At 42.8% G+C, this 60,948-nt stretch overlaps 2 protein-coding genes across 4 annotated transcripts; both read right to left on the bottom strand.

The window, feature by feature from the left end:
* Window positions 1–11,959: 11,959 nt before the first annotated feature.
* Window positions 11,960–34,036, bottom strand: gyg2 (glycogenin 2). Of its 2 annotated transcripts, XM_012853748.3 has the most exons (10): window positions 33,658–34,036; window positions 33,000–33,138; window positions 32,402–32,576; window positions 29,357–29,519; window positions 27,728–27,854; window positions 26,968–27,151; window positions 26,268–26,378; window positions 22,636–22,785; window positions 14,281–14,430; window positions 11,960–12,828 (listed from the first exon to the last, which is right to left on the bottom strand). In XM_012853748.3, exons 1-10 carry the CDS (start codon window positions 33,662–33,664, stop codon window positions 12,691–12,693), a joined length of 1,344 nt encoding a protein of 447 aa, XP_012709202.2. In that variant the 5' UTR covers window positions 33,665–34,036; the 3' UTR covers window positions 11,960–12,690. The 2 variants fall into 2 exon arrangements, with proteins under 2 accessions (XP_012709202.2, XP_021166921.2); XM_021311246.2 differs by lacking the exon at window positions 33,000–33,138 and having other exon boundaries at window positions 33,658–34,033.
* Window positions 34,037–37,699: 3,663 nt separating this feature from the next.
* Window positions 37,700–60,576, bottom strand: cd99 (CD99 molecule). 2 transcript variants are annotated; one of them, XM_021311247.2, is made up of 13 exons: window positions 60,372–60,570; window positions 52,918–52,947; window positions 52,773–52,832; window positions 52,119–52,151; window positions 51,853–51,897; window positions 51,715–51,753; window positions 50,251–50,301; window positions 49,934–50,014; window positions 47,205–47,237; window positions 45,243–45,263; window positions 39,303–39,419; window positions 39,138–39,191; window positions 37,700–38,001 (listed from the first exon to the last, which is right to left on the bottom strand). In XM_021311247.2, the coding sequence occupies exons 1-13, from the start codon at window positions 60,433–60,435 to the stop codon at window positions 37,973–37,975; spliced, it is 657 nt and encodes a 218-aa protein (XP_021166922.2). In that variant the 5' UTR covers window positions 60,436–60,570; the 3' UTR covers window positions 37,700–37,972. The 2 variants fall into 2 exon arrangements, with proteins under 2 accessions (XP_021166922.2, XP_035983704.1); XM_036127811.1 differs by lacking the exons at window positions 37,700–38,001; window positions 39,138–39,191; window positions 39,303–39,419 and adding an exon at window positions 40,405–44,144 and having other exon boundaries at window positions 60,372–60,576.
* Window positions 60,577–60,948: the final 372 nt, after the last annotated feature.

A 60,948-nucleotide genomic window follows, 5' to 3' on the forward strand; every position in this document is an offset into this window, starting at 1 on the left:
TTTTGTAGCCAGACATGTTTCTTTAACATAGTGGAAGAGGATCTCCTCTTTTTCGTCAAAATAAGACAGAAGAAGCAATATCATACCCTTGACATCCTCTGCGCAGCCTTTCAGCTCTCCTTTCTGAATCTGAAGCTTAATGACAGTCTCCAGGACCTGCTTAGTCTTGTCTGCGCAGGTTGGTTTTCAGAAAGTCCAGAAGCCGTTTTGCTTTCTTTTCTGAACTGAGAAAAGTCTGTTTTAGGGGTACTCCAGTAAGCTCTTCAAAAAGAATGCCCATCCCAATCTCTTGAAACAGAAGAGGCCACTCCTCCATGAGTATCTGCAAGTCTGCTCCTTCGTTGATTGCTTTACGCTGAGAGTAGTAGGAGCTTTTGATTAGAGTTTTTACTTCTTCAGGTCTGAAGCTAGTCTGTTCATAAAGAATCTTCATTTTTTTCCTTTTTCTTCTGCTGGCTTTCCAATGTCTCACTGACTGGCAAATATTTCGTGTCCCACTTTATGCAGCCATACGTGTCTTGGATAGATGCCCGTTTTTCAGGTGGCACTTCATCTGTATCATCAGATTCTACTGTTTTGGTGAAAACCTCTTCACGTTCTCAACTCTTGCTTGGATCGGTTTGACCAATGAGTGGTACCCCTGTCCCACCACATCCCCTTCAACAACATCCTGCAGTGAGTTGGGATACATTGCAACCGATGTATCCCAACTCTGTTGCGGCTCTTCTAGATGGAGAGAAACAGGCTTTCATCATCTCCTTAATAATGATGCGAATCGTCTCCCTCCGAAACCTTGGCTTTGGCCTTTTTCCTCTGTGAAGACATTGCTTCAGCCCTTCTGGGAAATTCTCGCATTGAATTCTAAAGTTACGAATCCAGTCGAAAGAAGGCCTTGGATGGCTGGGTGAGGGGAAGATGATATGCTTGATTTCACTGTTTAATGCTTAAAAAAATAAAACAAAATACAATTACATAAATAAATACTGTTTGGGCATTGCTGCCCCTCCCGTTTTTCATCGTATTAATATACTGGAAAAAACACTGAAAGCCCTTCATGGCTATTCTACATTGAAATTCTTTAACTTACTGTTTTGCTTCCATGCAGCCAACAGTTTTCTTGCCTGAACTGGTCTCAGCCAAGAGTCCAGATCTGTCTCATTGATGAACTACAAGTCCTCGCTTGTCTCCACCCCTAATGATTGTAATGCCTCTATCTAATACGATTTCAAGAAGGTCTGGTAGTACCTTTGTGATGGAACTTCTTATGATGTCACCCATTTTCAAGATGTCTAATGAAAGAATGTGAATAAATGTCAGTTTACATCAAGTGATATTTTTTGGTATCATAAAATATAAAGACTGTCCTAAAGACACAATGACAATTACAGAAAGACAATGTCCAAGTACAATCCCCACTGTACCTGCAGCTCAATTACTGTGAGACTACACAGTGTTTCAGTGGAACCATTTGGTACCCATACTTCATGTAAGATGTTAATGGATAGAAATCAATTAAGTCTAGGATATTAAGGCACCGCATCTTTTCCTTTTCCTTTGTCACAGAGTATCGATGATACCGAGAATGATATTCTGTCAAATGGACCGACAAGAGAAAATAAACACTGTCGTTCTTTATCAAAATAATGATAACTTCACCAAACTCAACAGTGTCAATGCCCCCTGTGACCAGAAATTGTCCTTTCTTGTACTGCGGTCATTTGTACATTATGTCAACTGTGACCTTTGTATTGGTTTCAGTGAGGTCAAAACTTTGGATTGAAGCTGAATGAAGCTGAATTGAATGAATTGAAGCTCCAAGAAGCTGAATGCTGGTTCTCCATGTTTGGTTCTGGTTCTGGTCTGCAGGGAGCAAAGCAATCAGAACCTATAAACATCAAGGTATTTCATTCAGTGCACAAGAGCCGTAGCATTACAAAAAAGAGGCTTCTCTTTAAATGCATGAGAGCAAGTTCAAAATGTGAAGGATCCTGTGGTATAGAAACACCACTCAGCTGACCATAATGTCCAAAAACCCTTTCTTCACCTGGCCGATGAGCTCTCAGCAGATCGACTGTATTCATGAGGTTAGGCTGAGCTTCTTCCATGAATCTGTTGGCTTAAAGAGCTCACATAATTACCAGTCTCCATAAATTAATCAAAGCCAGTGGATTTTTGGCCACTTTCTGCAGCTTTATAAAAACACGTGAACGCTGATGGTGTTACCAGTCATTCATAACTTCACCACATATTTGCATTCAAAAACATTTTTTCTCAGTATCTGACATTTAACCTGATTACATTTTTCCCAGTTTTAGTTCAGTTACGATTACCTAACTTTTTTTCTACTTGCTACATAACCGAATAGTATGAAGGGGAAAAGTTTACTCGGAGATCACTATTCCTTTGAATTATTTCAGAAAGTTGTTGCGCCCAAGGACAAAGCTGACTTGTGGGGATTATCCTTGTGCTGTTTGAATGTGGAGTCTTCAGGCATCTGGAAATTTGACACAATCACAGTATGTTCCACAGCTCTCTTCCAAATATCTTGGCTGATTTCTTTAGCTTTTTTTCCCATGATGTCGTAGAAGTAAGCCCAGTGTTTGATGTGTTGCCTTAAGATACATCCACAGGTGTTGCTCTACTTAACTCAGATGTTGTGAAGTAACCTTTCATAAGCGTACAAGCCTTTATATAATCCCCTTTTATTTTCCTGACTGGAGTTTTTATAAGATGGCAGAAGTCCAGTTTGGCCTTGGTCCTTCACAACTTTTGTTTGTGAGAAACTTTAAAGCTTAATTTTAACAAAAGTCTCTTAATGCATCTGTATCTGTTGACCTGGACTCTTGCACGCCATGATTTTGGTGATTTTTGGTGACAGATGGAAGCATCTTGTTTTCAGTGCTGAACGTAGCTGAATGTATTCTGCTGTGATTTACTGGAATTCCTGTTTGATTAGGTGCTATGGAACATTTTTTTTTATCCAGATGCATCCTTGGGTGTAAAACTGTCCATACACCTCAGTGAAAAATGTATCCAAGCAAGTCTGGGGCTGAACTGGCTTCTCGTGTCTGTGCAGAGGCCGGTCTGCATTAAACTATGCCGTACTTTCATGACTAATTGTGGGAATCTGGTTCAGTCTCTGGCCCAGTTTTGAAGGAAAACCAGCCCCTCCCATTGAAAATGCTTTGAAACAAGGGCACCGCATATTCCCCTTCACAGCCGGCTGTCATTACTCATGCAATTCCCAATTACCCCGATCTCACAAATTACGGGTCACAAGAATCTGGTGGAACCTCAGATCTAATTAACCAGACAGCTCTGAGCATGAATCAAGCAATGGCTGCCACACATGATGCATTTGAAAGCAGTTAGTCCAGAGCATATGGAGGAGTTTAGGATTCCTTCTTGGTTATCACATTCCCTTTCATCTACAGAGCGTGTGTCACAGCATGACAACAATGGCATGAACACACAGACCTCTTTTTCCCTCATATTACTTTCGACTGTTTCATTTACAGTCACTACATACACTCACATCCACATGCCCTCAACAAGTCCAAAGGGGACACATTTCCATATTTACACCTTTTGTCAAGTTCTACACAAACTTCATTGTTCTTTGTTGGAGTTTTATGTCAGACCAGCATAAGGTAATGCATCAGTGTCAAGAGGAAAGAAAATCATCCATGTTTTCTTAAAGATAAAATGTGAAAAAGCACGTCATGGAAATCTATTTAGCCCCCTTTGCTGTGGTGCCCCAAGTAAATCACTGTGCAGCCAATAACCTCCAGAAGTCACCTCAGTATAAAACAGTCCAGCTGTGTGTAATGTAATCAGAGTATAAATGCAGATGTTCATTTTTGTTTTTTGTTTTTTTTTTGTAGGTTATCCTACTCAGCTCCACATTTCCTAGAACCTAAGCAAGCTATTTTCAATAACAATACACTTATTACACAGTTGCACCTGTGTTGTGAGTGAATTTCCAGCTCCCTAGTTTAAATATGAAGGATAATAAAGGATATTTATATTCTAATATATTCTAGTCCAGGGGTGTCAAACATACGGCCCGCGGGCCGGTTCCGGCCCGCCGAACAATTTAGTCCGGCCCGCTGGCTAAATGCATTATCATTATAATTTTTTTTTTTTTTTTTTTTTAAATCCAGTGTCCTGTCTGGCAATGTGGCAATAATAGTTAACTTGTCTTAATGCCAAAAAGAGCTCATCAGATTTGACTTTCACCAGTGGAGCAGTACTGCTTTTGCCATAGTGCTCTGCTTGATTTATAAATGTGAATAGTTTTATTATGATTCATGCGGGGAATATCTCAAATGATATGGAAAGGAAGGAGAGGAAAGGAAGAACAAAAAGAAAAAGGAAAAGGTGAAAGAAAGAGGAGATAAAAGGAAGAGAATGATAACTCCTGCGTCATTGTCATCCCAAGGAACTCCATAGACAGGTCAAGAAGAAAATTGTGCTAAAGTCTGAACCAGGATTAGGTTCTAAAACAATATCTAAACATCTCCCAGATGTTTGGATACTAAGACATGAATGTCCACCTAAACTGGGCAAGGAGAGCATTTTTCAGAAAAACTGCCAAGAGGCCCGTTGTAACTCTGGAGGAGCTGCAGCGATCCACAGCCCAGGTGGGAGAATCTCTTGACAGAGCGGCCTTTGCTCTAGGCCCTGTTTGTAGTTTCCCACAAGCCAGTGCGGATGAAGGTACTTTGTTCAGACGAGGATAAAACACTGACATTTTAGGTACAACTGTAAAAAAAAATGTTCACTAGGTGTAACATCATAGCAGCATCAATGTTTTGGGAATCTTTTTCTCCAGTAGGGGCAGAGAAGGTGGTCAGAGTGGATGGGGCTAAATCCAGAACGATTCTGAAGAAAACCTGTTAGAGCATGCAGAAGGCTTGAGAATGTCGTAGAGGTTCACCTGCCAGGAGAAACACCACAAGAACAAAAAAAAAAAAACCCATCCAGCCAGAGATACAATGGGTTGGTTTAGATCAAGGCATATTCATGTAGAGTGGTCTAGTTAGAGTCCAGAGCGAAATACAACTCAGAACGTTTGAGAGTTGAATCTGTTAGAACACACCCAGATCTAAAATGGCTAAGTTCACATCACATCAGCCGCAGATGATGAGAATGTCACTACGAAAGGTTTTGAAGGAGGTTTGTCTTGTTCAAACCTGAGACATTAACTTTGATAGTCGTGATCATTGAAGTGAAAGCGAACACCATGGGATGACCCAAAGGTCTGTCTGAGGTCTTCAGAAAGACGGTTGTAACACTGTATAAGTCTGTTAAGGGGTTTAAGGAGGTTTCACAAGGTAAAAAATAAATAAATTGAGGGTGAACTAGTTTAACTTTCATGGATGGAAACCTTTGATTTCCAAGGTAAGCATAAAGGCCAGACTGAACGTAGAATCAAATCATGTGAGGACTGCATCGTCGCGAAATAGTAGTGTACTTGTAGGCTTTAAATAGAACAATAAACCAGTAAAGTGGGTATTTGGCCAGTACTACCTGGGTCTTGCATGCCAGCTCTTTATCTAATCACCTTACCTTGTTTTGTTTAGATCCTTCATGGGAAAGTGAGTTAAAATATTTGTTTTTTTTGTTTTTTTTTCAGAAAAAACGCAATCCACAGTCTGCACATGTAGTCTTTTACTTATAAACTCGACCGGATCCACTCTGCTTTGCATCAACGGACTTTCTGCCTGAACAATCCGCTCCGCTCCAGACTGACGTGGAGTCGACGCGGCGAGCAGCAAAAATAGAAAAGCCTTGTATTTTAGAGAAGCGGTGAGTGTCGGCGCATGTGGGACTGGGCTTTAGAAATGCACCGCTTTGCACTGGCTGGAACCGCCCAACCGCACCACGGTGCTTCCACATTCAGTGGACCCCTGGGGTCAGACTGGTGTCAGAGATGCTAGATGATACAAGAAGCAGCTCAATTTAAGTGTTACTAACAAAGGGGCTAGCATTACCTATTGGGTAGCCTCGTGAGACCATCCTGATCTCGCGAGCTTTCAAGGTTTTTCAGATCAGTCTGGCTACTTTCCATTAAAGAAAGTTTGGAGCAGTTCACCAAACGAACGTCCAATCAGCGTTGGCTTTGAGGCGGGTTGAGGTGTGACGCAACGGGAAGCGCGACAGTTCAGTCTAAAGAACATGGCGGCTTCAGCCGATGAAACTAGCGTTAGCGTGGCTTTCGAGCAAGTTTTATCGGAATTACAGAGTATTTCTTCACTGAAAGAAGAGCAAAACACTGCTCTGGAGGCTTTTTTCAGAGGAAAAGATGTTTTTGCTCTTCTCCCGACTGGTTTCGTGCTGAGCTAACGAGCCTTTACAGGCTTGCAGCAGCAAGAGTAGCTTGGCTTGTGGTTGTGTTTTTGTCGTCGCTCTGTTAGTACGTCATATGCTTCGTTGATCTGATTTGGCCCGTCTATCACCAACATAGGCCAATCAGCTAACCAGTATTTTCGCCCCTTCCCAAAATTACTTCAACGGAAGGTTTCCAGATGGATATGCGGAGCAAATCTATCTGGCGGAGTCAGGTTACCTATTGGGGGGCAGGGTGTCCTAACTTTTGTCCTCAGTTGAAAAACACATTTTTGATAACACATTCTTTTATTGAGTCAGATTGAGTTCATACTTGCTGTTTACTGCATCTGTCTTTTGTGTAGCTGTTGTTTTTTTTTTTTGTTTAATTCCCCTTTAACCATAAATTTAGCGAAAGAAACTGGTAAACTTTTACAAATAAAAAGTTGGCCACATAATCTCAAGCATTTTGCTATCAACGCGTTCAGAGCCGTTACCATGCTGCGGCGCAGGCCAGTACAGAAGGCATATTATAAGACGGTGGAATCAAAGAGGTACACGGATCTAAAGTTGTTTTTTTTTTATTTTGCTTTGAAGTTGGCGCCCTTTCGCAGCGTGCTTCTTGGAACTCTGTAATTCATAGAACCATGCATCATGCAAGCTGCGGAGGTCTGAGAGCTGAAAAGAGGAAAAAACAGCAGTTTCCTCAAGCTCAGATCACAATCTGAGATCTATGATGATGATGATGATGATGATGGCTGGGTGATCTAAGAATTGTTTAGGTAATCCCCCTCCCCCCACACAAACACACAAAAAAAGGTTTGTGAATAGGACAGTGCATTCGTTTTCAACATCAATTTACCATGATTATTTTAAATCGGTGTGGAAATGCTACACAATGGCTTTAGAGGAAATCTTTCAAATGCGAGAAAGCTCTGATCACAGCGTTTACTATGCTTCATATAACCTTTACAAGAAATATGTTTTGATATCAGGTTTTCATAAATAAAACTGAAAAGAGCTCAGTGGAATGAGGAGTAGGCAATGCACAAGAAGGTTTTTCGGATCCAAACTTCTCAAAAGCCTGTTCAGCTTCACGGTGCTTTCCGTCAACTCTGTAACCAAACCTCAGTGTCTCAGATCAAACGTCTACGTGTCCAAACAATGCCTGGCATTCTTCTGACCACCGCTCTCACCATCAAATGACATTCTGTGAACAAATCATATCCAGCTTGTTGATGGGAAGCCTAATGAGTGCCGTGTCAGCTGAGAAGGGTGATGGAATTGCAATTCGTTTTCGGCCACTGGTGCAGCCAACTCGTCAAACAAACGCCAGTCCAAATAAAGAAAAGACAGACAAAAGTGAAAACAGGAAAACAGACACGTGCTAAAAAAAAAAAACAGCTTTCTGCACCCTGAGACATCCCAGAAGACAGAAACATACACAAAGCTAATATACATGGCAGTAATAAGACATTATTTCTTTTGTCATCCAAAGGCGTTGGGGTTTCCGGGTTTCTTTTGTGTCTCTGTTTTTATCATTTCACTGTTTATAATTTTCATTGAGGTTTAGTTTCTTACTTCTCTCTGACGTTTTTTTTTTTTTTCCCCTGCGTAACAGTTTATTCCCTAAAGGGCCGTTCCCACTGAATGTGAACAAGACAAATGGAGCGAGGGATTTACATGTTACCTGTTAAGTAAAGACTCATACAGGAGCGAATTGATGGGCTAAGATGCAAACGACACATTTAGAACGATGCGAACGGCATGAATTGGGCGAACAGAGCGAAGGAAACCTGCAAATATATACATCATATTTTTTTGACATTTCACTAGCAGAAATAATCTTGTTAACCCTAAAAGATGTTAAACAGGATGTTTATTCTGGTTTAATGAGCAACAGTGAGAAAACAGTATAAAGTCTATGGTGATATCTATTTCTACTGTAAATGTGGCAATATATACATCATGAGATGTTACATATTGTCCCGCCCCACTCGTAAGCGATGAAAAAAATGGGAGACAGACGAGCGGATCCATAGAAACAATAATTTATTTTATCCAAAAATATGCTCTGGGAGAACTGCTCAGCCAGTCAGAGAGAAGCGTGGACCAATGCCGCTTGCTCCGGTCTGGTCCGGAGGCCAATCAAGCAGGATGTCAGTATTTATCAGCCACCTGGTGCGTTCAATTCATAGACATTATATACGTAGACGCGTCACTGGGCGGGTTCTGCCTATGCTGCGATGCGTCAGAGCATCCGCCATCTTAAATGTGGCAAATCTGCAGTTACTCAGTCACTTAAACAGTATCAGAGGAACTTTAATCTCTGAATATACTTTGTATTCGTAGTATTTTTGTTTTTGTAATATTACAAATTTATTTTCGTATCCCTTTAGCTTCATTCTCCTGAATTTATTCTCGTAAAGAATAAAAATAATTAAAATAATCTAACCTGGCCCTATTGCTCCAGGAGTGAAATAATTCTGCAAACTGTGACTATTCTGGAAATGTTCCCGCTTAATTCTCATAATATGACGTTTTTCTCATAACATTATCACTTTTGTGTTTTTTTGTTTGTTTTTTTTACTCTATTGACCTAGGACTTTTTTTCTCATATTATTAATTTTACCTCTTTAATACTCCCCCAAAAAGCCTGTTCCTAAAGGTTCACATGTGACACGGTTTTATGAAATAATCTAACTATCTATCTATCTATCTATCTATCTATCTATCTATCTATCTATCTATCTATCTATCTATCTATCTATCTATCTACATATATATATATATATATATATATATATATATATATATATATATATATATATATATATATATATATATATATATATATATATATATATATAGTGGAAACCTTTGAAGAACTACACCAGCCACCTACTGGTTTGCCCCGTCTACCAGGTAAAATCATCAGCAGGGTGCCCAAAGATGGAGGCTGCTATTAATAGCAGATAATTCTGCATGTTCTGGGACTGTTCCCTGGTTCCTTTACGCCTCCAACAACCCAATCAATGTGGCCGTCACGAGAAAGCAGCGCTTTATCACTGATCAGCACTGCTGCTTTTAATTTTGATCTGTCAGAGCAGTCCCCCTGCTGCAAGCCAAAGCTCTGCTGCAGAGCTTTTCCTTCTACTCCATCGCTGACAGCGCGTTTCAGGGGGGAATGCCCATGAAGATGACATGGCCGCTGCTGCCGTTAGATAAGGATTGCTCAGCAGTTTGTTGACTGCAGTGAGAGATCTAATAATCTGCATTACTGACTCGGTGATGGAACGTCATAATTGGTCAAGATTCCTTGAAGAGCGACAGTGCCCCCTGCTGGTAAACAAGTCACATGCTTGATGGTTGTTGTTTTGGATTAGTTAAATATGTTTTGAATTAACTTTTCATCCCAAAAACAAAAGAAAAAAAAAGCCAAATTCATTTTCTTGGCACTGTTAATAAGCAACATGTTTTGGAGCATAAACTGGACCATTAAATGACAAGAGATATGTATAAAAAAAAAATTTAAAAAAAGGAAATACACAGGTACTGCACAAATGAGTGTATAAACCAAAAAAGGAAATGATTATGTCCAATTAAAATTATTTCCAAACTTTACAGAATTGAAATGTTGACTATAAATTGAGGCCTCATCGTACATTTCACCTCTGACTTATAAGCTAATCAAAAACCTGTTACCAGAAGCCGTGGATTTTTGGAGGGACTCTTCACTGAAACCATCACTGAAATATAATTGAACAGATGTCACTCAGTGACATTTCTAAAATACTACAATAATAGGATTATTGTAGATGATGATGGCAGTGTGCAGATGGATCTTTTGTACTGGAACCAAGCGAAATGCTTCGTTTGCCTGTTGAGTTTTTTGTTTTTTTTTAAGTTACCCCACCCCCTAACAGCCACAGTTACCCCTTCTGATAGGAACGCAGGTACTTCATGTAGCTGCTTCTTGTCCCTATCTACTATTTATCTGCAACATCAGCCTAAAGAGTTTTTTTCACACTTTTCACTTCTAGCTCCAAGTTTAGGCTTTGACCAGACCAGGGACTTCCTTTTTACATTCTCAGCCAGTCCTTGGTGGATTTACTGGTACGGTTTGGGTCATTGTTGTATCCAGTTCTGCTTCAGCTTTAATGGTTTTACCGACGCTCTCTCATTTTCCTCAAGCCCCCTGTGACAAAGCGTATAATTCATGGTGGATTCTGTGAGCATTAGTCCCAGAAGCCCCTCAATGAGCAAAGGCCTCCTACAACAGTTAAAAGTTGTTCATCCAAAGTTACCTTGTTCTGTTTCCTTCTGATTTCACAACTAAACAATTTTTGATCAACAGCTGCTGCAGGCTGATGACGACATTTTAGTGAACTTGTTTGGACATCCAGACACGGACATGTCCGCAGGTGTTGCATTTTATTTCCATAATATGAGACCTCTTTAAATCTCTCAACAGAATCATCAGCTGCTCTGATGTTCTTCCAGAAGCCTCAGAGAGATATTTGGATCTAACCACGGTGCTTTCAAGAGTCTTCCTCACCAGGTTTTCAATGTTTGTTTTTATGTCTTTAAAGGAGCAATAAGTGAAATGTCATTATTTTAGAAAGAAAGACCTAAAAAATAGTGATGTGAAGACCGCATCTGTCTATGTTGTTCTCCAATCTCTTGTTTACATAGCCGGGCTGGCTGCGTGCAGAGCAGCGCCGCATTGGTGCAACATGGCGGAGAGCATTACCTGTAGATCAAAATGTTCTCTTGCTAACATCATCATAAAGTTATGAGTTACTCACTTCGTCACTAGACATGTTCCTCAGAGAGGTGATGCTGTTTTGCTGTGTTTATCCTTTGCAAATATGGGCACAGGAGGCGACGCCTGAGAAGAGAAGGAGGGACCAGGTGGCAGCCGGAGTGAAGGTAGAGAGGCGCGGCTTGTCGCACATCTTGTTTTGGTCTACAGACCGAGCTCAAACACCACCTAGTGGTGAAATATCGCTTATTGCTCCGTTAAAGATGCTGTGGTTTTTTCCAGTTCTCAGTGATTTTTCTTCCATCATTGTGTGTTGAACTTGATATTAGATATCCAGTAAACAAGCTGCTGCAGGGTTTCCATTTTTTCTTTTCCATGGAATGATATGATGACATCTGGCAACAACATTAAACCAACCTGCAATGAAATCTGTACTGCTTTTACGCAAGAAATTTTCCATTCCAGCTCCATCAGAAAATCACCCGGTTTAATAAGTAGAATACAACATATACCGTATAGCGGTGACTCTTCTTTTATCCGGACCAAATACTGGCTGATGGTGACCTATTCTTTTCTTCTTAGTGCTCTGAGTTTATCTCGTTTGGTTTCTGTTCCTCTATCTGCCATTAGAGAACTTGCCCCGGGTTGTAAGTGGGGTTGAGATCTGCAGAGTTTGTTGAACCTGTTAGTCTTACGTCCTTTTAGGCACTTTGTCACTTGTTCTTCGTTCTTCCCATCTCACCTGTAATATTGATATATTATTAAAAAAAAAATAGAAATGAAAAAACTGACATGGAGAATTAGGAATGAATTACTTGAGCCAATGAAAATGATGAAGACATAACTTTGCCTTTCTATGCACACAGTTTAGTTAGAGAGCTTTAATTGATACCAGAACACAAACCTTTGTAAGACGTATCACAAAGTTTAAATACGAGTCACAGCGTTCATACGTGTAAAGTCACAGGCATACAGGGTGAAAGACGCTTCAGTGCTTTGAATGACAAGATACTACAAAAACGTACAATGTTTGCACAATTTAAGCTTCTATTTGGCTTGAAACCTCTGCGCTTCTCTAAGAATGCATGATCTGTTATCAACATAAGCGTCAGACTGGGGGCTAAAATCAAGATGTGTTTGTTTTTTTTTTTTCACTACAGTGAATTTGAACTCTTTCCCTTTTCAACCCCTTTGAAACTGAACACCTTGTTGTGTTTCATTGAGATTTTATATTATTTTATTTATTAATATTAATCCATCATTGTGAAGCGGGAGAAAAATTATGAAGGGAATTGAAATCAAAGCGTGGCATGCCTTTGTATTCGGCCGCCATTAGTCACACATATAGTATTTGTGAACTGTGGAATCACAAATTATTTCCATCCTCTTTACAATTCCATACGACTTTGCTCTAGGCCATAAAATCCCAATGAAAACAACTTTTTTTGTTTTTGTTTTTTGCAACTGGGTAAAATATAGTTACGTTCAGTGGGTGTAAATAGTTTAGCAAGGCTCTTTTCTTATCAGTAATGATGCATGACCCCGAACCCAAGCCTTGTCAATGTGACGCGCACAGAACTGGGCGACGCATCAGTTCAAGGCGGCGAGGTCTCGCTCGGTGGATTCAGGAAGCGGTCCAGCATCTTCTGGATGTTCTGGAAAGCATCTCTGCCGAGGTAGTCCACCTGTCCAGCCTCCCACATCCTGCGATGCTCCGCCCCTCTGTCTTCCCACTGAGCCAATGAAAAGCCACAGATACAGCAGCGTCATCATCACACGACCTCACTTAGCCGACGTCGCTGACTTTATTGGAAGAACATACTATTTTCTGAGCAGAAGAGGACCACAACATCCCCCATTAGCAGACAACTATGATGGAAACGTTTTTTTTATCTCGTGCTCTGTGGATTTTAACTGTGAAAGTACATTTTGCTTTCAGAACAAGTTACTCTGAAGTAAAACATCTGTTCATCTCACTTCAATGATTTCTGCTGATGAGAACTGAGGACCAATCAGATTGTTTCGCGTCTTTCTTTTTTTTTTTACAAAAATGACTTGCTCTGTTTGTCTAATTTTCCTTTTATGTGCATATATACCTGGGGTGTCAAACATACGGCCCGCGGGCCGGATCCGGCCCGCCGAAAAATTTAGTCCGGCCCTGTGGCTAAATGCATTATCATTATAAAAAAAAAAAAAAATAAAAAATTTTTTTTTTTTTTTTTTTTTTTCCAGTGTCCTGTCTGGCAATGTGGCAATAAGATGCCACAAAGAGCTCATCAGATTTGACTTTCACAAGTGGACAAGATAAAAGGAAGAGAATGATAAAACAATTATTGAAAAAAAAACATGTACTTCGTTTAATTGAAAATATGCAGTTCCTATATTGTCCACGAGGGGCGCTGTGTTTTAATTAGCAGATTAAGCTTCAGGTGTAGAAAAATTCAAATCATTTCTTAATTTGTATCTGTTTGATGTATTTTGTCATGCAGGACAGTGTTTTTAAGTTCCAAAAAATGTGAATTAATGTTTTTCAACATTGTATAATCACTGTGATCAGTTCTGATGCATAATGCACAAGTAAATGTTTAACTGAGTAAAAGTATTGTTGAAATTGCACATACTTTTCTTAAAAACGCTGAGGTTATTCATAATATATTGTGTAAAAGTGAAATTAACTTAATATAAAAATCAACAACAAGTCCACATTTATTAGTTCTATTTAATCTTTCAATGAGTTTACTCGTGTGGCCCTCTTGAGATCAGATTAAGCTGAATGCGGCCCCTCAACCAAAATGAGTTTGACACCCCTGATATATACAGTATTTGGCACATTATTTATCTCATTCCAAGCTAGGAATCTTTTCTGGTTGTACTGATTAATAAACATGATTTGCTGCCCCCAGAAAGTGGGTTAGTTGAACTGAACTGAATTTAATTGAATAGAACAGACCTGAAGTGAAGAAAGATGAACAGATTAGAACTGAATTAAATTAAACTGAATCAAAACTGATCAAATCGATCTTAATTGAACTGAACAGAGCTGGGTTATGCTAAAACGAATTTGGTCAGACAGTTTCTTGTCCCTACAGTGACATTCCTGTCTGAATTGGACTTGTTTGTTCTGTAAACCGTCTCGAGATCACTTTAGTCAAGAAAGATGTGGCGAGTGAGATAAGTTCCCATACCGGCTGAACCTCAGTATCCGCGGCACCTTTACTGTCCTCCAACCCTTCAGCTCCTGAAGGTAGATCATTAACGTCCGTTGTCTCATGTGGCGGGGATTCTTCCTCCAGGACTGGTGACTCCTCCAGGGGAACACTATCTGTATGGGGAGACTTCAGACATTGCAAGTCATGTTACTGGTCAGTGTGGTGCAGCAACTGAAAGAAAGATCTAAACAGAACTGGATGTAGAAGTAAGTTTATAGGTCCTGTTGGACTGGAGTGACTGTGTTCACTTCGGCTTATTGGCTTGTTTGTAGATTTTTATAGAATTTCTAACTCACCCTGCTCAGTTGCACAACCATTTAATCTGAAGATGCTATTTTTAAAAACAGTACAGCATTTTTTTTTTATGTTGCAAATTTTCCCTTACTGTTCAGTCTCTTATTCTTGTTTTTCCTTCTTCTATTTTTGCCCTTTTGGCTTTCATTTTGCTGCTGCTACCCCTGAAATTCCTGAGGGACAATAAAGGATGTTTCTATGCTCTTCCATCTTACAAACTTGCACACAAACACAAGGCATCAAGTTGAAATGTATTGAAAAACGACAGAAATGTGAACTATGGGGGACCCACCCAGATAACAGGGCTTTGTGTGCTTACCTTTGTATTTTTTTCCCCCCTGGAAGCTTCTAGTGAATGCAGCCGGGTAGAGATTCTGATTTGCCAGAACTAACAAGAGGCATTTGGCCCGTCTAACAAGCAAGCATCATAATTACCATGATATATTCCAGACATAAGTAGCTATGCTAATAAGGTCTTTCATCTGGCTAATTAACGGCCAATTATCAACAAATATTTTGAATGACTACTCATAGAAAGAGCATCCCATTAAACAGAGTCATATTAAATGAAGTGTTCTCATTACAGCTTCTCTCTTTTCTACCAAGGTCACATTTAAGAGGACTTAGTTCTGGGGGGGGGGGGGTTTCAACCTCACTGACCCTTCAATTTGGTACACCTTTTAAACATTTTTGTGTAATATTAATAGTTTTAACTAGTTCCATGGCAGCACCTCAGTGCTTTGAGCCATCTGGATGTGTACAACGAGACTTGCTCAGGTTCAAAGTGAGCATGCGAATGGAGAAGTGAGGTCACTTTAAACATGGCATGGTTGTGCCAGATGGCTACTTGCTGCTGTTTGATGCAGCGTGTCGCAAAGCTCAGGTTTCAGCTAGTTTCTTGAACTTTAAAAGGAGTCTGCTCTACTCCGATGGCCTCCAGAGTCGGCAGATCTGAGTCCAGTACAACACCTTGAAGATTTATCGAAATGGGTACGTTAATATCTTGGACGTCCTTCCAGCAAATCTGTCGCCCCTATGTGCTGCTGTCATGTCAATACGGATCTAAATCTCTGAGGAATGTTTCTGACAGCCTATTAATCCATGTCACAAAAAATCCAGGCTGCACTAAAGGCAAGAGGTCCGACATGGTGCCAGCAAGGTATAACTAATAAAGTAGCCAATAATTGTGCAACCAGTTATTTTTCCCTGTTTTTCTCATAAGGAGGAGAGAAAAAATCCGACATTTGATCAATGAAAGGTTGTATTACACTAAAAGGTCAGTAAAGCTACTCTTGTAACCAGTGGCGTCTCTGGCATGATAAGTTAAATGAGGCACAAAAACTCGACACTTATTAGCAGTAACTAATTTTTTGTGATGCGTTCAACCATACTTTGATCAATGTTGAATTAAACAGATAAATTAGCATAAACCAACACACAGGAAAATCCATTATATATAAGCTCAATGCAATTCAATTTTTATACATAAAATTATAAAGGCTCACTCATATTATTCATTTATTGAACAGAAAAGATTCACATCAATCCTTCAATCAGCTAGCAAGGACAACCAACACTAGATTAATATTTGCTTTTAGTTTCCAATTTCCTATGTTTTATTTTGTTTACATTTTCCTATGTTTTATTCCAACTGTTTTTTTACTTGCTTTTATCCTGTTTTTATTATCCAGTGTTTTAATCATGAAAAGCACTTTGCATTCTCCTTGTACTGAAATGTGCTATACAAATAAATTTGCCTTGCCTAGATGGTCGCACACTATCTGGCAGAACGTAAACACAATGTGTGCAATTAAAGTATTTTGATTGGACGATCCAAGCTTGGGGCCATCAGATTTGTGCCCGATGGAGGTCTGCTGAGAGTGTGGTGGGCATGCGCACTGTGATTTCAGATGTTCATTATTTAAACAAATGTTGGTGGGCCGGCCCCAATATCAAGGTGCTTCAAGAAGATTTAGCCTACTTAGCTTGTCAGTTTTCTGACAGACTTAGCTATATAGACACAAATGTTTCTAACAGAATTTTATTGGTATGGGAATCGGTCTTTTTTACAATATTACTCCATTAAGAACAATCATGTCCCGCTGATTATTGCGAACATAGAGCTCCACAGCGAGATCTGGTGGGGCCAGGCCCCACTGGCCCCAAATGCGGGGACGCCACAAGTTGTAACTCTTGAATTTATCAGATATTTTCCTTTCATTTGTGGTCATTGTTAGCTTAACTGCTATGGGTAAACTCTTTAAAATCAGAGGAACAAGCAACGGATTATTTTAATACACTGGCTTACAATTTACAGCTCAGCCTACACTATATACAGAGACAAAAGATTTTTGGGACAGTCTGACATTGAGTCAGACTGTCCTGTTTGGGGTCAGTTAGGAATACAAAATAACTGTTTTTGTTAAATGCCATGAAACTAATGAGAATGTTTACTTCCGAAAAAGACAGAAATTTACACATATTAAGATCCCTGTGCCTTTGGAAAGCCGTCAATCAGTTCATTAAAGCTTTGGCACAAATGGGTCTTCCAAATGGAAGACCTCCACCAGACCAGTTACAAAAGTGGCTTAAGAAAAACAAAGACAGTGTTTTTGTAATGTTCTGTTGTGGTTTTGGTTATTTTCAGTTAGTCAACCTTTCTGTTTTAGGATTCATTTCTGTGTTGTGGTGTTTTGATTTGTGCTTAGTCTGTTTGTAGTCTTCTAGTCTTGGTTTTATTTGCTTAGGGGTTTTCTTTATTAGTCAGTATGTTCCCTCTATTGCTTTCACCTGTTTTGGTTATTGGTCCCGCCCTTCTCACCTGTTCCTTTCTCCTATTTAAGCCTGCCTTAGTTGTTTGTTTGTTGCTGGAACGTCTTGTGTGTACCCCTCGCGCCAGTCTGCGGTAAGCCCTCTCCAGCCTCTGATTATTTTTGTATCCCTCCTGCCTGTCTGTCGATCCGTGCCTGTCCTGTTTTTTGAGTCTGCCTTTTGCCACCTGGATTTTGTTATTAAAACCCTTTCTTTAAGTTCCAGCTCAGTGTCCGGCTTACTTTTGGGTTCTCTCGTCACAAGTCATTACATTACGTTCCAGCCAAGAATGAACCCAAAGCCGACATGTTATTTCCGTTCAGGAAGAGCTATGCTTATTCAGGCTAGCACTCCACTCACCCTTCAGCGTCCAGATGTCCCCTCACCGGACGTCCGCTGTCAGTCCTCCCCTGCTCCGTTCGTTCCAGACCCAGAGTTTTTTATGGAGGTCGACAAGGAGGTGGTGCGGGATTTGCGCCCGGATCTTTTCCCGGAGCCGGCTCTGCTGGAAGCGCCAGTTCCGCAGCAAGTCTCTCAGCCATGTCGTCGGAGGAGGAGACGAGGGGCTGCGGCTTCTTCCTGCTCGGCGGGCCGGCGTCCTCCACCTTCCGGAGCTGTTGCTCCCACAGCTCCTCCTAGTGGTGCCACGGTTGATGATCACAGTTTATTGGAAGACAAAATAAGATCCTTTGCCCCGGTGATTAAGCGTCTTAGGGAGGCTTTATTTGCCCAATATTCTGAAGAGCTGGAGAAGAAATTGAAGGAAGTGGAGGAACATTACAGGTCAGCCCTCCGGTCATTTTACAGCCGACCAAAGTCTGTCCCCGAGGATCTGGAAGACGCCTCGGTCCCTGAGTCTGTCCCCGAGGGTCTGGAAGACGCCTCGGTCCCTGAGTCTGCCCCCGAGGGTCCGGAAGACGCCTCGGCCCCTGAATCTGTCCCCAAGGGCCCGGCCGACGCCTCGGCCCCTGAGTCTGTCCCCGAGGGTCCGGAAGACGCCTCGGCCCCTGACTCAGCCCCCGAGGGTCCGGGAGACGCCTCGGCCTCTGACTCAGCCCCCGAGGGTCCGGAGGACGCCTCGGCCCCTGAACCTGTCCCCGTAGGCCCGGCCGACGCCTCGGCACCTGAACCCGCTCCTCAGAGTCAAGACGAAGCCCTGGAAGGTCCGTCCCCATCCAAGCATTTCAAGGGGGTCCAGGAGATCCCACCTCTGTCCAGCCCCTCTGAGGGGGTTCTGAAGGGTCTGCCTCCGCCCAGGTCCCTAGAGGGCGTCCGGCAGGACCCGCCTCCGCTCACGACCCAGGAGGGTCAGTCGCCGCCCTGCGACGCAGCGATCCAGGTGGATCAGTCACCGTCCGGCGACGTGGAGGCCCAGGAGGGTCCGCTGCTGGCCCATTTTGTGCCGACCCAGGAGGGTCAGTCACTTCCCCTCATTGGTTGGGTCCAGGGGGGTCGGGGCAATCGCGTTCCCCGCCGAAGCAGAAGAGGACGCGTACATCGCCTAACTCCTCGAAGGGTTTTTCGACCCCTAGGGTCTCGGAAGAGGGCTAAGAAGTCAAGGTGCCCTCAAGACCTTAGAGTCTCTGGATCTCCACATAAGCATCCACCACCAGCCTCTCCACTCACCCTATGTGACAGTCAGCTGTCTGAGTTTTTATACTGGCTGTCACTCCCGGAGCCCCTCCAGAGACTGATTGGGCGATTATTCTTTTTCAAAGGACTGCCTGAAGCCTGTAGCCCGGGGCCTCCTGAAGCCTGTAGCCCGGGGCCTCCTGAAGCCTGTAGCCCGGGGCCTCCTGAAGCCTGTAGCCCGGGGCCTCCTGAAGCCTGTAGCCCGGGGCCTCCTGAAGCCTGTAGCCCGGGGCCTCCTGAAGCCTGTGGCCAGGCTCCCCCTTTAGCAGCCTATAGCCAGGCTCCCCCTTTAGCAGCCTGTAGCCAGGCTCCCCCTTTAGCAGCCTGTAGCCAGGCTCCCCCTTTAGCAGCCTGTAGCCAGGCTCCCCCTTCAGTCGCCTGTAGCCAGGCTCCCCCTTTAGCAGCCTGTAGCCAGGCTCCCCCTTTAGCAGCCTGTAGCCAGGCTCCCCCTTCAGTCGCCTGTAGCCAGGCTCCCCCTTCAGTCGCCTGTAGCCAGGCTCCTTCTTCAGACGCCTGTAGCCAGGCTCCTTCTTCAGACGCCTGTAGCCAGGCTTCCCCTTTAGCAGCCTGTAGCCAGGCTCCCCCTTTAGCAGCCTGTAGCCAGGCTCCCCCTTTAGCAGCCTGTAGCCAGGCTCCCCCTTCAGTCGCTTGTAGCCAGGCTCCCCCTTCAGTCGCCTGTAGCCAGGCTCCCCCTTTAGCAGCCTGTAGCCAGGCTCCCCCTTCAGTCGCCTGCAGCCAGGCTCCCCCTTCAGTCGCCTGCAGCCAGGCATCCCCTTCAGCCGCCTGTAGCCAGGCATCCCCTTCTGTCGCCTGTAGCCAGGCATCCCCTTCTGTCGCCTGTAGCCAGGCTCCCCCTTCGGTCGCCTGTAGCCAGGCTCCTTCGGTAGTCGCCTGTAGTCAGGCTCCCCCTTCAGTCGCCTGCAGCCAGGCATCCCCTTCTGTCGCCTGTAGCCAGGCTCCCCCTTCGGTCGCCTGTAGTCAGGCTCCTTCGGTAGTCGCCTGTAGCCAGGCTCCTTCTTCAGTCGCCTGTAGCCAGGCTTCCCCTTCAGTCGCCTGTAGCCAGGCATTCCCTTCAGCCGCCTGTAGCCAGGCATCCCCTTCTGTCGCCTGTAGCCAGGCTCCCCCTTCGGTCGCCTGTAGTCAGGCTCCTTCGGTAGTCGCCTGTAGTCAGGCTCCTTCGGTAGTCGCCTGTAGCCAGGCTCCTTCGTCGGTCGCCTGCAGCCAGGCTCTTTCCTCCGTCGCCTGTAGTCAGGCTCCTTCGTCAGTCGCCTGTAGCCAGGCTCCTTCGTCAGTCGCCTGTAGCCAGGCTCCCTCTTCCGTAGCCGTTAACCAGGCGCCGCCGCCTGTAGCTGTTAACCAGGCGCCGCCGCCTGTAGCTGTTAACCAGGCGCCGCCGCCTGTAGCTGTTAACCAGGCGCCGCCGCCTGTAGCTGTTAACCAGGCGCCGCCGCCTGTAGCCTGTAGTCCGGCGCCCTCCTCAGCCTGTAGTCCGGCGCCCTCCTCAGCCTGTAGTCCGGCGCCCTCCTCAGCCTGTAGTCCGGCGCCCTCCTCAGCCTGTAGTCCGGCGCCCTCCTCAGCCTGTAGTCCGGCGCCCTCCTCAGCCCGTAGTCTGGCGCCCGCCTTAGCCCGTAGTCTGGCGCCCGCCTTAGCCCGTAGTCTGGCGCCCGCCTTAGCCCGTAGTCTGGCGCCCGCCTTAGCCCGTAGTCTGGCGCCTGCCTTAGCCCGTAGTTCGACGTCCTCCGTAGTCTGTAGTCCGACGCCTCCCCTAGCCTGTAGTCCGGAACCCGGTTCTGTCTTCTCTCCCTTCAGGAGTCGGGGTCCGAGGTTCCTGCGCCGCCGACGGTCTATGAGGTTCCTGCTCCGCCGACGGTCTTCTGTTGCCCTGCTCCGCCGGCGGTCTCCTGAGGTCCTGACTCGCCTGGGCCGTCCGCCGGAGAACCTGTCACGCTTGGGCCGTCCGCCGGAGAACCTGTCACGCTTGGGCCGTCCGCCGGAGAACCTGTCTCCCCGGGGCCGTCTGCCGGAGAACCTGTCTCGCCGGGGCCGTCCGCCGGGACGACCGCCGGAGAACCTGTCACGTCTGGGCCGTCCGCCGGGACGACCGCCGGAGACCCTGTCACGTCTAGCTGGTCTTCCGGGACGACCATCGGAGATCTTGTTTCGCCGGGACCGTCCTCCGGGACGGTCACGTATACGTTTTGGACTCTTGTTGTTGTTGTTTTGTCTTTTTTCTGACCCTCCTGCCTGTAGCCCCCGCCGCCCGCCCGGTCAGACTTTTATTTAGTTTTCTTTGTAGAGACGTAGGGCGTCTAGAATCCGCCCTTGAGGGGGGGGCTCTGTAATGTTCTGTTGTGGTTTTGGTTATTTTCAGTTAGTCAACCTTTCTGTTTTAGGATTCATTTCTGTGTTGTGGTGTTTTGATTTGTGCTTAGTCTGTTTGTAGTCTTCTAGTCTTGGTTTTATTTGCTTAGGGGTTTTCTTTATTAGTCAGTATGTTCCCTCTATTGCTTTCACCTGTTTTGGTTATTGGTCCCGCCCTTCTCACCTGTTCCTTTCTCCTATTTAAGCCTGCCTTAGTTGTTTGTTTGTTGCTGGAACGTCTTGTGTGTACCCCTCGCGCCAGTCTGCGGTAAGCCCTCTCCAGCCTCTGATTATTTTTGTATCCCTCCTGCCTGTCTGTCGATCCGTGCCTGTCCTGTTTTTTGAGTCTGCCTTTTGCCACCTGGATTTTGTTATTAAAACCCTTTCTTTAAGTTCCAGCTCAGTGTCCGGCTTACTTTTGGGTTCTCTCGTCACAAGTCATTACAGTTTTGGAGTGGCCATTACAAAGTGCTATAAAACAGGAACGTTTCTATTCAAGTAATTCATTTTGGACCAAAAAAGGAGCAATCAAAAATCAGCATGCAGCTTCAGCTATACAGCCAGAGACTACTAATCAGATTGATGGACTCAGACCGGATGCTTCAGAGGGGCATAAAGACAGTTACAAAGTCTGCCTTTTTCCACCTTCCAGTATCAAAAGATTAATGTCCCAGAGAGATCTTAAAAACCTTTAGATAAACTGATTACCACCAGTGTCTTCACAGGTCCTGCCTAAAATGTCCAACAGCTGCAGCTGGTGTCCTCGCTAAAACTAAGAAAATAGAGTATTTCACTTTAGATCTAAAGGTCTTACCAGTGGCTCAAAGAAGAGACTTAAAAAAAAGTTTAGTTTATAAATCACTGAATGCCTTAGTACCTTAGTGCATTAAAGATTTGCTGTATCAAGCTTCCAGACCGCTCAGGTCTTCTGTTTCAACAGTACTCCATATCCCCAGAAGCCAAACCAATTCAGTTTTTACGATCCACCAATTAGGAACATATTTCCAAAAAACAGCAAAAACGTGAAACCCTGAGATTCTTTGAATCAAGGGCATAACCCCCATTTGTTTACACCTGAAGTTTGACCTGAAACATCATTAATTTCATTCTGTAGTCAAATTTTCTCAAACTTTCCTTTATCCCTCCTTTTTGAATTGTACTTCTTTGTTCTGTAAATTGTCTCGAGATTACTTTAGTCAAGAAAGATGTGGCGAGTGAGATAAGTTTCCATACCAGCTGAGCCTTAGTATCTGTGGTGCCTTTACTGTCCTCCAACCCTTCAGCTCCTGAAGGTGGATCATTAACGTCCGTTGTCTCTGATGGCGGGGACTCATCCTCCTGAACTGGCGACTCCTCCGGGGGAGAGCAATCTGTATGGGGAGACTTCAGACATTGCAAGTCATGTTACTGGTCAGTGTGGTGGAGCAACTGAAAGAAAGATCTAAACAGAACTGGACGTAGAAGTAAGTTTATGGGTGCTGTTGGACTGGAGCAACTGTGCCCGCTCAGGCTAATCGGCATGGAGGTAGATTGTATAGATCTTTGAACTCACCCTACTCAGTTACACAACTGTTTAATCTAAGTGGCATCTGCTAGTGTCTTCAGTAGCAGACGCTAGTGTCCTGCCTTGAAATGTCAGACAGCTGTAGCTGATCCAGAACGCTGCAGCCAGCATCCTCGCTAAAACTATGAAAGTACTGCACTTCACCCTGGTTCTGAAGTCCACACACTCAAAGCACTAAAGATAAAAGACCATACAGCCATTTTTGGCCATAACTAAATGATTTGTTGGTTTCTGGAAAACAAACCATTTCAGAAACCTCCCGATTATTGTATCACAATCGCCGGGCACTGCCCCTCACCTTGCAAACCCAGCCGAACCCAGGCACCCACTTCATCGGCTGGTTTTACCACTGTGTCTACTGTACAATGGCTGTTCATCATGAACACGATTTGTCATTTAGCACAAGCTACTGATAGCCCTGTGTCCATTTAGAAACTTACTATTTAGAAACCGCTTGTTGCAGCACTGCAAAACGATCACTAAAAGTAAGTAAGATTTTCTTGAAATTAGTGTATTTTCCCTTGATTTGAGCAAGTAAATAAGACTATTTGCCAATAGAGTAAAAAATCTGCACTTAAAATAGGAACAGTTAATCTCTGTGATCTTATTTAAAGTGCTGGGCATCTAATTATCATATTTTAGGGGTGAAAATACTATACTATAAATAGTATTATTTAGCTGCACAAATCAAGGAAAAATACATTCATTTCAAGATTTTACTTACTTTTAGTTACCTTTATTCATGCTGGTTGTGCAGGAGATTCTACTACTTCTGGTTCTGGGTCTGCCTCAGGGTCAAAGACGTATAGTTGTACCATTGTGCATCTGTTTGGAGCCATTTTCACGTGTATAAAGGGCATGTAAACACATAGTTGGGGGTGCGCAGCCAGGTACAACTTATTTGCTTAAATGTGGCAAAGCCCTAAAACAGCTCATTCTGAATGTGAAAATAGGCAGAATGGAGGAGGTGAAATATCATTATCTGGGAGTGATTTTGTGAGTAAAATGTAATTAACATGTTTTGTATAACCCAACTTGTTTAAACTGAAGCATAACAGGTTCTCTTAAATGTTTGATAATTCGCTTTAAGAATAGTATGTATTTATATTTGCATAGCCTCCTCCCGTAAATGTGTGCGGTCTGGTCATCAGAATATGACCAGCATATTCATGAAGGTGCACAAAACAGGCGCCTGCTGTTCCGCTCCTTTTACACACATAAATTGCTTTGAAACCTGGTATGAAGAGTCGCTTTGTACACGCTAATTAATTGGCGTGCATTTTTATACAAGGAAACCTTTTGAAGATCAGGCCCAAAGCCTTTGTATTAAGCCATCTTTATTTTGATGATCCTAAATATCAACATCAACATTCTGTTCTGTCTCTCTTCGAGGTCGGTCGTGTTTTTCTCTCCTCTACAGCTTTCACCCCCGCTACCCCTCTCCTGCTTCTGCTGCTATGTCTTGTCTTTCTGAGCACTTTCTTCATATCAACCGAACTCTGAAAAACATGGATCTGGTAAGCTGGTCTCTCAATGCTATTGATCAAATTTTTTTCGACGGGTAGGCAACGAAAGGGGGACCCGTCCGGTCCTGATTTGACTCAATTTGTGGGATACACCCGATATTCTTGGATGGAAAACGGTGTGTCTTTCGACTTTGTCATTCCCGGACGTTTGAGACGTTTGCATGTTTGGATTCAGGAAACTTGGATTTCTACTTATTGGATTTGGTGGATTTTTGATGTATCAGCAAATACAGCGGATGTCGTTAGCCATTTGGCCTTGATCAGGCTGCCGGCTGCATATGACGCGCTCACTAAGGCGGTGAACGGACAGTTCTGGAAGGTGGAGGAGCAGAGCCCAAAAGCTGGATGTGCTGGTACGCAGACTGGCTTCGGTGGTTGAACTCAAAGGGGTGATGGGATAAAATCTGGAAGTGAAGCGCGGAAAAGCCCAACAATTTGGAAAATTGGATTTCACCATTTGGAGCCAACAAAAGACTTAAAGCTGACAGGAAAGTCAGTGCAGCTTGTCTCATAACAAATAACATATTTGGATTATGCCCTCCTATGCCTATCTAATCACTCCTGGTTTGTTATGTCGACAGAGCTCAGAACTCTTCCCTGTTCCCTCCTCCCCCGCTGACACCTGCAGATGCTTTCTGAACTGTTGGCCGGTTGATAACATCAAGGACAATGGCCTCTGAAGAGTGTTCATGGAAATATAAACACTTTCACCCAAACAGACACACATAACTGATGCTCATATAAACTGATGAATTTACACGCGACTAGTCTCAAATGTTTACCATCTGCTATATGTGTCTCGTCTTATTTGTGCTTTTTGATATCTCAAACTGTATCCTGTAATAGGATAAAGTATGAGTTGTGTTTTTTTTCCCTCCCACCTTCCTTTTTTTGTGGCCTCTATCTTTTCACAGAGTAATGGCAGCGCCATTTGGGCACCGTGTAAGGTGGTTCCTTGGCAGCAAGGCCTCAGTACATCGTCTCCCCCTGAAATGTTTGTGATGTTTGTTTGTTTATGTTATGCCGATTGTACTGAAACAACAATTTCCCTCTGGGATTATTAAAGTGATTCTGATTCAATAAAAAACAATAAGGTTTTTGGCTGGAACATGACAGAAAAAGTTTAAGGGATAATAAGTGAGAATTTCTTTTTCCACACAGTTCCTCAACCCAGGGCGTTAGGTTTTTATAGACAAGCTGCTGATCACTCGATTTCCCATGGTTAAAACCATTGCATTTTCTCAGGCCTGTGTCCAGCTCAGAGACAGGTGTATTTGTCTGCCTCCGACTAGACATTTTGGGCTTTCAGAAGTATATAGCCTTGCTGCTTTCCTTTGTTTTCTCTCATCAAAGAGGATAAAGTGCCTTTCAGCTGGCCGATTGCCATTTCCTCTCGCGTGTCAAAGAGCTGTGGAGAAAACGCTTTAGAATTCCAGCAAAACTCAAACCATGCCACAAAGAACCGAGACATACCATATGCTCTGTAAGGAAATGTCACCGTTTCGCCTTTTACCTAACATACAGCCGCTTTGATAGTTAATGTGATTTCTGAATGATAACATGATCTGTGATGGACCTGGAATCTCTTCAGGGTGTACTCCGTGCCTCAGTGACGTTTTATTCCACACAGGGACTTGGCTCCCCTGCCTGTCCAGGGAAGTTGTCAAATAAAGTTTTGGTTATGATTCAGCGGTTATCTGTACCTCGTTCTAGCCTAACACACATTCATGCTTTTCAGAGGGGATGCAGGCCAACAACACAGAGCGTCATCTTACCGTTATCTCTTCAGTGTACGAGTGGAGGCTGTCAGAGGATGAAGGAAAATGTGCAAGCAGTGAGCTATCCAATTTTCCCGTGAATGGCATCCTGACCTCGTGTTCTTGGATCTGCGAAGGAAAGAAAAAAAAAAACTTGTAGTAGCATCATGTTGGCATCCAAATTCACAGGCATTAGAGCCATATTTCTGAATCAGCTGTCATTCTGCATGTTCACAGAATCTGAATCAACTTCAGTGGCCAAGTTTGTGCCAAGTTTAGAGTTTAGGGATAGAGAAATGGCTTAGTGTTAGAGTCTTCAAAAATGAAGACTCTAATTTTATAAAGTATTCTATTTTTCTACAACCAGGTTTACTGCTCGATGCCCAGTATAAAGTATATAAAGTATGTTTTACAGCATATACATGACAACAAACAGTCTCAAGTCTTCTGCAGCCTTTAACAGGTTTTCTTCGAAGATTGCATTGATTTAGCGCCATCTATCTGGGTTTTAACGCTCAAGAAAAGGATTCCCATGGCAAGACGCAGGGAGGGTGTTTTCCGTACAGTGTTTAACTATGGACCACACATTGGGTTTATCATGTAGATGCCACTCATTCACCATTGCTGCACTGTAACGCAGTCCTACTGTCTGCAGGACAGCCTCCTCTGCTGTGTTCAGAAGGAGAGTCTGCAACTTCCAGTGCCTGAATAAGCGTACCTGCTGTTCCGTTCTACTTGGAGTGGGCTGAGTGTCTGCAAAGGATGGTGTTGTGCGACTGTGGTATTCCTTCCACCACAAAGACTCAAACTGTTCCATAACATGCGAGTGGCAGTCCTCTCTCTGTGAGCTCCAAGGCTTCGCAGCTCCTGCAAAGTGGACTATCTTTGCATGGTGGCCGAACCTGCAGGGAGAAACACAGAATCTTCACACAAGGCTACACCTCAGTAGTTTTTTCGCTATACGTCTACAGATTTCAATCAAGGACTGGAAGAATTGGATGTGGGGAAAAAAAATTATACTGGTTACGTTCAGGCTGTACCTAAAGGCAACACCAATTAAAAGTTTTGTTAACTCCTGATCATAACTTCCCCCACCCATCTTATCCTTGCTGAAAAGTCTATTTCTTTCAGTGACAAAGGAATCTACTATATAGATTAAGATTAATTACACACAGACAGAGGTTTTCAAGCTTTTATTTCTGTCAATGATGAGGATGTCTGCAAATAATGAAAACACAACACTCCCAGCCTTCCACAGAATGAGTTGAGGTGAATATCTGCTAAAAGCTGAAGCAGGGTGGGACTATTTATAATATTTAATTTTCCCTTTGTGAGTATTAGAAACGTGGAATGTGACTGAATACGTTTATAGAGCTCATCTTATTGAAGGAAAATATGATTAAAAAAAAGGCAACTAGGCTTAGCGTTATATGAACCAGGGGCATCAGATAAAAAAAACGTGCCAGAGACACACTTACTGTTGGAAAGCAGGGAGATAGCTGTACACAGAGCTGGCACACAGGTTGTAGATGAACGGCAGGTGTTTGCTGATGTCGTCTACACTCCAACTGCTGAAGAATGAGTTTAAGAGGCCCTGATCTCCTCCTAATAATAGATGACAGTGATAAAAGGTTAAATACTGTTTTCTTCTCTTTTGACACAGATTTGTCTTTGTGATCAGCAGTGTTGTATAAAGTACTGTAATCTCGGAGTCAAGTAAAAAGTATAGGTACCTCTATAAAATATGACTTTGGTAAAAGTCCAAGTCACTGACTCAAATGTTACTTGAGTTAAAGTCTTAAAGTATCTGAAATGTCTTGTACTTAAGTATGAAAAAATACTTACTACTATACTACTACTATAAAAAGAGATGAACTCAAGTAATGTAATAAAAAGTACAAGTAAAAAGTAAAACAAAGCAAATGCAGTTTGAATGACATTTTTTACATTTTGGTAAACTTTGAAGGTCAAATCCACTTAAAATAATATAAACCAAGTGCAGGAGAAATTTAGACCAAGTTTAGACAGAAAATACAACCTTTTTGTAAGCTTTCAGTTTTCCTTCTTCAAGTAAAGTTAGTGCTATGCACTTTAAAATTGTACACAACCAAGTGCAAGCAAAATTTAGACCAGGGGGTGTTTACTAAGAACATGGTTAAGTGATAAACCAGGTCTAGTCAACCTACAGGAAGTGGTAAACCTGCTAATAGATACACCTGCAGGCTATCATTTAGTTAAGAAAATTAGGACTCTCTGCTATTAAATGCTTTACCTATACCACAAGGTTAATTTAACCTGCCCTACCACTCAACCAGCTTCTTATCCAAGGCAAGTCCCGACTTTGTCATAGTCAATCAGTAGGTGGGGTCAAAACACTTGCGTGTGTAAGTCTCTCTCTCTCTCTTTTTGTAATGAGTAACTAAACCAAACATTGAAAATGTATTGGAGTAAAAGTATGCAATTAAGTTCAGAAATATAGTGAAGTAAAAGTAAAAGTTATCAAAAAATTTTATACTTGAGAAAAGTATAAAGTACTCCAAAATATACTTAAGTACAGTAGTGAAGTATTTTTACTTCGTTACTATACAACACTGGTGATCAGTGCGATGTGAAGCCAAAATAGAGGGTATCACAGCTCATCCTGTGAGAACTTATATCAAATGAATCGTACTTCCGGCAGCGGAGAAAATAACAAAACACTGACGGACAGCTGGACAATCTAGACACAGACAGATGCGTCTTCTCTAAGTTGTTCATGTCTATGTTATTTATTCTACCAAACATTTTGTTGATAAACCTGACACCTGAACTTCTTATAAGCTCCAAAGGCAAGTCGAACTACTGGACCACCTTTAAACAAATAGCCGGTTATCTAGACGGGACGCTTTAAACGGCATCACTTTCCCACTTCTATAGGAGACATCCCGCTTTTTGTAGCACTTCCATTTCTCTTAATTTTCTATGCACTGAATGCACCAAGTGACTCCGTTAAATCGGCATAGACTTGGGCATGGGTATGTTCACCTGATCATCATCAGTACTCAGAGAAACCAGCCTTCTGCTTTTTTTGTTGTTGCGTGGAGCCCAAACACGTTCTCATGGATTACCGTCAAAGCTGCCGTGGTGCAGGGCATGATCCAGGAGCCTGCTGTAGGTGATGCTGGATGGTCTGAAGACAAATACGCCGGAGTTAAAGCAGTCGGGCCAGCCGGGGTCAGGAGCAGCTGACAGCTCGTCCCGTTGGAACAACTCGTCTACGTTGCACAGGACCTAAGAGGGACAGGACACAGAGTTGAAATCAAAGCAGGTGGATAAATGCTGATTTTTTTTTCTCTGGGTATAAACTGTTGGACCACTTGGCAACCACCTGTGAGGATATCAGATAGATTTAGAAGCGTTATCGCAGTGTAGAAGTACATAGAATAGTCGAAATCAAAGGTTTGACCAGGGCTGAGTGTTTCCGTTGTAATTTAGAGAAGCGCAGACCAAAGCCTTGAAGGACCCACAATTACCAAGTGTCAAAAACTCTATAGAAACAGAAACTTGGTAGTTTCCTGGTCTGAAGAATTAAGATGCGTTTTAACCAAATTCCAAGAAAGAAACACCTCAACGATGAACACAGGACAGGATTCTCTGCTGCCTATCAATCTGGTTAGGGTTTAGCAGTATCTATTTTCACAAAGCTACAGTCTGACAGATGGAAGATGCTCCCACCCTTTCTGGGACTGAATGTTTCAGCACATTTTACTCTGGGGCAGACTGTGAAATCAAAAACACGAAAAACAAGAAGCTGCATTTCAGACTCTGCGAGGTATGATCTTAGATTTTTTAGTTCATGAAAATAGAGTTAGAAAAGGGCAAATTTGGCTTGTTACAAACCAGGTGATACTCTCATTACTTGAAACTTGGCAGCACAGCTCTGATTTGTGAAGCAAGACAATATGTTTGGGTAAAATACAGCAACACATTTTATCTCAAAGAACTGTCAGGCATGTTTTGACATGTTGCTTCTGATTCTTTAGTCGAGCATTTTGTGGATGTTTAGAAACTTTATTATTTCAATTGATCATTTTACCAAGCTCATGGTATGGAATCGTATTATAATGGTATGGTATGAAAATAAAAGATGTATCTCTTAGTCTAAACCCATCTTAATTTTAGATATGTGTTTTTGTTATGAGTCGTCAGTGCAGATTGAGCATCTGCATAGCTTGGCATGAGGATAAGTCATGTCATTACAAGTTCATTACATTGACCTTTGCATACATTCCATGGCAGTGGTGCACTTGTGCAGTGGATGTGGTGACTGAACTGCTACATTGATCAAGCCATCTCTCATCCACACATCATATCCTGGTGAGGATTGAAATAAGGACTGGCTTGCAACTCAATAGGTTTGCTTTTCGGCTGAGCTCTTTCATCGTTACAACAGGCCAGTATGTAATGAGTCAGAATCAGAATCAAGTTTAATCACCAAGTAGGTTTGCACTTACAAGGAATTTGACTTGGTGTTGATGGTGCAGGCAAAAAATAAGAATACAGTAAAATAAAAAGTAAAAAGGATATATATATATATATATATATATATATATATATATATATATATATATATATATATATATATATATATATATATATACAGAAGCTATATACACTCAGTAAACTGTGCGTTAATGTAACGCAGAAGCTTGTAAGTCCTTACGCTACAAGGGTATTTTCGGATTGAGGCCTTATCTTAGAGAGGAGGTGTGGTCGACCCAGTTGCTATGTGTGACGCTGTCTTTTAAGAGCTCTGATTGGTTGAAAATACAAGAAAAAAAAACACAATTGCGTTCCTGTCAAAGGAGAGAAATTAACCGATTAGACTGGAGTCACATACAATTTTGCAAAATTAATTTATCATCACACATCGCAATGTTAGAACAGACCTTATTTACAAGCAATTGATTTGCTTATTTTTATCTTTACTCGGCATTTTACAGCTTCATCTATTTGATATTGATGCGCAATCACCTGTCCTGTAAAAAGCCGTTGTTAAAATGACCGACGTGAAATGGAGAAAAAAAGATGGAAATAGAGAAAACAACACATTTGTCCGGTCAGCTCTGGGATGAGAATAAAGAAGTGTTGAAAACTAAATTGGTCCCTGGATCACAGCGCAAATACACTTTGAAGCGCATTATCGCAGATCAGTGAACCTTTTTCTCTGTGCGTCTCGGTGCTTTTATGCACCAGCCTGGAAAGTGAGCGCTCCGTTAAAGCATGGAGATGCGAACATCTAGATGACCATTTAGGCTACTGACATTATCAAGCAATACAGAAAATACTTTCTCACCTCTTTTATATGCATTCCTTCTAAATTTCTCCACCTTTTTTTCATGATTATCCAACATATTACCTATGATTTATTTATCCTCAATATAATTAAGTAATAGTTAGAGCCACCTTTAACTCTTCGGGCTGCTGAACCTAATTAATTTCCCCTTATGTGGAAGTTTATCTTATCTACATATTATATTTCCATGATTGTTAAATAGGTTTATGTGCTCATTTCCTCCACTTTCTAGGTGGTGGATCAGCCAAACATCTCTCTCTATTTTCTCCATCTTCCCTGCTTAACACATTCTTTGGCTCGCTAAAAGTCCTCCTCACTACTTCTAACATTGTGTCACTTTAGCAGCTCTCTGAAGGCCTAAGATGCTTTGTGAATAACTTTTATCTTACTGAGGTAGGATTCTAAGAAAATTCAGAAAATTCTAAGATTTCTGCTAAAATTACATCACTAAGAGTTACTTTTAGACTTAGGATTCTTTGTAAATACAGGCACTGGTCCACTATTCCAGAACCAGTAGATATCTGCTCTACTGAATCCGAGGTGCAGTTAAGGACACATCCGGTCTTCACCACCCCTCTAAAAATAGGGGTAGACACCATTATCAATTATGTAGCACCTATACTTCTAGAATTATTCCTATGGTGTCTGATCCTAAGGTTAGAGTTATTGTGGTAGCCTGGCCTAGTCAAGGATCCGGTTCCAAATACTGTATCACATGCAAAGAAAGTCCAAGAGTAAAAGCGTATCTTCACACACCGCTGAAACTTAAGGTGGGCGGAGCCCCTGCGAGTGAATTGTTCCCATATACTGAACTCACCAGTGTATCGGCATCCAGGAAGACACATTTGCTGTACTGAGTCAGATTCCAGCAGTGGATCTTGGTGAAGGTGATGCCAAGCTCAGGACGTCCCAGCAGGGCCAGATGGACCTGGTCTTCACTGTTCTTCATATCCACCGTGATGACCTCATCAAAGACGTTCTCCAAGCCTTTTCTGGTCAAAAGGAGTTCAGTGGGTCAGTAAGTCAATTCCCTACATCTCCCCCTAAGGGTGTTGCAGTTGAATTAAGAAATGTTTAGGTCAAAGGGCAGAGTCTGATTTATTAAACAAAAAACGATTATTAAAATATCTTGGCCAGTCTGTTTTACATGTAGGCTTTCATTTTGTTCTTTAAGGTGCCGGGAGTGTAAACAAACACAGCGAGTAAATGTGTTAAAAACCGCAATTTCAGTATTGACCAAAATAATGTCGATTATGACACCCTCTGTTATCTGGTTGCTCTGTTTCATATCCAAGGAACATAACCAAATAGCTACCTTGCAAAAAAAAAAAAATGTTTTGGTGTTCTAACAACAGATCTATTGATAGATAAGTACATTTTGGACGAGACCACATCAGAAAGGAATGGCTCCGCACCTGGACTTCTCAGAGATGTCGGGCGTGACCATGACGACTAAGCGACGAGTTGTTCCGTGCCGTCTCAAGCTCCTGGCCACCACCGTCGCTCCCTGGCAGTAGGAGTCGGAGGCGGCCAGGGTGACGAAGGCCTCGCCGGCTGCAGAAGCCAGAACAGAGAGATGAAAGAGTCTGAGCTGGCGTAAATATCTCGAGGTTCGTCCATCAAAGGCTATTATTTACACAGAAAACAACCAAAAGAGATACGGGTCGATTGTTCTCATGAGATTCTCTCCGCCGCTGTTCAGCTATGTGACCAGCCGTAGCAGGTGTGGAATGAGCAGCTCCATAATCCAGGCCTGCCTGCAGCGTGATGTGGAGGCACGTAACCTTCTGCCTGAGGACAGGAGTTAGATTTCACTCCTTTTTGATCTGGAGCTGAGGAAGCGTTGGAGTCTGTTCCCCTTCCAAATGAGCTACTCCGGCATGCTGTTAATAATTTAATATCACGGAGTTGGCGGCTGAGTAGCAGTGAGCTGAAAGCGTGCAGCGGCTTATAAAAGAGCATTTTTCATTCGTTCATTTTAAAGCAGGCCGAGTCCATAAGCTGGAAGATATTTGTGGAATCTGACATCAAACACCTCAGAGTCCGTCATATATTTGAAAAGTAGGTTCCTACCTGACATTTCTTGTTTTCGGTCACTTCCAAATCCTGCAGGTTTACTTGTCCAAGTTGTATCCTATGCCTGCAGGGGCGACGATCCTGAGCAGCAACCTCAGAACAATAGACCACGAGGGTGCACCTGTCCACCAGCTAGATCTGGGTCGCTTCCTCAAGCCTCACTGTGAGCATGTAGCTGCCACTGCACTGTCAAGTCACACCTCAGTCTGCGTTTAATTGTGGCGCAAAGCGCGAGACAGGAGCCCGCTGCTTTTAGCCGCCGATGCGTTTGCCCAACTGGTCATTCAACTAGCAGGAAAGGGGCTCAGCAACAAGGATTGTGCAACGGTCCCCCTCTGCTGATAACCAACTCGGGAGAGTGTTGATTTTCAATTTCCACATCAGTCAGGAGCAAATAGCCTTCCAACCGCTGCGAGGCATGAGTCTCAAAAATATAGTGCCATGTATTCCTCTTTAACCTTTTCATATCTTAACACCTAATAAATCACCACCTTTTTTGTATTTTCTTGGGATCTTATGTTATATTTATAGACCGAGCTTTGCACATACAGAGACTGAACTTCCTGCCCGTTTTTTCTTTAGAAAACAATTCAAGCTCAGTGAAATTGGATGGAGAAGGCCTGTTCACATCACTTTTCAATTGCTGCAAGATATTGTCAGATGGATTTAGGTCTGGACTTTGACTAGGGCATGAAAAAGCATGACTCCACCATGATCTAAACCAGGGGTGTCAAACTCATTCTGGTTGAGGGGCCGCATACAGCTTAATCTGATCTCAAGAGGGCCACACGAGTAAACTCATTGCAAGATTAAATAGAACTAATAAATGTGGACTTGTTATTGATTTCTATATTAAGTTAATTTCACTTTTCAATTTCAACAATACTTTTACTCAGTTAAACATTTACTTGTGCATTATGCGTAAGAACTGATCACAGTGATTATACAATGTTAAAAAAACATTTATTCACATTTTTTGGAACTTAAAAACACTGTCCTGCATGACAAAATACATCAAACAGATACAAATTAAGAAATGATTTGAATTTTTCCACACCTGAAGCTTAATCTGCTAATTAAAACACAGCGCCCCTCGTGGACAATATAGGAACTGCATATTTTCAATTAAACGAAGTACATGTTTTTTTTTTTTCAATAATTGTTTTATCATTCTCTTCCTTTTATCTTGTCCACTTGTGAAAGTCAAATCTGATGAGCTCTTTGTGGCATATTATTGCCACATTGCCAGACAGGACACTGGAAAAAAAAAAAAAAAAAAGAACATTTTTTTTTTTTTTTATAATGATAATGCATTTAGCCACAGGGCCGGACTAAATTGTTCGGCGGGCCGTATGTTTGACACCCCTGATCTAAACTATCCATATCAGCTCTGTTTAAGGTGGTTATTCTGCCGGAAGGTGAACCCTCACCCCAGTCTCAGGTCTTCTGTAGCTTCCAATATTTTCTTCTCTGGTTTTTGAGATTTAGCTCCATCCATCTCCACCATCAACTTTGGCCAACATCCCTGGCCCTGCTAAAGAATACCATTGCCAAAGATGCTGCCACCACCACTGAAGGGGATGGTGTGTTCAGGGTGATGTGCAGTCTTAGTTGTCTGCTACACAGTGTTTTGGATGTAGGTCAGGTTCACTTCCAACACTAGTCTTTTTTTTTTTTTTTTGGCATGATGGTAGGATCCCTACTGTTAAAAAGTCTTAAAATTGTAAAGCGGAGAAGCACTCCATTGCCCGCTGGGAAGCTTTTCAGCTCCTTCTGAGTTACCTTTAACATCGCTGTTCCCTCTCTGCTCAACATCCCTCTTATCTGATTGCTAAGTTTTGTTGATCTGACCTTTCTCTGAAGATATGGCTGCTCCTTGACCGAATGGCACGAGTAATTATAAATAGATCTTACTCTACACCCCCGTGGCATAGGGTTTAGGTTGATGACAGCTGTTGATGTGAAGCCAGAACAATTAATTTTAGCTCAGACAACAAACCTCAAAGACGTTTTAGTATAAGAGGAAGCTTTATTTCTATATACAGATCTTAAAGGATAAAGTTAAACTTTCCGCTGGGTTCTGGAGACAAACTGTTGCATTTCCAATATTTCATGTATTTCAAATCTTTCCACCGAGTCTCGGTTAGAGCTAGGTCTGGACATTGACTGATCCAGACGAGCACATGACTATGTTTTGATCTAAATTATTCCATTGTGGCTCTGGCTGTGTAACAAACATTTTATAAATGCATAAGTTCACATGAAATTATGTCAGATACTTCTACTGGTCAGGCTTTAAATATGGAAGCTATGGAGAAAACCACTGACAGGAACAAAGGGCAGATGGATTTTAGATAACTGGAAATCTGGAAAATGAAATCTTTTCCATTCTCCATTTTTTCCCAGACTGTGTGGGAACCCTCTATATTTAGCTTCATCCATTTCCCCATCTGCTCTGTCCCTGCAGAAGAAAGGCTTCACCACAGCAACTCTAACCCACCACAATGTTTCCCTGGTGTTCATGACATTGTTCATTGACAAACAAACAAAACAAACAATTTAAGTAATTTTTATTAATCAAAAGAATGAATTTATGTATATTTTTCCTTCTGCTTGACAATAATCCTTTACTCTGCCTTGGTCTATCACATACACTCCTAGCAACATAAATAAAGGTTTGCTGTGACATGACAAAATATGAAAATATGAGCAGGGCAATGTAAAAGGATGTCACGATACAAATTGGTGAGACAACCCTAACCCTTGTATTTTTTTTATACCTTGGCAATAAGGGGATCAAAAGACCCGCAGTGGCTGTAACCCACAGCCTCCTGCCAGATCTTCTGATGTAGTCATACAACGCCAAGAGAGGGTCCAACAACACTTTATTAAAAACATATACACACCAGAAATCCCCTAACAGAGAAATCATGCATTTAGTATTCATGTAACAGACCTGCCCAAAGTCATTATTTGTAAAATAGACAAAACTTCAACAACAACAACAACAACAAAAAAACACTTTCAAACTGAAATCATTGTAGAGGACAGTGAACGTCAATGAAGCATAGAAATTAATTTAACGGGGTGGATAATTTACAACTCATTGAGATGTGGCTTGTTTTAGTATTTCACAAAGAAGACATTCTATAATTGAACACCCCTTTTTGTCAGGTTAATCCTTATGTGGACGCCACAGAGAATTAAGCTCATCGTGCCAGGGTCATTTCAAAGGGACCCGACAAGGACACTGTTCATGTCGGGTCAATGTAAAGCCTTTATTTATTTCCAGAAATCTTTTTTTAAAATAAATCTGCTTGTTTTGTGTTTTTTATGTATCAGTATTTATTTTTTTACAACTGAAAAAGGAAGAAACGTCCCTCCAAAAAACTAGCTTTGTGTATTTGTTGCAAGTCGAAGTGTTAACAGCTAGCTGGCTAGCCAGTAGCTAAGATGTTAGCCGCTAGTTTAACCTAGCAGCTACTCTACCGTGTCCAGTTCGATGTGTTTGAATTTCACCAGGGAACAGTGCAAACGGTTCACGACGTTATATCAAAAGAAAAAAAAACAACCAGAAAGAGTGCGTAAGGCTAGCAAGGCAACCAAGGCTAGTCATATCAAACAGCGCAAAGCTTTGGTAGAGTTCTCTGTGCGTTTCTAACAGGTCAAAGGTCACTCACACGTAGAAAACCTAATTCTGTACATCTAACCTGTGCATTTTCATTAAGCCCTTGTTTATATCAGCAGTTTACTTGAAAGCTCCTTCACCTGGATCCCACCCGGCTACGTAATTACAACACTTGTGACTCCCATCTGCTTGAGTGCTCTACGGTTCTTTTCTTTAAATAACAAAAATGATTTCCCCCCCCAACAAATGATTTCCAACCATTCACCTCCGTTGTCCTCACCTTTGGATCGTTTGGGATGTGAGTGGAGTGGAGTAACAGTAAACCTGAGCCAACAGACATCGAGGTCCTTTCCCAATGCGAGCAAGGGACAGTTTTCACACAGCATACTGGAGCAACAGCCCCCCCCCCCCCCCCCCCCCCCAATGACTCATTGCATGAAAAGGAACCAAAGAGTACAAAACTTACAACAGTTACACAAAGCTAAAATACATTAACATAAACGCACTGACATGCTTACAGAAAACCTAATTCTGATCTTTGCTGAAGCCGAGAGGAAGTAAAAAAAATAAAATAAAGATGGCTGTCATTTTGTTCTGCATTAGTGGAACTTGTGGTTCCTTTTGCGAACCAAAGACGTCTTAAGGCTGTTGGCTGGAAAGTGGGATCAACTTCTAGATGAGGATCTAGCTCTTCTGGAGCAGGTTGCTGAAAACTGAAGAGCGAAAAACACACACAAAAAAAAAAGCATTAGAACTTTAATCTCAAAGGCCACGGCCCTAACATCCATTCACCAGCAGGGGTCAGGCTGCTCACACTCATACTGCTTTCATAACTTCTGAACCAATATTTTTTACTAAGTGAGATGTTTCGTTAGACCGTTTAATCCTGACTCTAGTTGTAAAATATTTTCTTTGCAAATACATTTTAGAAAAAGTAGCCAGTGATGTCAGGCAAGGTTGTTATTTTTGTTTTACTGTGAAAAGTTCCAATCAGAACACCTGGAAACCCTGGTTTAGATCCAATAACCAACACACAAATGCAAGGATAACCTAGTTTGCTACTGGAATTTACTGATAAACAGGCAGCTGGCTCCTTCCGTGGGACGTTCTTATCACATTTGTAGGGAAATTTTTATATTTTCTCTAACCAAACGTCAAATGTTAAACTCTAACTCAATAGTTCAGGCTAAAGCTAGAACTAGAAACTAGAAACTCTGACTTTTGATCAATTTAACACCCTGAACAGTCATTCCCAGTCATGGAAATCTCTCTTTTATTAGAATTCCTGATTTATTTTTTTCTTTACATGACTAATCGAGTAGGATTTACAATAGTCATGCAAAAAGGGGGAATTTGTCCTTTAGACTGATTTCTTAAAGGATGTGAGACTGATCGTTTTTTTTTATTATGAAAGTGATGAAATAGCCCATCAGTTGCTACAACCATAACAAAGTGTGTGGGCAAGTGGAAGAAAACCGGTAGTATTCAAAATACCTCTGAGCATATAGCACTGGATTTTATTTAGGGATGTCTGATGAAGGGGGGTGAATACAAATACTGCACTTTTCAGATCTTTATTAGTAACTAAATATTGAAAAACAGGAATAATTTCCTTCCAGTTTTTCACAACTTCCTGTTGGTCAGTCACAGAAAGTCACAATGAAAGTTTGAGGCTGTGGGGACGCGGATTGGGAAAAAGGTCAGTAGGTGCGACGACCTTTGCAGGTCACATGATCTTACATGTTTTAATGAGAACTAGATATAGCTGCATCCGCTGCTTGGATGAGCTGCAGTGTTATTATTGGCACATTAGCAGGGTTTATTAAGGTGGGAATCCAAAGAGACTCACCCTGGTTATCATTCTGACCTCGTTGGTGGGTCTTCCCGCTCTCTGGATCTGCACCTGAACAAGTCAAACTCTGATCAGAACCGGGATGTTGCAGGGACGAGGCTCCGACACCTTTTCCGCCATCTGCTACGGGTTGCAGAAGAAACGCAAAAGGGGAACACTGACCTCCCTGCAGCTTGAAGCAGAGCTTCTTCTTCTGATAAGCAAAGTAACTGGATGCAGCTCCGACCAGAGCCACTCCTACGGCACTAATGATTCCTGCGATTGGTCCAGAACCGGCTTCTGCAGAGAGAAAAGTAACGGTTGCAGTCATCTCACATCATCTTGCATTCATCTAGTGTTTTTCATTTGCAATCTCTGGGGAGGGGGGGGGGGGTTATTTGACGGAGGAAACAAAATGAGGCTTCTTGTTGAGGCTTCCTCTCTTGTATGCTCCTTTACTTTCATGGCTGACATTATTACTAAAACAAATAACAAGGTCCTTCTGCTATGTTAATTGTTTTAAACCCATAATCTATCTCAAAGTGTTATACTCCTATCATCTCTGAATGTATACACTTCTCAGTACACGGATGTGTCATTTGTTGTGGAAAATATATATGTAGTTTTAAAAAATCAAGGTATTAATTCAAAAACACAAAGAGGATCTGATTTGTTTAAATTATTATAGATACACTTTTAAATGAAAAGTAAATTAAATACATTTTTATGAACTGGTTTAACCTTTCAATGACTGCTGTCATCCACAAGGGGGCTTAAAAAAAATCCCATTTACCAGTCAGGATTAGAAGTCTGCGGGGTGAAGCCCTGAGGGAGCGGAGGAACTGAAAGCCATGGCCGATCTTGTTTCTGTTGACTTGTTCACGAGTCACGCATGTCTTGTGACGCTGTAGTGTTCTGGGTTAAAAAAAGGGGAGTAGCCGCCACATGGCAAGCAGCCAACGGCATGACTTGCAGCCGAGGAACTCTGGGCATGTTGTCTCCAAATAACATCCAGACTTTCCACACAGGCAGAGCGCCTGTGGGGTTCTGTTCCCGCCCGGCCTGCACCATGGCTCTCTGTATGCTGCCTTGCACGTCTTCTCACATCTCCATGGTAGTAGGAAGCGAATGGTAATCGCCTCTGCTACCATGGCGACCAACCCAATTAGAACAGGAAATCATTTCAGTCGTACTTTGTTTACAGAGATTTGCTAAAGAGTTTAAACCCCTCCAGCGTAGGCACATTTGGTCCCGTTCCAACCACAGACTACGACAGACTTTTTTCTTTTTTTTTTGGATTTCATTGGACAGACCAAGCTGGGAATTTATTCCACAAAAAAAAAAAATGGCTCACATTTCTGTTTAAACCCACTTTCACCCAATACCTCCAATTGAAACCCTGTGTAGCCAGTCATGCTGTGTGCCATTTAACCAGAGTCGGACTGCAGCTGTTCCGTTTCTCGCCTCACATGTTCTCTGGAGAACATTAGAGAACAAACAGCATCATGAAGACCAAGGAACCCAGCAAACGGGTTGGGGAGCAGGCTGCGTAGATGTTTATGGCTGGGTTAGGTTCTACGACAATATTCTGAGCTTTTAACATCTAACAGGGCTGTGTTCAATCTACGATCAGAAGATGAGAGAGAGGATGGACCAACTGCAGATGTACCAAAAAAAGGATGTCCACCTGAACTGACTACGAGGAGAGCATTAATCAGAGAAGCCCCCATGAGAGAAAAAAAAAACAGCATCTCCACAGTAGAACACGGTGGTGGCAGCATCATGGTGTGGGGACTCGTCTGAATATCAGCTTTTTTTTCGGGGGTGGGGGGCTAAATTACCGTGCATGCCACCCTTCCTTTTCTTTTCTTTTCTTTTCTTTTTCGTCCACAACACAATTCTGCACCCCGTAAAATCAAATCTGAAGTTTGTCTTGGGGGAGGGCAATGAAAGGTGAAAACGTTTTGCTGAGTGCGCTGCCATGATTTGCACATGGCGAATCATAGGCGAAACAAGCTCAGGGACAAAAAGGAACGTTTCTACATCAATGTTTTATTGCAAAAAACGAGACAAAATTCAAGATTCAGACATAGGCGCGAAACATTTCATCAGCAAAAACAAGGCAGGAAGACTCAGCATTCAGGTGAAGCAGCCAGTATCGTCGGACCAGTACCTGCAGAGACTGACTCTGCTGTGAGGAGCAACACTTGTAGCATGTTGTGGAAGTTGACATGGAATGCTCTGAACGCTGATTGTAACCGGTGAGGCAACATGCGGGCAGAAAAGAGGCGTATCCAGGCATGAAGCCATGGCAGCGGAATATACAAACAAAAGTCACATGGCGTTATGACGTCGCACATCTGGACTCAGCTGCGCCGCACGCTGCCAGGGTAACAGGAGTTCACTCTGCCGCGCGGTCACAGCACTCCAGTCACACAGAGGAGGGTCCAGGTACAACGGGAGCATGCCCACACCCTCACCGGGGTGTGGAAGCCACGCCCACACCATGACTCACTCCTCGTGTCCCACAATGAACGAAAAATGCCTCAGAAACTGCTGGGTCATCAACTGTGGGGTCTGAGAAGCTAATTAATAATAATTGAATCAAATCAATTAGCCTGATTTAAAAAAGAAACTGGTCATTTTTGCTTTTAGTTGGAAAAAAAAATTTGCCTGAATGTGACAAAGGGAGCGAAATTTCCCAGTCAGGGAGGCGCGTCATGTAAAGCAACAGATTCTGGAGATGGATTTCCTCTCAGTACCGCAACACTGTTTCCTCCTGAATGCTTTGGCTCTGGTTCTGAAGGATTACCCACTGAGATGAATGAACTTGACGACATGCAGAAACTGAACCGTGAGATTCTGACAGTTCAGGGGATCATTAGCTGGTCTCTCATTCATAACGTGGACTCCAAGGTCCGAGGAAGGATTTGGTCCCCGACGTCTTTTATGTTCTCTGAACCAACTTGGGTACCTGCTTTCTCTCTCTCACCACCAGAGGGCTCATGTGAGCTTCCCTGATGCTTCCTCTGCTGTGGACATCCGAGCAGTCCCTCCGTCTGGATTCAGAACCGAACATCCCTACAGCAGGTTGCACGAAGGTAAAACAAAAAAAAAACCTGCTGGAAGATGAGATCGGACGTGGTGTTTGAAACACGTAGACCAGAGTTACGTGTAGTTTCGACCGGGCCTAGCTACTCTGTCAGTTCTGAGTCTCAGAACAATGGGTCCAGGTTTGGACCTCATTAAGCTATTATTAGTCAGTGGTTTTTGCATTTAATGTGTTAAAATTGAACGCATCCTTGATTATTTTTCCTGTGCGTTTGTCAAAAGACCCGGAGTCCGACCCGGTGCCTCTTTTTGTTCAGGATGACTTAGAGGAGAACAACGAGCCCAGTCAGATTAAGCAAACCCGATCCACTCGGCTGATGTTTGGCTGTGTAATAGTTTGTCTTGCTTTCTCTTCATGTACCTGCAGTCGAGACAATCCAGCTGTTTACTAACCTGGCCAGCCAGAACGACAATGTGCGCGACTCTCCGTTCTGCGCATTATCAGATTCTGCTCTTATCCAATCTGTTTGGGGAAAGGAGGGACATGTAGCAGAACTCTCCGAGCTGATTGGACAAAATGGCACCCAGTCTCCGCCTACCAACGGTACGTTTTAGCCAATCATGACACCAATGAGAAACCACAAAAAGTTACCCTGGTGGGGCTCAGCAGCTCTTGCTTTAGTCACAGCTGTACTTCCCGCCTTAAACCACAATACTGCAACGTGATTGGCCCGAACCATTTTTGGTTTGGTCTAAAACGGTTGAGTGCGACAAGATGGACTCTTGTGTGTTTGTCAACTCACAAATACCACGTGCAGGCAAGGTTAGCCGTTTACAACTTGGTTCAGAATTCCTGACAGAACCAGCTGGAGCCAACGTAGAACCGACAGAACCATCAGAGTGACCTCCCTGGGCTGGCGGGGAAAGCTGTTGGAGCCGCGGTTGCAAATGCTTCCAGCTGCGGGACAGAGAACCCGAGAACCGATGGAATGAGAGAACCGGCAGAATCAGAGAACCATGTAGTCCAGGTTTGGTGTTTGTTTCCTCCCTTTGTCTCAATGACTGAACTGGTGTTCAGTAGATTTCAGGATTCGCCGGCTAAACCTCACAGAGCAGGATGAAGCGTCTGCTTCCAGATGCATTTAAAGACTTCCAAAGCAAATTAAACCCCTTCCTGTTTTTACATGTAAACGTGAGGCTTCCGGTTCTGCAGAGGAGGGGTTTGAGCTGTTCTGGTTTCGCACCTCATAGAAAAGTAGGCTGTTAATGATCACTCACAGTGACTTAAAACATAGTTTTCTACCTCCTCCTTTTTAAATGCCAATACTACAAAAGGACTAATATAAGCTTTACAGAACCTGGAAATCAAAGCAAAGCCCTGGCTGGTCCCCATCTACATTTAACGCCACAAATGTTTGTTTCTTTTTTTTTATTTTAAGGATCAAGCAAGCCAACAGTAAAGCAAAACACATGTAAAAAAAAAAAAAATCTGAATCCTAACCATGTTACCAACACTTTTCATGTTCAGGTTGTTTTTTTTTATATCCTGTTTAAAAAAGTGGAGCTAAAAATAAATGTAAGAACCTATAAAGCTGGACCGGCCCAAGGCAATTCGGCCAGAGGATTTCCCGCCACACAGCTGCTCCTTTGTCCCAGCTTTTTTTTTTTTAAACCCTACAGGAGCTGTAAAAGTCACAACAAAGGCCACACCCCAGATACAGAAGAGAACCACACAGGCGGACTAAACAGATAGCGGAGATGGCTCTGCCAGCCAAAAGGCCTGACTCCAACTACAGCTGAACCACAACTCAACCGGACTGCCCAGGTCCACTCATGGCAGAGCCCGCAGGAGCTCCTCGACCCTCTCTAACAGGGGGCTTATAACTTGCTTTAAGTTGGACATCCACATAAAGAATTCCTCTGGCATGTTAGCATTTAGCATCTTCAGGATTTGGCCCCACGGTAGATCCGGATCTGCAACGACACACAATCGAAGCAGGGTTTTAGCTGAAGGCAACCAGCACTGGGGGCGGAGCAACAGGAAGCAGTGCCTCAAACCCCCGCCGACGCTGGGGGAAACGCCGCAAAGGACGGCCGGCAAAAAAAAAACGTCCCGGGGGGGGGGCCAAATCACAAAGCCCTGACAGCCAGAGTAAAAACCCAATGATCCGCCACCAGTGGTTCCACCACAGCTTTCATAGTGAAGGTATGATGAAGCTTATCCAGGGTTAGAGAGCAAAACAGAAGCTGGAAAAACAGCTTCCTATGGGGGTTGAACCATGAAATTCCCAATGATAAAAACTCCAGAAAACATCCATCAGGGAGGGAGATCACACAAACACACAAAGGCAGGAAGGAGGAGCTCTGTTTGCCGTTGCGACACACTACAGTAATTTGATGTTTTGTGTATAATGTTGAAGGTATATTGCTGGAGATGTCGGGTAAAAGGTCTCATTTATCCATTCAGCAGATTGACATCTTTTGGGAAGTTAGGGGACCGCATCGATGCAATAGAAAGGTCAACGGTTTAGCAAACACAGGCTTACCAAAGTATTCACACCCCTCATCACAGTCCATCAGCAAGCGATTGTGGAGTTATGGCCCCTCATTGTGAAGTGGAAGGGGTTTTTTAACTTTTTTGTAGATGAAACTCTGAAAAGTGCGGCATGCAATTGCATTCAGCCAGCAGTCCACCAGAGTCCGTGCTTATGTATGCGTCTTTCAGCCTTTTGGGCTGTCTCTGCCAGCCTTGCACATCCACTAACTGAACCTCGATCCAAGTCGGTTTCAAGACTTTCTGTCCCTCTTCCAAAGCTGGATTTGTGATGGTGGGGGGTGGGCATGCCATTACATTTAGAGGTTTCTATGCCGAAGCCCATTCCACCTCCAGGTTTGTTCTACAAACACCGAAGCTTGCGGCTGGAGTGAGACAGAATGGGCAAAAGTCTGAGGGGTGTGAGGACTTTGTGGGGATAGAATGGTTTCTCTGGATGAGTGGTTTCTGGTTTTATTTATGCCATCCTGCTATCGACGAGCCGTTAACAGCACATTTTACGGAAGAGATGATTTTACCTTGAGGTTGATCGGCTCCACCTGCGAAAAGACAAATCGGAAAGCAAGTCAGCCCGCATTGTTGAACCAATAACAAATGTATTTAAAAAATAAAGACCCTAAATTCCATTATACTGGCTGTAGGAGCCTTTGTGTCTTGTAAGCCCAGCTCTTATGGCCAATAAGACCGTAAGGCGTTCAGATAATATGTAACGCCTTCCAAACTGCTAAGAAACATCCATCCTGTGGTTTTGCTTTTATGCACAGGATGTATTGATCAAGGTCCCTTTAAAAGACAGGATTGTTGGCAGCAAAGTGGGGGAGAGTGGCTTAAAGTGCTGCTCAGCACTGTTCAGTTTTGATGTTGAGCCCTTGCAGTGCTTTTACATGACGATGCACTTTCATAATCACACAGCGCTGCTCAGTTGTCACAGCATTAAAAGCTGCAAAAGGGCTCAGAACCAGGCGGCTGAAAGCATCAGAGCTCTGAAGATCTGGGCATCGAACCATCAACCTCTTCCCTGAGCCCCAGCTAATTCCCACCTCACTTCAAAAAATGTAGCCAAGAACGACAATGTAGTGTGTTTATAACTGTAGGTATATATATATATATATATATATATATATATATATATATATATATATATATATATATATATATATATATATATATATATATATATTAGGGCTGGGCAAGTTAACGCGTTAATTTCGCGTTAACTCATTAGACTATTAACGGCGATATTTTCTTTAACGCGCATTAACGCATGTTGCTCACATGCTTTTATTTTGTGAAGGTCTGTTGCTGCGGTGTAGGGGTTTGAATCAGAACAGTAGGTGGCGATAATGCGGCAATAACCTCGCTGTCAGCCAAGCCTCGGATTCAGAGTAAGAAAGGTGCTGGCCGGAAAAAAACAAAGCCGACATGCGGAAGGCGGTGTTTCCCGCAGGAATTTGCTTAGGCGAGGCGGTGAGTTGGCGGCCGGAACAAGTTTTGTGCGGAGTGGAGCGGGGGAGTCTGCTTAGACGCCGTCGGTGAAGTCGCTTCTCGTTTCAAAGCATCCATGTGTTTTTGCCTGTTTTTCCCCTGCCATTCACTATATGCACGCGAGAAAGCAACAACAAAAAACCGCGTGTCAACGTCAAATAAACGCAAGCAACGCAAGCATATCGAGTTAGCAAGCATTTCAGTTTAAAGTTCTTCCAGCATGGAATATGACAGAAACAAGTTAGTTGTAACCACTGCCAAGTTAAACTTTGGTATTGAACATAAAATGGTAATGCTGCTCCCTGCTGTTACCTCAGAAATTGCCTGACAGAGAATTCCCTGTCAGTGGCAATAAGCTTAATTTATTATTATTGCTATTTTTTGTTTTACATGTTTAAGTTGAGCTTTACACTAAATATGTGTTACTGATAAGTGCTACAAATGTTACAACTCTTTTGTTCATATGGCAGCAGAACATTAAAATAAAAGCACTACTTTTGAATTCATTCTTGGAGTTTGTAAATACAATGCGATTAATCGCGATTAATCGCGATTAAATATTTTAATCGTTGCCCAGCCCTAATATATATACATATATATATATATACCATTGAAAGGTATATATACTGCGGCTTCCTCCCACAGTCCAAAAACATGACTGTTAGGTTAATTGGCTTCTCTAAATTGTCCTTAGGTGTGAGTGTGTGCGTGAGTTGTTGTTTGTCTCTGTGTTGCCCTGCGACAGACTGGCGACCTGTCCTGGGTGTACCCTGCCTCTCGCCCAGTGAACGCCCGGAGATAGGCAGCGGCAACCCCCGCGACCCCATGAGGGGTTAAGCGGGTCAGAAAATGGATGGATGAAAAATGGATATATAAAATCCACTGTGATTTAATGTCAAACAGACTCTTTTTCCGCTGTGGACAGCAGCGCATCGATTCAGCTGTGCGTGTGGAGCATTTAGCATGAGGAAGAGACTTCTTCGATGGGGACATACCTTGGTTTTCAGAGCCGGGGTTCATTGCACGGCCTGGATGAAAGAAAAGTGACATTAATCATGTCAGAGATTTTTCAGCTTCCAAAGATTCAAGAAGAATAAGGAATCTTTACTGTCACCATGAATTGGGGCAATTTCCTTTGAGAGGAACACCAGCTTAGGATGTACATGGATAACATGATACACAGACTTAGTATTCATAGTTTTTTATATGGAATATTAAGCACGCCAAAAATAAAAGCATATTATTAAGGTCTGATAAGATTTCAAAGTTATCTTGTGGACTTGAAGCAGTGACAATGAAACTGTTTGGAAAGCTGGTTTGCTTCTTCCTTCAGAGAATTAGAGAATCAAAGGACGCCTTTTTTATGTGTTAGCAACAATGGCAGAACTCTTCGCTCAGCTCCCTTGGTACAGGCTTTGCTGAGGAACTGTGTGTCTTCCCATTATTTCATCATCCATCCATCCATTTTCTGATCCGCTTTATCCCTCATGGGGTCGCGGCATTATTTCATCAAATTCTTCAGATTTTTCTCATTTTTCAAATTGTTCAAACTCTTCATATTGCTCAAATGGTATGGCTGCTGTTTAGCACCGTGGTTAAGGGTTCTACCTTTCATTTTAAGAGCGTTTGTGTAAATCTCACCCAGTTTTTTTAAAAACTGATTTCAACAATTTTGGGAACAAAATGTTCAGTTTGTTCTCAATATTACTGCTATATCTCATGCTTATGCTAACTTTTATACTTTTTTAAATATTTGTACTTTTTGTGCATTTTTTCTCCCATTGAAATGAATGCAAATTCCTTCAAAATATTCCTTAAAATTTTTCTAATTGTTCAAATTGTTCAAAATGTTCAAACACTTCACATTTTTAATTTTTTTTCAAAATGTTCTAATTATTCAAATTCCTTCAAATTCTTCAAAGACTGATACTACTGACATTACTACTACTACTACTACTGATACTACTACTACTAATAATACTACTACTACTACAGCTGATACTACTACTAATACTGCTGCTACTACTACTGCTACTACTACTACTATTACTACTGATACTACTACTATTACTACTACTACTACTACTACTACTACCGATACAACTGTTTAACTGGTTTAACTCTTTCATTACATTCTTCTGATCCTTCAGCTTTTGTCCTTTCATGTTCAAATTGGTTCTACTTTGATTTTAATGTTTTTCAGCTAGTTTTTCTCTTCTGCAAGAATGTTCTGCATCTTCTGCTCAAATCATTCTGCAGATTAGCATTCTCACTCGCTGTTACGCAGGAACAGCTTTTTCTAGTTATTATTATTATTATTAGTAGTAGTAGTAGTAGTAGTAGTAGTAGTAGTAGTAGTATTTTTATACCTTATGTGGGAATGTGCAACAGGGCATTCACACAAACCAGCCAGAAAAGCAGGACTCAGCTAGAAGAGGCTCTATAGTGGACCAGAAGAGCCGGCTAGAAACTGTCCTGTTGCCATGGTTTTAAGCATTGGTCCTTAAATGCTTCATCCACCACAGCTTACATCACGCCACTCCTATAATCGTGGTTTGGGTGGGTATGACAACAGTATTCACGCCTCTTGAGCTATACCACATGCTTCTCATTCCCGTCACATCCTGGATGGATTTTATGTGACAAGCTGACACGTGGTAGAGCATAACTCCACCAAATCATTCATGGTTTGACATTTTTGGCAAATACAAATCTGAATATTGTGGCATGCATTTCTATTCAGTGCTCCTGAGCCTCGATTTTGTAGAACCACCTCTGGCAGCAGGTCTTTAGGGTTCGGAGTCAATATCTGGAGTCAAAGCAGCTCGGGCTCACTCTGGATGGAGAGCATTTTATATTCGCTTCCAAGTCTCAGTTGAATTTAGGTCTGGTTGCTGTGTCCCCTTTGAAGAAAGCTTGCAAACTTTGAAGGTAACCTCTGCCTTTTTATTTGATTCTCTCCCACAAAGACCAGATTGGTGGAGTGAAAAGACTCTCCCACCTCAGTTACCATTGGCCCTTGCAACTCTATGCACTATCATGTAACCTGCATTTTTATTTAGGGGCAGAAGAGGAACGGAAGTAGAACACCCGTTGCAGGCCCTATGCAAGTGCGTGACACAAAATCCGTTGAGGTTTGCAGTAGGAATGGAACCGAATGCGAAGAGCCTCCTGGCGCAGGACTCTTTGGAAAAGCTCGGAACACAATCATGCTGAAAACCACGACCACCATGTGGTTTTAATTTTCAGTAAAAGGCTTGCAGTGTGTCTGTTTTTCTCTCCTTCTTCTCTGTTTCATTTGTGGAAGAACAAAGCTGTTGAGATTTACTCCGTGACTCAGAGCGTCATGTGTTTCAATAAAACAAGCTGCCAGCATGAAGTTCAGAGAATTCACATGATGGCTTATGAGAAGAACTTGATCATATATGGATAGATAGTCAGAACAGGACTGGGTGGGTTTTTTTTTGGGTTAAAGTAACTATTTGGGTTGGGAACAAGAGGCTAATTAGAATTTGTTACATTAAATCTGTGTGATCGTTTAGAAATGTGCAGAAAAATATCACTGTAATCATAAGCTGGTACCAGACTGAGGCTGCTGCCAGCTTCTGACCAGCATCAGCATCTTACTGGACCTCCAGTCCGGGTCATAAAACAAAAATGGAAGCACGACAGAAGATTAACTGTCCGGCAGACCCAAAGGTGGTGAAAGCCGATGTGAGTTTACCTCCAGAGCCTCCTTTATCAGGCTTGTAGTCGTCGCTCTCGCTAACACCCAAAAGATCATTGTCATCAAAGGTCCCGCCTCCTGGAAGAAATCACAGACACAGAGTGGTTCAGGGTCCAATCAGGACAGCCACTTCTCACAGATATCTAACACCTGACCCGTGCACCACACTTCTTGGGTTCTATGTGGTGCTTTAGTCTCTCTTGCCGTCGACTCAGTGTTCATGGCGGCTCTGCGGTTCTAGATTTGGGCCCAGGAGCCACATTTAGTGGGATAGAGCTGCCTCTACGCAGCAGCTGGAGCTTCTCTTCACTCACCTCCACCACTCGGAGGCTTGACTGCAGGTTGCTTTGGTTCTGAGGTGGCGCCTGCACACACAGAAGCAGAACCTTCATCAGTGTCTGAACAAGCAGGTATGCGAGCACCCTGCTGTTAAACCAGGAAAGAAAACAGCTCTTCAGTGATTTAAAAGGGATTCAGACAAGTCTGAGTCGGGGGAATGTAAACTTTTCCGCACGTTTTGTCACGTTCCAACCAGGTCCTTCATTTAAGTTATCGGGATTGTGTGCAGTAACCTGACGCCGCCAGATGGATTTGCTTCGCATATCCATCTGGAAACCTTCCGTTGAAGTAATTTTGGGAAGGGGCGAAAATACTGGTTAGCTGATTGGCCTATGTTGGTGATAGACGGGCCAAATAAACCAATCAGATCAACGAAGCATATGACGTACTCGTCAACATGCTTCGTCGTCGCTCTGTTACGAGCGACGACGAAAACACAACCACAAGCCAAGCTACTCTTGCTGCTGCAGGTAAAGGCTCGTTAGCTCAGCAAAGAAATACTCTGTAATTCCGATAAAACTTGCTCGATAGCCACGCTAACGCTAGTTTCATCGGCTGTAGCCGCCATGTTCTTTAGACTGAACTGTCGATCTTCTCGTTGCGTCACACCTCACCCCGCCTCAAAGCCAACGCTGATTGGACGTTCGTTTGGTGAACGGCTCCAAATTTTCTTTAACGGAGAGTAGCCAGACTGATCTGCGAGTGAAACCTTGAAAGCTCGCGAGATCAGGATGGTCTCACGAGGCTATGTGTGCGGCGGACCAACACAAAATAAGGCACCACAGTGTTGTGGAAGGCACATTTTTATAGTAAGACAGCATCTATAACTATGTTTACATGGCTAAAAAAAGGTCTGATAACCAGTGTCAAATGTAATCGGATTAAAAAACAAAGAAATTATCAGATTGTATCGTTTATATAGGCACACATTTAATTAATCCAATAACGATGTGCATCTATATGCACCTGAATAGAACCACTCTGACATGCGCAGTTATCAATTTTAGCTAAAAAAAACATAGAAGAAGAAGAACTTCCGCCTTTGCTGAGCAACAAAAAATAGCACACAAAGCAGTATTACACCATTTTGTTGGTCTTCTGAGCACCCAGCCTGGACTTGCACCAGGTTCTGATTACGTTTGAAACGTTACTGAATAAATTACAATTTTGGGCTCTTGTGTTGTTTAGAACAGAAAGGTTTGATATGCCGACGTATTTGCACCACTCGGCAACGCGGATATACGTCACGTCAACTCGAGGCGCTCATGCACACTCGGGTCAGTTTGCCACATTCCAGATAAGTTGTTCCTGACAAGCGTTTGCATGCATGCTGATCAGATTATCAATCGGCATGTACTACCCCTCTCATTTAGAATGAGTGTTTGGATCAATGGAAACCACTGAAAAGCTGTTAAACCTCCTTGTTGTTTCTTTCCTACCTGGTAGGAGAGCGTCAGACAGGTCAAACCCAAAGTCATCTGAAGCAGAAAGCACATTGGATCAGCCGACCTCACCAGAAAATGGACCGATAAAACATGGCTTTAGTATAGCTGTAGACAAACGGGATCTGAACCCACCTCCAGTACCTCCAGAACTTGGCTGTTTGGGCTTTGGTGTTGGAGCTGTAGGAAAAAAAGAAACCGCTGTTAATAATGACGTAGTAAATGTCCAGATGGTACGCTTCTGTGGTTAGGAGGGTCTGAGGGGCAAGCAGACTGGGACACAGTGGCTGCCTTTTACACCCAAAATGATAGTGATGATGCTGCGTTTTTTTTTTTTTGTTGTTTTTTTTTTTAAAGTTTTGATCACATCTGTAGTTCTGGAAGGCAGACTTGTGTTTTACCTGGTCCAAATGCATCGAGCAGGTTCAGATCACCTGAAGAGGAGAGAAGCAGAGGGAGCTCAGATCAGACGCAATGAACTGAGCCGACAACCTATCAGACATGTCAGCTTATGCAGGACAAAAGGCCCCTTCAGTCATTGTATAAAATTAACTCTCCATCCAACCAGTGAACAGACGGGGTCGGTTCAAACAAGTTCAACAAACTGAGTTCTAAGTGTTCAGCAGGAGATAGACCCCCCTCCCCGTTCAGCCCACGTTGGGACGACGCTCCGTCGCTGACGAGCTCCCTGAGGAGGGAGGTCTTCAGGGCCTGCAGCTACGTCAAACATAAACCGAAACCGCGGTTTCAGTTATGGAGCCTGTGCGTGACAACATGTGGGTCATGCTGTGCAGAGGAGAGAAGCTGGCATCTGCTGTGGTTTTCTGTCTAAGCCTAACTTCCCCTCCCCTTGAAGGAGTGCCGCCTCCCCCGAGAGCACTCCGGGGGTTTTACTTCAGCGCTCAAACAGCATTTCACATCTCCAGAAAAAAAAAAGACACCGTTCAAAAAACCTTTACCCCATGATCCAAAAAAAAAACAGGAAGAGAATATAATGTGTGTTTGTCCTGTGTGGGCTGCAGTAATATCTGGATGGAACGCGCAGAGATACAAACCGTTGCCTCCGGGTAGCTTCGGAGACTCTGGCTGCTCTTTGGGTTTTACTGGCGTCGGATCTAAATGAATGAAAAGGAACAAGCGGAATATGAAGCCTCAGTCAGGTGAATGATCAGATGTGTTCGGCTAGAGAGAATCTCTCACCTGGACCAAACGCATCTTCCAGGTTAAAGCCTGCGTGACAAAGACATGAGAGACTTGGTTAGAGTCCGACGGTGAGCGGGTAGAGCAGTGACAGTTGCAGAAACAGTGAGATAAAACTTACCAAATGCAGCTGAAATCACACATCTATACATGTATGTCTGACTAAACTTCTGTTTTAGCCCAGTTAGGTTAACCTAAATTATTTCCATTTGCTGCAACAAACTGATTAAGGGCCTGTGTATGTAAACTTCTGTCATTTTATGGAGTGAATTCTGTTCCATTATTGTCACTACATAGCATTTAGCCAATAGAGATAATTTCAGTAATCCAAGCGATCCAAGGGAGAAAAGGTTAAAAATGTTCTTTTTCCGTTCAACCAGAGGAAAGAACCTGGCTATGCTGAACAATGGCCTGTTCTCTCTTCTTACGCGGTTCTTTGTTTTCCACACAACACTGGAAACACATGTGCTGGGTTACAGTGTTGCAGGATGCCTTGCGGTTTATTAGTCGGTTACCATGGCAGCGGTGACTGACACGCAGGGCGGCTTTAAATAGCATGAGTCACCGCCGAGAACTGGCAGGGTGCTGCTAGGGTTTCTGAGCGAAAACTATTTCGGGCCGGGAGCTGTGGCTGCAGAGAGCTGATTCTCCCAGTCTGATCTCTCAGGACCCGCATTACATCAGCTCAGGCTGCGGATTTTATGAAACCAAAGACAAATTCCATGTTTGCTGTGATTAGGTGTAGACAGAATCATCATCATCAAAACCCTGACTCAAGCCTCTGCCATCATTCTGGGTAGATGTTGTTTTATGCTTGGCGTTCTGGCTCAGACCTCTAACCTTCCGATCCTACTTTACGCATTAAAATCCATTTGGATGGGCTTTTTTCAAGTGGTCTCTCACAATGAGCACTGGTTAAAAACAGCGATCTGTAACTGTTGCCAACACTACACAACTCCGACTGTGAGTTGACCTCCCAATTTCAGCCTTAGTGACCTAGATCACCCATGAGGTTTACCAAACCCCCCATACACCCCCCTTACAAACAAAAACATTACAGCACCAATGTGGTTGCCACCCCGTTGGCACCACATGATACCTTCAGAGAACCCAGGCCATCCCTTGACCAGCAAATTTTTTTTACTAATTTACTTTTTTGTTGCAATGTTCAGAACTACAAGAAAGATGTGGCATGTATTTGTTTCCAGATGTCACCGAGAAGACAAAGTGAGGGGCAGATTGGGAACGTGTGCGCTTGCCATGAGGCCAGCAAGAAGGCAAAAACAGGCTAAAAGTGCCAGAGAGCATGTACATGGCCATCATGTAAATCTCCCATGCAGCTTGGACATGTGCGTGTAAGTGAAAAATCCATTTGGCTATCCAGTGTCCTGTGTAATTTGTTTTATGAATGATTTTTGTATTGTATAAAATGAGTCAGCTATTCACACATGATGGTGACGGTGCCTATCACTTCTGTCGGTCTGCCCCAGGGCATCGGATACATCGGCACCACTGCCATCAGGCAATGTGGGTGAAGTGTCTTGCCCAAGGACACAACGACTGAGATGGTCAGAGCAGGGGAATCAAGCCAGCCTTCCATTAACAATGCAGTATTTATCATGATTTCATCAATTCTATCAATGGAGCAATATACCTTCTATTCATTTCTATACATTCTGCTTATAAAGTTGATTTGATGACTGCCAAAAACTGTCAAAACTGCTGTTGTGTTTGCAAGGCAGACTATATAGGATTTTGAAGCTGAGATTGGTGTAGGGTTTGTTTCTTTTTTGTACTATAAACAACCAAAGGCTTATGCACTCTCATACACTTTAAGCGTTTATATATAGTAATATTTGGGTTAACTAAGATGTCATGGGAGAGTCTGTTTCATGATTTTGGTGTAGAGTCTCGGATTTTCTAGCTGCAAGGTAACAATGCTACTAGCTGTACCACTGTGCAACTCCCTGGCAAAAGTATCTGCTGCACATGTTGTACTTTAATAGAAATAGATAAGATATAACAAATTTAGAAATGTGAGTCTCGATACGTGTTGAGTCATGAAAAGACAAAAAAAGATGTAGGAACCTTGCAGGGATTCTTTAAGTCTGACAGATCCGTACAGATTTATTTCCTGGTGCATAGAAGCTCCCTCTACGGGGCAACTAGCTCCCAAGGGAGTGTACCGCAACTTCTGGAAATTCTGCCAGCATAAACAAGCCGGGTAGTAAACGTAAAGCTGAGGTTTCTGCTCGAAGAAGCTAGCTGAAGAACAAGCAAGTTTGTGGTTGTGCTTTCATGTCTATTTTTAGTACTTCTGCACTACTACCATGGGTATGTGCACTGTGTATTAAAATGTTGTCTTGATTATTTATTGAGCTATATCTTTTAGGGACAAAACTAAATGTGGACGAACCTGACAAGAAATTGCGTGCCATTTACCCTGCGATTAGGGGATTTTTTTTCTTTGGTGTTTTCCCCAAAGTGAATGTGTTTTACTTGTCTGACTCATAAGGTCTACCTTATTCAAAGCTGCGCATGCACAGTTGTAGAGAACCACCAGTCCATCTGTCCGGCGCTGTATTTTTCTTTTGAAAAGCAAAATTGGGTTTTATGATCTCCTACCATGCCTACCTGCCAGAGAGGTTTCTAGTTGTGCTGCTTCAGTACCTGTGTTGAATGGCACGTTTAAAAGAGTATGATACCTTGCATTACATTTCATCATGCACACGAACGAAAACGTCTTTGGATCCTGATCTTGGTTTGAGCATTGCAGGCTGGGAGGAGGGTGTGGAAGGGTGAACTAAGTCTTGAATAAAGCACCACTTTCACACATGAAGCCTTCCAGCTCTGTTGTCAGAGATTGCTCACATGTTTAGAGGTTGGAAGAATGAGTTTAGGCGTGTCCCTACACACACACACACACACCTTCTTGGGTCTTCTACATGATACAATTACTGTGACAACCTACTCATGGGGGAAAAGAAAAGTTGTTTTTTCGCTTACAACCAGAACAATTAGAGGTAAAAAAAAAAAACAACAACAACAACAAAGCCTTAATCGGTATTAGTCCTTGTCAACCTGTGTAATAGAGACAGAAAAGTAAATGCGGCACTCCTAAAACTGGTCTGACGACAAGCTAGACGGATCAAACCATCATGAGGTAGACGGGGGGGAACGAGTCATCATTCCCACCACTAATCTACACTCCAAAGTTGTGCAGTTTTCCAAACTAAGAAACAGCCATCCATTGGATAGCATATTCCACCAGCAGGATACACCATCTTCAGAGCCAATCAGGACCCAGAGAGAGGGGTGGCGAAACCCGGAGAGGAGAATACAGTCAGGGTGTGCCGACTGCCAAGTTATTTCGCACTTTTGCTCCGAGGGTGTTGAATTTTTCACTTTAAAGCGCAGACCGTCCTTTTTTGCCTGAAGAACTGCAGTGTATTATTGTGAGCATGCCGTATGTCCCTCCCTCGGCTCGAGAGGAGGCTGCATTAACTGAGCTGCATGACATAATTCCCGCACATGAACAGATGTGCCCTGATAGTGCCGTTATTCTTCTGTGAGACTTTAATCATTGTGATGTTTGGTAATCTGTCCCAAAAGTCGTTTTTTTGAAATTCCCAACCAGAGGGAAAAAACAAACTAGACCACTGTTGCAGCAATAACTAGAACGCATACACTATGGAGCCATCGCACCATCTTGCTATTCTGGTTAAACTTGCATGCACCAAACACCTGAAGGCCAATCATGTCACAGTCAGAACCAGCAGCACCTGGACTGACAGCGCACTGGAAAACCTGAGGAGCTGTCTGGAGGTTAACTGGTATGAACGTTTTCAAAGAGGCTGCAGTCACCCTCAATGAATACACAGAGGCTGTTTATGCTGATGTTCGTGGAAAAATCAGGAGCAGATGTGAGGCCTTCGTGGGCCTGTTATGAGCTGCAGAAATCTATCAAAGCAGCAAAACGGGGCGCATTTCCTGAAACCAGAGAGCCCGTTTCCTGAAAAACACAGCACAGACTATATGTGGCAGGGCATTCAGTCCGTCACTACCAACAAAAGGAAGACGGGCTCTGTGGTTAGGGACAACACACTTCTAGACAGCCTCAGATTTGTCAGATTTGACAGATTTAATACAGTCACCCCCACATAAAATCTCAATAACAGTAAAGGCTCACCTCTACACATTACACAGGTCCTACAAGCTCTGAAGCACAAGAATCCTCAATAAGCAGTAGGGTCCGGATGTTGTTTGGCCAACAGTTCTAAAGGCTTGTGAAGACCAGCTGGCAGGCGTGTATACAGACATCGTCAACGCCTTTTTAACACGGGCAGTGGTACCAAAAAATATTGAAGACATCTGTTATCATTCAAGTCCCTAAAAAAACCCACAGGCATTACTTCCAAACAACTTTAGACCCGTGGCACTTACACCAGGAACCATGAAGGGTTTGGAAAAGTTAGTACTCAAACATAAATGCTATGGTTCTTGAAACTGTTGATCCATTAGCATTTTGCCTATCGTCCAAAGTCAGTCATTGGACGGTACCGTCACAATGTTCTTCTTCTGTCACAAGTTCATCCCAGTACATAGCGTCTGCACTGCCCTCCATGTTCTTCTGACTTCTCTTTTCTAACTCGTTTTATGTCTGTTGCTAATTTTTATGGCCTTAGAATGTTCCTGTTTCACTATGTCTTCAGATGTATTATGTCTAAAGATATCTTTCTGAGGAAATCCTCTTTGTTGCCTTGTTAAAACTCATCCCGGAAACACATATCTTGATGACTCAGACACTAAACTATGGGGATCTCAGCGGGGTGGCATCATTCACTTAAGCCTTGGAATAAATCATTCACGGGGACTTTGAATCCGCCTCCATAAATCTGAGGGTGGTATTATTGAAACAATGCTAACATATAGTATGATGGCTATTGTGATTAAAGAGGAAAACTGAGCTTTTATTATTTGTAACGTAGGTGGCTCTAACTCTCCTATTCTGTTCAGTAAAAAAAATAAAATAAAAATGAGGATAAAAACCAAGGCTCCAGTGTAATCTTGAGACAGCTGCAGTTCACTGCATACAATGAACTGCTGACATCATTAACAGATAAAGTTTTGCTTCTAAACCAAATCAAACCTCTCAGAGCCACAGTTTCACAGACATGCTCCAACCTCTGCTTAACAGATGCTTGGTAGTTCTCCCGCCGGTGCAATGATTTATGTGATGTCATAATAATGTATTCCTAATTTCTTCTGTCCAGTTTGTAAAAGCCATGAGGCTTGATAAATGCCCTGCTTTTCTGAATATTATCTAATTTGCCCTCAATTACTAGTGTATTGTAGTTGGAACACTGGTGGGGAATTTAAGAACTTTTCTTTTTAAAGGTAGCACGTTTACTGACAACATCACGAATCTTGCGGGAGATCCTAAAGCAAACTATTAATCCCTTACATTCCAGTAAAGACTTTTGTTCTTGTATAAAGTATGTTTGGAAACTATTGAAAGAACATAGAAAAATACAGAAAAAAATACAAACTAACAAAAAAAATCCTATTTCACTAGAAAAAGATGAATTTAGATCACCCAAGGAGGCAGAAAACAGAAAGCTGCTCCATGCACGCACAAAGACCTCTGTAAAGATTCAAAATGCTCTATGGGAAGGTTTGTGGTTACAGTTTAGACTTAAGAGAATTCATAGATTTCTACCTACCAACAGATCAACGGCTCAGTGCCCCCTGTGATGCATACCTCTGACTCTCTGCGGAATAAGATCTGCTTCTCTGGGACATGATGATCCAGATGTGCACAGAGTCCGGAGAAGTCTGAGCTACAATGAAGCAAGGCTGTGTTTACAGCACTAACAGGTTTTTAGCTGCAGCTCTGTTCTTATTAATCGTTATAGACTGAAAAACATCCAACAGATAACATTGCGAGAGGGGTCAGGCGAGGCTGCCTTTTATCGCTTTTCTGATTCGTCTCAGTTGCAGAAAGATCATCTTTTCTATCTTTATGCTGATAAATTAGTTCTGTTTGCAAGACAAGCCCACCTAATGGGTTAGCTTCACAAATGACTTCTCTAATGCACCTGGTCTGCTCCGGCAGCTATTTCTATTTCTGTAAACGCGCTGAAACCATCTCCCATCTCTTCTTGCAGAAGAGGCTCTCCACCAAAATCTTCCCAGCTATTAAATCCTCCTTTCACACCGGTAACTATTATAGATGTCACACCCTGGTAATGAGTTCCTGGATCCTTCTAATTGCGTTGTTATATACAGCCAATAGTTACATACTATGTCCCTGTGATGCAGGGGTGTCAAACTCATTTTGGTCTAGGGGCCGCATTCAGCTTAATCTGATCTCAAGAGGGCCACACGAGTTAACTCATTGCAAGATTAAATAGAACTAATAAATGTGGACTTATTGTTGATTTTTATATTAAATTCATTTCACTTTTACACAATATATTATGAATAACCTCAGCGTTTTTAAGAAAAGTATGTGCAATTTCAACAATACTTTTACTCAGTTAAACATTTACTTGTGCATTATGCATAAGAACTGATCACAGTGATTGTACAATGTTGAAAAAACATTTATTCACAATTTTTGGAACTTAAAAACACTGTCCTGCGTGACAAAATACATCAAATAGATAAAAATTAAGAAATGATTTACATTTTTAAACACCTGAAGCTTAATCTGCTAATTAAAACACAGCGCCCCTCGTGGACAATATAGGAACTGCATATTTTCAATTAAGCAAAGTACGTGTTTTTTTCAATAATTCTTTTATCATTCTCTTCCTTTTATCTCCTCTTTCTTTCACCTTTTCTTTTTTCTTCTTGTTCTTCCTTTCCTCTCCTACTTTCCCATTGTAGTGTCCATATCATTTGAGATATTCCCCGCATGAATCATAATAAAACTATTCACATTCATAAATCAAGCGGAGCGCTATGGCAAAAGCAGTACTGCTCCACTTGTGAAAGTCAAATCTGATGAGCTCTTTTTGGCATTAAGACAACAATTCTTATTGCCACATTGCCAGACAGGACACTGGGGGAAAAAAAAAAAAAATTTTTTGTTTGTTTTTATAATGATAATGCATTAAGCCACAGGGCCGGACTAAATTGTTCGGCGGGCCGGATTCGGCCCACGGGCCGTATGTTTGACACCCCTGCTGTAATGTCTCCAGTCTTATTCTGCTTTGTCCTATTATTCAATCCCATGTACATCATAAAAACTGAAGCATGCTGGGAGCTGGGCGCCAAAACCACCTGATGGAAAATCAGCGCTCACCCTGTTGACTCCTACTCTGCCTTCACCCGTTCTTCCACCCTGCTGCTGCTCCTTTCTGTGTTCTGTTTGAGCGGCACAAGCAAGAAGGCCCTCACTGAAACTCTCTGAAACCCCAAAAAAAACATTCAGAAGTTTCTTAACTCACCTTCATCTGTTAAAGTTGGAGTAATGAGCAAAAGGAGTGAAAGTATCCTCAAACAAAACTCCATCCTGAGTGCTGGGCGCTCTAAAGTTTTTAAATCCTGCGAGCTCCGAGGCTTTGTGACCGGCGGTTCTTCTCCTCAGCTCAGCTGGTGTAGGGTTACGCTGTGAGTCAGATCTGGCTCTGAAGCACGGGCAGGGTGTGTCGGCCTGAAAGGGGATGGTCCAATAATGCCAACACCCTGACTGAGTCACAGACAGAGCCTGCAGGGAGCTCTGCGGCACACACACCCTGTCACGTGTGTGTTTGATAACCCAGAGTAACGACTCTGACTCAGACAGGCAGGGGGAGGTCCAGCTCCACTGAGATTGAGTGGAAGGTTCATCTTCTATCGTGTTGGAAAAAGCGGCTAACTAAAGGTCAGGTTTGCTAATGTCTTGAAAGAGATTATAGTCTGAATTTTGCACATATTGAGATCTTTAGACCTCAAACGTTGTTTGGACTTTGTTGGGATTTTATGTGAAATACCAACAGAAATACCAACACAAAGTGTTTTTTGGCAAATAAAAATCCAGAACAT

Source organism: Fundulus heteroclitus, chromosome 24 (assembly GCF_011125445.2).
Source record: "Fundulus heteroclitus isolate FHET01 chromosome 24, MU-UCD_Fhet_4.1, whole genome shotgun sequence".
Taxonomy (NCBI): Eukaryota; Metazoa; Chordata; class Actinopteri; order Cyprinodontiformes; family Fundulidae; genus Fundulus; species Fundulus heteroclitus.

What these genes read in the sequence shown, in the direction of transcription:
- cd99 (XM_021311247.2), bottom strand. Translation starts at nt 60,435, where the DNA reads ATGGAGTTTTGTTTGAGGATACTTTCACTCCTTTTGCTCATTACTCCA. An exon ending in GAAGCTACCCGGAGGCAACG is followed by an intron (nt 52,152 to 52,772) that starts GTTTGTATCTCT and finishes TCTCCTCTTCAG; the next exon opens with GTGATCTGAACCTGCTCGAT. An exon ending in GCTCGATGCATTTGGACCAG is followed by an intron (nt 51,898 to 52,118) that starts GTAAAACACAAG and finishes TTTTTCCTACAG; the next exon opens with CTCCAACACCAAAGCCCAAA.
- gyg2 (XM_012853748.3), bottom strand. An exon ending in GCACCACGGCAGCTTTGACG is followed by an intron (nt 27,855 to 29,356) that starts GTAATCCATGAG and finishes ATCTATTATTAG; the next exon opens with GAGGAGATCAGGGCCTCTTA. An exon ending in CAAGTAGAACGGAACAGCAG is followed by an intron (nt 26,379 to 26,967) that starts GTACGCTTATTC and finishes TTTCCTTCGCAG; the next exon opens with ATCCAAGAACACGAGGTCAG.